The 72,089-nt window shown below is 36.9% G+C and overlaps 1 protein-coding gene and 2 non-coding genes across 4 annotated transcripts; all 3 read left to right on the plus strand.

Annotated features, from left to right (window-relative positions):
* The first annotated feature begins 26,450 nt into the window (after positions 1–26,450).
* On the plus strand, positions 26,451–26,557 carry LOC127089581 (small nucleolar RNA R71). Its single transcript, XR_007791159.1, has one exon. It is a non-coding gene; the product is annotated as a small nucleolar RNA R71 (small nucleolar RNA).
* A 9,496-nt stretch (positions 26,558–36,053) lies between these two features.
* LOC127089078 (small nucleolar RNA R71) lies at positions 36,054–36,160 on the plus strand. The gene has a single exon (XR_007790856.1). It is a non-coding gene; the product is annotated as a small nucleolar RNA R71 (small nucleolar RNA).
* A 14,286-nt stretch (positions 36,161–50,446) lies between these two features.
* LOC127083300 (GBF-interacting protein 1-like) lies at positions 50,447–58,578 on the plus strand. 2 transcript variants are annotated; one of them, XR_007788372.1, is made up of 12 exons: positions 50,447–50,816; positions 52,198–52,241; positions 52,807–52,912; positions 53,269–53,395; positions 53,497–53,885; positions 53,974–54,150; positions 54,849–55,233; positions 55,554–55,863; positions 55,964–56,122; positions 56,778–57,269; positions 57,447–57,909; positions 58,249–58,578. XR_007788372.1 is itself a non-coding variant. In XM_051023605.1 (11 exons), exons 1-11 carry the CDS (start codon positions 50,654–50,656, stop codon positions 57,747–57,749), a joined length of 2,655 nt encoding a protein of 884 aa, XP_050879562.1. In that variant the 5' UTR covers positions 50,447–50,653; the 3' UTR covers positions 57,750–58,220. The 2 variants fall into 2 exon arrangements, 1 of the variants encoding a protein (XP_050879562.1); XM_051023605.1 differs by lacking the exon at positions 58,249–58,578 and having other exon boundaries at positions 57,447–58,220.
* The last annotated feature ends 13,511 nt before the right edge of the window (positions 58,579–72,089 follow it).

A 72,089-nucleotide genomic window follows, 5' to 3' on the forward strand; every position in this document is an offset into this window, starting at 1 on the left:
GGTGTGGCCTAATCTCATCCATACTCATGTTAATCTTTCAATCAACTAGCATTAGGACTTTGAGATGTCATTGACCAAATGGAAATGAATGGATGAAGAAAGGGAATTATATGAAGAGGGAAGGGGATGAATGAGATCACAAATTGGTCAAAGGAGGACTTTTACCAAATTAATATCATTCATTCATTTTGGGAGATGGAATGTACATTCCATCATTCCCTTAAATCCAATGATATTAATTTGACAAAGTCAAATCAACCTTGACCAAGGCCCAACAACAAACAATTAAACTCAATTAAGTCAATACAAATGGTCAACACAATTAAAATGACATTTATTCAATTAAAAATAATAAAATAATGCATTAAAATCGAATATGCTTTGTCCAAATCCTAAAATCTCATCAAAACACCAAAGAAATGGCCATGAGATTTATCATAGGTCAAACAAGGTCAAATGACCTTGGAGAAAAAATTTCATAATTTTTGGACACTTAAAAATATTTTTAAACAATAAAAAACAAATGCAAAATCAATTAATTCATGAAAAATATTACTAATGATCCAAAAAATAATTTTATTCAGAATATGAAAGAGAAAAATATTTGGAAATTTTTGGTGAAAGTCCCATATTTTTTGGATCAATATTGAATTTAATAGAACTATTGAAGAAAATGCAATTAAAACAAAATATCAGAAATTCAAAAATACATGGACCATCAGATCCCCCTCATTAATTGAGGTGGCAGATCTGATGATCTAAAACGCGCGTTCCACATGTGTCCAAGTCAACCACGTGACATATATGGTAATTCAAAGCAACTTCGGGATTAGAACATGGATGATGGATCTTATGGTTCAGAGGTGAGACACCTCATCACCGGAGCCAGAGCTCCGGTCATCTTCCCCGGTGAGCTCCACCGGACTGGTCAAGATGAACCATCACCAAAATAACAAACAGGGACATGATCTTAAAGAAAAAACATCACTGAGCTCGAATATGACCTCCAATTCCTCCAATTCCAAATATATTAAGAGATATGTGGAATTGAAAAATGAGGTACAAGATCTGAGTTGCTTCGATTTAACCTTAAAGCAAGTCAATCTTCTTGCCTACATTGGTAGGACTTCAGACAACCAAAGAATCAATGGAATTGAGCAATAAATTGAGAGAATCGAAGAGTTTAAATTTTTTGTAAATTACCTTCAATGGAGGTCTGAACTTGATGGATCTTGAGCTTGCTTACACTTGGACTCACTCTAATCACTTGCAGGAGAGGAATGAAAAGGTTTAGAAGCAATGTATTCCTGGAGAATTGAATTCCAAAACAGTGGAGATTCAAGCTCAAATTCAAATGAATTTATCAGGTTTATCCTATGAGAGTGAAGGGTTTTCAATGGGAATCAAAGCTAGCGCAATGTGTGTCTTAATTCTGAGCAAATGGACCTCAATTTATAGGGAATTCAAATGATATTTGCACACTCTCTCCACTTTCCAAATTTGGTAAAATGATGATGCCATGCTGCATGGGCGCGCATAGGCCCATGGAATGATGGTTTGAAGGTCCAAATTGAAGATCAGATGCTTTGAAGATTGATTGGATTGCAAGGCAACTGAACATTGATACTTGAAGTTGGATCCATGCCAAATGATATCATCTTGTTTAAGCCATGCGCAGCCTATGTATTTCAAGTCCAAAATGAATAAATTTGGGCTCTTTGGAAAGGTGAGATCAAGAGGAAGAAGTTTGATGTTGAACACTTTTTCATTTGGAATTTGGAGCTTGGAGAAATTTGAGGTGGAAGTTTGGAACATTTTGACATATCAAAATTTTTCTAAGTGTCAAGCCATATGTCTCAATATTCTATCTTGCTTAACTTTTTATGGGAGCTTCAAATGAGAAAAGTGTCTTCATCAAAGTTGTATATCTCTCAAAGACCTTAAAATGGTCACCAATTTCATGTCATTTGGATTTTAAATGATAGAGTTATGCATTTTTGAAGTTCGGAAAAATCACTTGATCAATGGTATAGGTCAAAAGTGACCTATAATGTAGCCTCATATCACATGCTCAAAAAAGTTGAATTGGCTACCACTCCAAACATCAAATTTGAATTAGACACATTGAATTTGATTTTGCAACTTGAAAATATTTCACCTCATAAAAATTGAGCAAGTTATGGCCTTGGGAAGTTGACTTTCAAATTAGGGTTTAGACAAAATGACCTATAATGTTTCAACATAGAAAATGATTTTCCAAGCAAAACTAGCTCTAGGTCTCAACATGAAAGTTGCCTATGTATGATGCCATGGGACCCATGTATGATGCCTATAACCATTCTTGAGTCAATTCTTGGTTATGCTCTTTGTTCATGAGGGTCTCAAACCCTAGATGTGATCAATGTATCAATGAGATCATGCCCTACCTACAAAAGAGTTAGATAGATGCAAAGACATATTTTTGGTATTTTAGTTAGTAAAATGATAATATATAAGTATGATATAATCACAAAGATGCTTGGTGATCTCTCCCAGAACAAACCCAATGAAAAGGGGTAAGGAGGATGCCAAGGTGTGATCCCAATGCTTATGCTTATGATGGGAATGCATGAGGGATCTTAGGGTCAAAATTGGGGTCTTACAGCTGCCCCTATTTAAGGACATTCTATATGAGGAGGTGAAGGTTAAAATCTTCGGCTCAATTCAGTAAAATGGGCTTAAATAACAACATATATAAACAAATTTTGGTCCCTAAGAGACCTCATGATGCATATGATGTGAATGTAAAAGTAAATGCTCTGTGGGGAAACATTGCCACAAAGGAAACAAAAATCAGAGAGACCAAAAGTCCGCAGGAGTATAATGTATTCCGTAAGGAGAACTCACTGGGCAGACAGAGACTCTGGGGGGAAAAAGGAGTTATGCGTAGGCCAGGCTACGACTTAAAACTGTTGGGAGACTAGAGGGATTTCACACAAAATGGAAAGACTCAGTAGGGGAAATAACAACATCTGCAGGGATACGATTAAGTCAGGATAAAACTGAAGTACTCAAATCGTGCAGGGGGAAAGCAATTACACTAGGGAAATTCACACTCAACTTAACTGGGGAAGGAATAAAAATTCCAACACAGGAGGAGCAGAAATCTATTATCTACTACCTGTTACTGGGTAAGGAGATAATAAAGATCTGACAGAGAGAACATCCGTCATCGGTTAAGATGAACGTATCAAGGATGACTCGCTGAGGAAAAGCCAAGAAGGAGTATTCATTACCGGTTATTGAGTAAGAATAACCTTGCTGGGGAAAATTGCAAAAAATAGGATTTACAACTACCAGTTACTGGGCAGAAGACCAAGGGTAAGAGTATCCGTCATCGGTTAGGATGAACATATCAAGGATAAACTCGACAGGGAAGAAAGACCGTCACCGGCTAAAGTGAACACATCAAGGATAGACTTTCCTAGGGATGTTCAGGAGGATACCCGTCATCGATTAGGATGAACATATCAAGGATATGCCAACTGAAAAAAGGGTAGTAATTACATCTATCAAAATCTGGATAGAAAACAGCCAGGGAGGGAATTCATCACCGGTTAGGATGAACATATTAAGGATTAACTCTGCGAGGGGACAGAGAAGGATTTACAACTACCGGTTACTGGGTAAAAGACCAATCAAAGAGAAAATCTGTCACCGATTAAAGTGAACATATCAAGGTTAGACTGTGAAAAGGGGAGAAAATAGGAATTACATCTATCTGTTACTGGATAGAATACCAAACAAAGAGAAAATCCATCACTGGTTAAAGTGAACATATCAAGGATAGACTCTGCACAGGGGAAAAAAGTAGGATTTACAACTACCGATTATTGGGTAAAAAACCACAAGGAGAAGAAAACCTGTCATCGGTTCAGATGAACATATTAAGGATTAACTCTTTGCGGAACAAAATAGGGATTACAACTACCTTTTCACTGGGTAGAATACCAAAAGTGAGAATATCCGTCACTGGTTAAAGTGAACATATCAAGGATAGACTCCTGCGGGGGAAAAGAAGATATTTATCACCGGTTAGGATGAACATATCAAGGGTATACTTCCAGAGGACTCTACTGAGGATACCAAAGGGTACTTTTGTCGGGTATCGGGCAAAAAGTAACAATTGTAAACTAAGAAGAATATTACCGGTTATTGGGTAATATAATCTTAGGGGACCAAAACATCTATCTAGGTAAGAGCTAGAAAGAAACAATCAAACAAGGCTCAACCCATTGAGGACATGACTCAAGGGGAGCAATTCCATCCAGAAAATTTGCTGGAGAGGAAACTGAAATAACGACCGTCATCCACGAGGAAACAAACTCAGTGGGGAAACGGAGGAAGGTTAAAGTCTTTTCTGCCTAAGGGGCTAACACTCTACAATTGAAATAGGACAGACACCAGATTTGGTATGGGGATAAAGTACCGCCATAACAGAGAATGAGAATCTCAAACAAATCAAATATGGAGATGCAGGATATGCAAATTATGAAATTATATGAATGTATATGTATATGTATATATGATGATTATGCTAACAAAACGATCACGAAGGATACAGAGGTGTCGCAAAGAAATTGAACCACCGGTACAATCCTCGGTCAATCCACAAAATATGGAGACAAATTGCTGGAAAACAGAGAGATCAACATCCCAAGGGCTCAACCCTGGATGGGGAGAGAGGAGATCTGCTGAGGATAGAACAACATCGACTCTGTGGGGAATTTTAGGTCAACACCATGAAAATGGGAGACAACCCTACAGAGGAAATATCAATAACAAAAGCTGCTCAAAAGCCAGGTGAAAACTCTGATTGGGAGCAAAGATACAACGATTGGTGAGGACACCAAAGCGATCTACTGGGGAAACATCAAAATATCTCTGATGAAGGTCCATCTGATGAGGAAATACGAACTCCGTTGGGGAAGGCCAAAACTCTGTCGGGGACAAGGACATGCCATAGGGTATCTGAATCAACCAACTCAGCTGGGGATAAAGAAAGAAGCTCTATTGGGGATCAAACACTCCACCGGGGAACATAATCTATTGGCTGAGGATAACAACATTCCATTGAGGAAATGAATCACCACTGATGTCTAGGGATACCCGAAGAGTTATTGCTTGGGGAACCTCCGATGCTTCATACTTAAGGACTTATTATCCATTGAAATGTTGTTGATATTACTGTTACTTGCTTTGGAAAAGTTCTTGCTTTTATATTTTAAAGAAAACTTGATTTTGACTTAAAAAAATTAATTTCAAAATGATCCTAATAAAATTTAAAACTATTGGCTGAAGTGAATAAGAGTAGAAATAAATTGGATAAAAGCTCAACTTGATTTAATAGGATGGTATTCTGTAAATGACAAGACTCCATAGATTTTACAAAGTTGAAAATGGTAATTTATATGGAAAAGGTTACATCGAATACGAACGATCCTTAATCCTTCTACCAACTCTTGATATCCACTGTGCTCTTGGCCGCTGCTGGGATGAACTAATGTCAACCCTCGTGCTTAAACAAGTCTTCAAAAATTACTGAAGATCAGCAGAATGCAATTACTTGCCATAATCCCTAATTTTTGCATAAGTTGTCCCAAGGTGGGGTACTTAACTTATCGGGAAATTCTTTCTGTTTTTAGTCTCTAACTTTTGCTTGGATCGCCCTTTCAGGTTTTCAATCCACCGAGAGGCTCATTTTTGCCTAAGCCGCCCTTCCGGGTTGTCAACCTAGCAAGCTGTTCTTTTATTTTTTTAGGCAAAGTATTTCTTGACTGCATCTACGTTCACAGGACGAGTGAACTCTTCACCATCCATAGTTGTAAGAATCAGGGCACCGCCTGAAAAATCTCTCTTAACAACATATGGGCCTTCATAATTGGGAGTCCATTTTCCTCTGGAATCTGGCTTGAACGTCAAAATCTTCTTGAGCACAAGGTCACCTTCTCTGAACACTCGAGGTTTGACCTTCTTATCAAAAGCTTTCTTCATTCTCTGCTGATATAACTGACCATGACACATGGCAGTTAACCTATTTTCTTCTATCAAATTCAACTGATCAAACCTGGTCTGACACCATTCAGCTTCAATCAACTTGGCTTCCATAAGCACACGCAATGAAGGAATCTCAACCTCTACGGGGAGCACTGCTTCCATACCATACACAAGGGAGAAAGGGGTTGCCCCTGTTGAAGTGCAGACGGATGTATGATACCCATGCAAAGCAAATGGGAGCATCTCATGCCAATCCTTATATGTGACAACCATCTTCTGAATAATCTTCTTGATGTTCTTATTCGCAACTTCAACAACCCCATTCATCTTGGGTCTATAGGGAGAAGAATTATGATGTGCAATCTTGAAGTCTTTGAAAAGAGCTTCCACCATATTGTTATTCAAGTTCGATCCATTGTCAGTAATGATCTTACTTGGCACACCATAGCGGCATATGATCTAATTCTTTATAAACCTTACAACAACTTGCTTGGTTACATTCGCGTACGATGCCGCTTCAACCCATTTCGTGAAGTGGTCAATTGCCACTAAAATGAAACGATGTCCATTCGAAGCTTTGGGCTAAGTTATCCCAATCATATAAATTTCCCACATGGGAAAGAGATAACATTCAATAGTGTCGGAGGAACATGAATCTTATCAGCATATATTTGACACTTGTGGAATTTCTTCACAAACTTGCAACAATCAGATTCCATTGTCAGCCAATAGTAACCTGCTCGCAACATCTTCTTTGCCATTGCATGTCTATTGGAATGAGTACCAAAGGAACCTTCATGTACTTCGGTCATCAACAAGTCTGCTTCGTGTCTATCCATGCATCTGATCAAAACCATGTCGAAGTTTCTCTTGTACAATATATCACCATTCAAGTAGAAATTATCGGCTAGTCTTCTCAAAGTCTTCTTATCTTTTAAAGATGCCCCAGGCAAGTAAATCTAACTTTGGAGGAAACACTTGATGTTTTAATACCACGACTTCTCATCTTTGATCTCTTCAACAACAAACACATGAGTTGGCCTATCAAGACGCATCATAGATAATTTCGGAACTTCATTCCAATATTTCACTATAATCATTGACGCCATGTTACAAGAGCATCTGCCATCCGGTTTTCATCTTGAGGGATATGATGAAACTCAACCTTTGTAAAGAAAGTTGAAATCCTCATTGCATAATCTCTATATGGTATTAAACCAGGTTGATTCGTCTACCATTCTCCTCTGATCTGATTCACAGCCAGAGCCGAATCACCGAAGACATCCAAATACTTGCTTCTGAGATTCATGGTCTCTTCAAGCCCCATAATGCAGGCTTCATATTCTGCCATGTTGTTTGTACACTTGAAAGTCAATCTAGCTGTAAACAGTAGATGCGTGCCTTGAGGAGTAATAATCACTGCCCCAATGCCGTTTCCATATTGATTAACAGCTCCATCAAATACCATGCCCCAACGGGAACCAGGCTCTGGCTCTTCTTCAAGAAATGGTTCACCATAATCTTTCATTTTCAAGTACAAAATCTCTTCATCAGGGAAGTTATACTGCACTGACTGGTAATCTTCAATTGGTTGGTGAGCCAAATGGTCAGCCAAGATACTACCTTTGATTGCTTTCTGAGATCGGTATTCGATATCATACTTTGATAACAACATCTGCCAACGGGCAATCCTCCCAGTTAAAGCAGGCTTCTCAAATATATACTTGATTGGATCCATTTTAGATATCAACCAAGTGGTATGATTCAACATATACTGACGCAGACGCTTAGCAGCCCAAGCCAATGCGCAACAAGTCTTCTCAAGCATTGAATATCGAGTCTCTTAGTCGGTGAACTTCTTACTGAGGTAGTAAATTGCAAATTCTTTCTTTCCAATCTCATCTTGCTGACTAAGAACACAATCCATACTATCTTCGAGCACAGTTAGATACTTGATCAACGGTCTTCCTTCGACAGGTGGAGACAAGATAGGAGGTTCAAGCAAATATTTCTTGATACTATCAAATGCTTTATGGCAGTCTTCGGTCCAATCACAAGATTGATCTTTCCGAAGAAGCTTGAATATATGCGCACATGTGGTAGTCATGTGGGAAATGAATCTGGAAATATAATTCAAGCGGCCAAGAAAACCTCTGACTTACTTCTCAGTTTTGGGCGCAGGCATCTCTTGTATTGCTTTGACCTTGGCAGGATCAACTTCAATACCCTTCTCGCTGATAATAAAGCCCAACAACTTACCAGAACGAACACCAAAAGTGCACTTATTGGGATTCAAGCGGAGTTTATACTTCCTCAAACGCTGGAATAACTTCAACAAATGCTCAACATGTTCCTCTTCATCAATTGATTTAGCAATCATGTCATTGACATAAACTTTTATCTCTTTATGCATCATATCATGAAAAAGAGTAGTCATTGTTATCTGGTAAGTTGCACCAGTATTCTTTAGACCAAAAGGCATCACTCTATAACAGAATGTTCCCCAGGGTGTAATGAACGTGGTCTTCTCCATATCCTCGGGTGCCATCTTAATCTGATTATATCCGGAAAATCCATCCATAAATGAAAAGACTTTGAATTTAGCAGTATTGTCTACCAACATATCAATGTGTGGTTGAGGGAAATCATCTTTCGGACTAGCTTTATTCAAATCTCTATAGTCAACACACATGCGGACTTTTCCATCTTTCATCGGTACTGGCACAATATTGGCCACCCACTGCGGATACTCAGCAGTCACAAGGAAATCGACATCAATCTGCTTCTGAACTTCCTCTTTGATCTTCACAGCCATATCAGGATGCGTTCTTCTCAACTTCTGCTTGACTGACGGGCATTCTGGCTTCAATGGCAATCTATGCTCCACAATCTCAGAATCCAACCCAGGCATGTCTTGATATGACCAAGCAAACACATCTGAATACTCTCGAAGAAGATCAATCAACCCTTTCTTAGCATCTGGACAGAGTTGAGACCCAATCTTGACTTCCTTCAAATCATCTTCAGAACCCAAGTTGACTAGCTCAATCTATTCTTCAAACGACTGAATAATCTTTTCATCTTGCTCAAGAAGACGAGACAATTCCTCACTCACTTCTACATCACTTTCCTCCTCGACCTCAAACACATGGAATTCAAAATTTGGAGAAGGAGAAGGATCATTATATTCAATGGGGTTAGGAACCATCCTGCATAATGATTTGATATTTTGATTTTAGAGAAGTGAACTTGTGACCAAATATTATGCAGATGGACAATTATATTATTTATTTATGTTTTTTGTGATTACCATTTTCAGAATAAAGCAAAAAGTAAAAATAAACATCAAAGATGTGGATGAATAGAATTAATTTTATTGATGATCAATTTAAAATGCCCAAACAATGTCCACTTCTCCCTTAGGCATAGGAGAAGGATTTTAAAATATAAAAGCAATTACTTAGATCGATGCAAAATAACAGGAATATCAACAGCAGTCCAATTGTTGCATGTCCCTCCATGCGTCACAAAGTTGGTGCAGTCTTCCTCTTCACTATGCTCTAGCACAGCAGCTAAGTGTTGTTCATTTCCATGAATGAACCCTCCATTATGGAAGCTGAGTTGCATCTCTTCAGATCTAACAGTTGACGAGCCCTTCTGGAGCCCCATACCAGTTCTGCCTTTATTGTCGGAGACCTCTACCACGCGCCCCCACTGATCAATAGGACCTTCTTCAACAATCTTCTGAGCATCTTTCAGAGAGGACATAGGTTCCCTAACTCTTTTCACAACAGCAATAGATAAGGCTTGGAACGGAGTTCCAACCTCATCCTTAACTTCTACATAGGAGAAAGATGACAAATGGCTAACCAACAACGCCTTCTCTCCTCCCACAATCAGTAGCTTGCCATTCTTGATAAATTTGAGCTTCTGATGTAGAATGGAGGTAACAACCCCTGCCTCGTGAATCCATGGCCTTCCCAATAAGCAACTGTAGGCCGGGTGGATATCGATTACTTGAAAAGTAATCTGAAAATCACTCGGACCTATCTTGACTTGAAGGTCCACTTCACCAATAACTGTCTTACGAGAGCCATCAAAGGCTTTGACAATCACCCCACTATATCTTATGGGAGCTCCTTGGTAAGATAACTTTGACAATGTGGACTTCGGAAGCATATTGAGTGACGAACCGGTGTCAACGAGCATGTTTGACAAAGCATATTCCTTACAGTTCATCGAAATATGCAAAGCCAAGTTGTGATTTCTTCCCTCCTCAGGGAGTTCTTCATCACAGAAACTCAAATTATTGCATGAAGTGGTGTTAGCCACAATATGATCGAATTGATCCACAGTAACATCTTGCTCCATATATGCCTGTTCAAGAACTCTTTGGAGTGCTTCTTTGTGTGCTTCAGAATTCAAAAGTAGAGACAACACGGAAATCTTTGAGGGAGTCTGGAGAAACTGCTCAACCACATTAAATTCACTCCTCTTGAACAATCGGAGTACCTCATCATCATCATTGGTTTTCAAATTGTTGGATTCACCAGACTTATCCTTTGAACAACCAACCGGATCTACACTAGGCACCTCCGTCTTCCTACCAACAATCATTTCTTCTTTATTCTCCTGGAACACCGGTCCAAAAACTCGACCACTGCGGGTCACCTTTGTAACATCGCCAATGCTTACCACTGAACTGGTCATAGGCAACGGGACCTCTTGACCATTCTCTAACATCGTAGCATTATATTTGTATGGTACAGCCTTATCAGATACATACGAGACTGGGCCCGTTAACCGTATTACCAATGGCGAAACTGATCTACTGCTGACGTTCTTGTTACTGCTGCTATCATACTGAATTACCAATCGCTCTTGTTGCTTGAAAACGGGTACTATGACATTGACATCATCATCTACATGACGGGATTGAACAATCTGAATCATGCCTTCATCCATCAGACGCTGGATGTCCCTTTTCACCACAACATACCCCTTTGGGTTCACGCTACAAATATCACAACCATCGTGATTATGTTCACAGTCGCTCACCATATATATATCTTTGTGCATATGCACCAAAGATCTTCGGATAAACCGGACATCAAAAACTTTGAATTCACCAGGACAACCATCCACCATATTAACTAAAGAGTTCCCATGAGCAGGCAAAAGGTTAGCTTTCACATTAGGCGTGCGGTCTTCAAAAGACACCATGCCACTCTTCATAAGCTTTTTCACCTCATACTTCAACGAATAACAGTTTTCAATGTCATGCCCAGGTGCACCCTGATGAAAAGCACAGCGAAGCTCGGGTTTATACCACCAAGGAAGTGGTTATGGGATTTGCGGTGGATTTCTTGGTTAAATCAAGTTTTTGAGGACTAATGATGGGTACAGTTCTGCATACGACATAGGAATCGGGTCAAAAGAGACCTTCTTCCTCTCAAAGTTTTGTTGCTGGTGATGATTGTTGTTGGAATTGTTGTTGTTGTTGTAGGTGTTCGTTCTTTGTTGCGGTTGTTGTTGTTGACGTTGATTTTGATATTGATGTTGTTGTTGTTGAATTGGTGTTGTTTGCTGATTAGAAAATACTGGAATAACGGAAGACACTTGATGATGATGATGTTGACGGGGTGGTGGATTTCTTCTTGCTTGAGGCCTCTTCTGCCTCCCACTGGAAATTGCGTTGGTCTCATTATCTTTCCTCTTACTGAAGCTACTGCCATACTTCTTGCTAGTTGATGCCTCATCTTTTGACAATCGTCCTTCACGGGCCCTTCCTAAAGTCTCATCCCCATATTTACCATTTCAGTAAAATCACTGGGGGCACTAGCGAACATTCGTTCATAATAAAATGAACTCAGGGTTTTCAGAAAGATTTTTGTCATCTCTTTCTTCTCCAAAGAAGGAGTGATCTGGGAAGCCAACTCACTTCATCGCTGTGCATACTCCTTGAACGTCTCCTTGTCTTTCTGAGACATAGACCTTAACTGGTCTCTGTCTGGCGCCATATCCATATTGTACTTATACTGCTTCACAAAAGCCTCACCTAGGTCATTGAAAGTGCGGACGCTTGCACTATCCAACCCCATATACCAACGGAGTACAACACCTGTCAAGCTATCCTAGAAGTAGTGAATCAGCAACTGGTCATTACCTGTTTGAGTTGACATCTTACGGGCATACATCACAAGATGACTGAGTGGAAAAGAGTTTCCCTTGTATTTTTCAAAGTCAAGCACTTTGAATTTCACTAGGATTTTCACATTGGGTACCAAGCACAGTTCAACAGCACTCTTCCCAAACAGGTCTTTACCTCTCAGCGTTTTCAATTCCTTGCGCAGCTCAAGAAATTGGTCTTTCATTTCATCCATCTTTTCATAGACGTCTGGGCCCTCAGATGGCTCAGAATGATAGATGGTGTCCTCCACGCGAGGCAAAGTGTGCACAATGGGAGGTGGCACGGACATGACTGGGCTAGATGTCGGCATGGAAGCAAAGGTAGGCGCAAAGCCTTCTGGCACAAAGTTGGGCGGCATTCCCCACGGGAATCCGGCAGGCAAGTTTGGCGCGAAGTGGGCGGTGGCAGCAGGCACGGTAGAGGTAACCACTTCAGAAATAACTGTCCTCGCGGGAGGAGTTGCAGGCGTTGGAGAAGATTGGCTTTGGGCAGTAAGAACTGACTCCATCATGGCAGTCAACCAGGAAATCTCCTCTTTCAAATCTCGGTTCTCTTGCTCAAGGTGTTCCATGATTCTTAGCTATGGTATTGTACCGGTGAGTCAGCTTGGCTAAAGCACAGAAGAACACCAATCAGACACCTGGCAAAAACCTGCTTATGCAAATGATGCATGAAATGCAATGCTTGATTATTTTTATTTCCAAGGAACTTACTATATCATTTGCAAATACATAATATTTAAATGGCAATTGCAACAATTTGATATGACCAAAAAATCTGTTTTTATTTATATAAATTGGAAGGATTACACTGAGTATAATTTCAGAAACCAAAATAAAAAGATACAAGATAAAAGGAGACTAGTCATCCTAAGGATCCCTAACAACAATGTCATAAGATCTGGATGAAGGCGCGTACTTCCTTCGAATGGGACGAATCTCAGTCTCAAAAGAAGCCTTCATCTGAGTCTTCTCGATGACAAGCTGATCAACAATCTTCTTCCAAGCAACGGAAGGCTGAGGCATGCTTGAAGATGAAACCTCTGTCTCTCTCTGTCTCTTCGTCACTCGGTCTTCAAGTAGCTCAATCAGTGCATCTTTGTCCTTAGACTCCAATTGTAACTCTTCATGCTTTTTGCTCAAAACACGAAAACGCTCTTCCCACATTCCCTTCTCTTGCTTCATCTTGATGAGCGCGTCTTCCAACTCCTCTACATCTTGGTTATGGAGAGTTAATGGCTCAACCACAACCATAGACATAGGTATTTCACACAGATAAGGCATCTTCAACTCCATAGCTCTCTTCTTCACCCAAAGAGTGTAAGCTTCCAAAGCTACACAATTGCGCGAACCAAGCTCAGATCTTCCTTTCTTATGCACATTATGCCAAGCATGCACAATCTTGTTCTTCAAATGTTGGGGATCTTTACCCTCTTGATAGAAAAGACCTTCTAATAAAGTGTTATTAGGCTTATCTCTCAAGGGGAACCCAAGTTGACGACGTGCCAAAGCAGGGTTGTAGCTAATTCCTTCTTGTGTACCAATTAGAGGCACATTAGAGAATTCACCACAACTACCAATAATATCCAAACTGCTTAAAGACGGATCATACCAAACTATATCATCATTAGTGAGAGACATAAGTCTCTGAGACCACCTTAGACATTGTTTGTTCTCCACAAAAGCAGGTGTCTGAGGCAAGTGCAAAATAAACCACTTGTACATAAGAGGAATGCAACAGACAATCGTTCCACCACCCTTAGAATTCCTTAGATGCAAAGAGAAATACATATCACCCAACAAAGTAGGCACAGGATTCCCAATCAAGAAAAGCCTAATGGCGTTAACATCAACAAAGCCGTCAATGTTAGGGAACAAAGCTAATCCTTAGATGAGCAACACAAAGATAGCTTCAAAAGCGTCCACACTACCAGCTTGAGCAAAAGTGGTAGTTTCTTTGATAAGGAAAATAGATGGAAACCCAAATAACCCTCCTTTCTTCACCCAATGAGCCTCTATCTCAGACTTCTTCAAGTGAAGAGCTTCAGCAATAATACTAGACCGGGGAATCTCCTTCAATCCACTAAAAGGCACTCTACTAGAAACAGGTATCCCCAAAAGATGAGAATACTCCTCCAATGTAGGCACAAGCTGAAAATCTGGGAAAGTAAAACAATGGTAGAGAGGATCATAGAACTGCACTAGCACACTCAAGAGTCCTTCAACCACATCAGCAGACAAGATGGACAGAAGCTTCCCATGACGTTGTTTGAAGTCCAATGGATCTAATACAAAATATGCTAGCTTCCTTAACTTTTTCAAGTCGGGACATCTGAAATTGTACTTCTTAGTGTTCCTTCGTCCATAATCCATGGTCTGAAAATATTTGCAAATGATACCTTAGTTCCTTGAAATTTTGTGTGATGAATGTTATGGTGCGCATGAGTGCATGAATGCGACAATCACAAATAAGGGATCACACACAAGGCAAACAAAGGTCAAGGGATGAATCAGGTCATTGTCAAGATCAATCATCCATTTTGGTGGATTATGGTTTACACCTTATCAACACCCAAGTTCCATTGATATTGACAAGACTTGATTGGATCAACCAAGAATCAAGGGTTTGTTGCAAGTCACGAGTATGGAGTCTGGGTAAGAATCATCCCAAAGGAGTGAACTAAGGGTAAAAACCTGTAGATCATGTTCTAAAAAGTTCCCAGAGTCTTAATTCCATCTATCAGATATTACAGGTTAAGATGACTGACTCATCGACCCATAATATTCTCAAGAGAAACTCGTCTGAGTGTAGTATCGCGTAACAATTGTTATCAAGTCTACACTTGAATAGTTTCCGCACTACGTCTTGAATAGGCCAAGATGGGTTAGGTGTTCTAAGGTCCTCAGCTTCTCAGACCCAATTAGAAATAGTAATGCCTAACCACAAATACTTGTGTGACATTTCCAAATCCAAAGGAGTCTCCACTAAGCAGATGGATCTCAAGCCAACTTGTTAAGGACTACTCCACACAAGTCGAACATGACTATACCATCCTCCTATCATAATTGCACTCAAGTTCGGGTTAGAACTTATCTCACCACTCAGAGATCACCAAGCACAACAAGCTGATTATATCACACATACATATATACAAACATCACATATATACAAATATATTCACACAAAAAGTAGGCTAAACCCATTGGAGACTACTCCCCAGCAGAGTCGCCACTTAATTTCTGTAGCGAGAAATTCATGATCATCGAGCTATTGATCGTGTGAATTTGTAAATGCACGAATCGCGTCAAAGTAATATAAAAGAATATCGATCCCACAGAGACGAAATCGTCAATCTATCGATTACTATCGTTACGATGTTTATCTAAGGCGGTATAAAAGAGATATTGGGGTTGCAAAATAATGGTAAATAATAAATGCAGGTAAAGATAGGTTGAATGTATTTCACGTCAGTTAAGTGATGTTTCGATTGTCTAGATAGAACTACTTATGAGGCAATATTTTCTACTCTTGAAAAGAATCCATTTAACAGGAACTGTCGCTTTCGCGTATTCAGAACCGAGTTTACCCTTAAATTAAGGCCTTTTATTGTCACTTATAAAAGGTGCACAAAATGCTAAAGTAGTAAACTTATTTTTAAGAAATAAGACTCGTAAACTTAGTTGAAAAGTGATTTTGATTTGGAAAGTTTACCCAAGGAGTTTCCTGATTTTAAATCTATCAACGCTTCTGAAAACAGTTTCAAAAATAGTTTTTCCTTAAAGTGATAAAAATTCCTAGTTAACTAAGCCAGAGTGCTTTCGCACTCCTTGAATAATTAAAACTAACCAAGTTTGTTTTAGAAAACACAAGTTGAAAATCAAAACAGCCTTTAAAGTATTTCTACAGATTCAATATGTGAGACATCTCTGTAACCGCGATCCTTACACTCTAACTTTTAAAATATTTAGCCAGACATGGTAACACAAACAAACACAATGGTATTGATCATGATGAAAAGTTTGTTTTAGAATGTAAGGCTTAAAGAACGAGTAAAGTGCATAAAGTAAATAAAATAAAGTGAGACGGAAAATAAATAAAGTAAAGCGAGTGCGGAAAATAAATAAAATAAAGCGTAGACAGAAAAATAAATAAAGTAAAGCGAGTACGGAAAGTAAATAAAGTAAAGCGAGTGCGGAAAGTAAATAAAGTAAAGCGATGACAAGTAAATAAATGTAAAGCGTAAACAGAAAGTAAATAAAATAAAGTGAGTGCAGAAAATAAATAAAATAAAGTGAGACAAGTAAATAAATAAATAAAAGCGATAAAATAAGAACCTGCTCCAAACGGAGGGTCTTTAAATCTGGTACAAAAATAAACCTCCGACTCCTGAAGATAAAGACGACAGCAACTCGAAGTGACCCAACTCAATCTCACTAAGGTGCGATAACCCCCCGATGTGACGGATTACCGCTTTTACAAATGATAAATATAGGCTTAGTGTTGTAAACTAAGTTGGATGATTTGAAAATGAAATGGAACGAACTATTTATAGAGGATTTCAGCAGCTTACAAAGACCATGGTACCCTCAAACTTCTCCTTAGTGGGAACGTGATTTCCAAAGATGGCACCCGCCATCCCTTCATGGCGCCCGCCATGTGTGTAAATGAGGAAGATCATGGGAACGTGGCGGTTACCTCCTAGTTGAAGGCTGATGACTCATGGTTTATCCCATAGCGGCCGCCATGTGCAACGCCATGTGTATAATATTCGTCGAAAAACCCTAATTTTAGGTCTTTTTGCTTCGTTTCTTCCAAAAGAGTCCGAAAGAGCTAAATATATGAAAACAACATAAAAGAGAGCATAATACAAACAAAATGATAATAAAGTCCTAATAAACATGTGAAATCCGAGTCAAAAACACGGTGTAATTCAGTGTGATCCACCCTACCAAGTTCAGCACCAGATACCTCTGAACCAACCAATAAATAGGCTTATTATTTTTTATTTTTCTTCTGCATGTTCTGCATATGTCTTTATTTTACTGGGTATAATGACCGTGTGAGAGTCACCTAGCCCGAATTTTCATGCGATTTGAGAACAAAGCAGGAATTTTTGTGATCATTCACTTATTTTCATCGGTCCCCTACGTAGAGCATGCTTAAGTCGGAGCTGATTGCAAGGATAAACTACTTAAGGACTTATTCAGAACAAAAATTGGGGCTAGGGCATATGGGGTATCGGGGTCGACTCTTATAATCATGAAGGCTAAGGTGTTAAGACAAAACTGATTTTTAGAAAAAGTTTTCCCAAGTCTTTTACATCCCGTCATAAACCTGTCCTATAGCCTGAATATTCAAGATGCACTGTTTTCTTTGTTCAAAATTTTTGGGTAAGGTTAAAGAAATGGGAGAAATATGGATACACTACACAGATGACTCGTCAGACACATGTTATTTTATTGAAAGGAAAAGCAAACAACTAAAACACATAAAACATACTAAATATAAAGGAAAGCGATAAAAAAGCGATAAAAATAAAGGAAAGCTATAAAAAGCGATAGAAATCTCCTCACACACTTAAACCGAACATTGTTCTTAATATTTCGATATGAGATAGGGTAGGAGTAACCTGGAAGAGAGAGAGAGAGAGAACTAGGGGTGATGACCGGTACCATCACCGCCCTGGTCAGGATGCCTGGGTCGACAACGTCTGCTACGAGTACTAAGTCCTTCCTGCAGCTGCTGAGAGCAACCTAAGAGAGATCCTTGGATGGCCTCGATAAGAGCGAAGTGACGCTCATTAGCCTGTCGCTGGCGATGCTGCTCATTAGTGATCGCAAGTAATGACTCAATGATTGTCTGATGTGCTTGCTCACTACGCTGCTGGGAAGCTACCATAAAACTCATATTGTTTGTTAGTTGTTGGTTTATGGTATTCAGGAGGGTGTCACGCCTTTCCCCACGAGCCAGGTGCTCGCGTCACATCTCCTCGGTGATGTAAAAACCGGGAGTGGTACCTGCAAAATGGTTAGACGAAGAAGGTGCAGTGTGTGCAGGTGATGCAGTAGGAATATCATGAGCATGTGACTGGTCGCGCCAGTCATACTCATCGTCAGTCCCTTGCTCATCGTCCATAGGAACGTTAGGTGGTAAAGGACCGGTAAAGGGTGGAGCATCAAGATCATATATCCAGTTCCTCGCATGTCGCACATCTGTACCCTGAGAGCAAGGTAAAACAACATTGGGTACAGCTGCACCATGGATCATTAGATGAAAACCACCTGCTCGCCGCACCTTGCATAATTTCATATCTTTCAAAAACTCTAAGTTAATGGAGCGGTGAGGGAGTGGTTCCAAGGTGGCTAACTCAGTGTTGAGATTTAGCGCTCTAGCAATGGAGGTAATCAAACCACCGAAAGAGATGGTTCCTCCCTTTTTAAGAATGGCAGACATATGGGCCAACATAAAAGGAACATGATTGATCCTGCGATTAGTGAGGCAACCCTGTAAAAATAGCAATTCTCGGGCATTTACTTTGTTAGAATTCTCCCGGCCAAATATAGTACATGCCAATAGGTATCGAAAAATATGTATGGTCAGGTTATGGATATTAGAAGCCAAAATTCCTTCAAAGGAAGTGGCAGTCACATTAGATAATCTATTCCAAAAAGTAAATGCCTCGAGTGCCCATTTAGTATCTAAGGGCGTCTCACAGATAACACCCTCACCGTAAGGTATTCCTAGCAAACCCGCTAAGGCATCGGTAGTGTACTCGTATTCCACATTAAACATTCTAAAACAAACGGTACCTACCGTGCTAGTAGTGCCAGGATAAACAGTGTAAATTAGGGAACTTAAAAATTCCCTAGTGAGCCTATCATAGGTGGGTGCTTTACTAGCAAAAATATCATGTAATCCTAAAGTATCAAGCATGTGGAAAACACTATGGTAGGTGCCTAAAGTGTATAAACAATCTTCGTCGACATACCTGGTAGCGAGGATCTCCCGAGATTGCAATTTTTGCAAAATCTTGTTTTGTCGCTCTCCGGGTTTTCCTCCACGAAGAATGATGTTGTTGAACTCCATTTCGGCCAATAATGGTGATTACAGAGAAAAATGGGTATTTATACAAAGGAAATGAAAAGTGGAGTTTATGTGGGTTTTTGGTGGAGAAATGGAGAAGTGAAGTTTGGAAATGGTAATGGCTTGGAGTCAAAATGAGAAAGTTGGGATTTTTCGTGAACTTTGGTGGAGTTGGGAGAAGGAGAAAATGGGTTTGGAGAGGTTGAAGAAGGTGAAAAATGAGGGTTCTGTCTGTTAAAGTTCCAAACATCATGGCGCCCGCCATGAAGCTTATGGCGCCCGCCATGTCTTCGGATGTGGTTGGGCCGAATTTGGTCATTGCTACTTGAGCCTCAATTTTTTTTGTCTTCATTTTTGTAAGGGGGGTGCACATAGGTTTTTATGAATGCTACCTTTTTCTTTACTTAAGCTTGACAAAACAAAATAAAATAAAACAAAACAAAATAAAATAAAATAGTAAAGTGAAATAAAACAAAATAAGATAAAATGGACATAAATATATATATATATATATATATATATATATATATATATATATATATATATATATATATATATATATATATATATATATATATATATATATATATATATATATATATATATATATATATATATATATATATTGTGTGTGTGTGTGTGTGTGTGTGTTTGTGTGTGTGTGTGTGTGAAGAGTTAATAATAAGTCATGGGTCCAGAGATCTTAGGAAAGATAAAACAAGCATAATGTCAAAGGAAATAATAAAAATAAGCATAAATAATAAATAACGGGGAAATAGAAAAATCAAACGGTATTTCTCGGATGGTGATGGCATCAATGCTCAGGGTATAATAGAGTCTCCTCGACTTCGTATCCTCGAAGCTCTGCGATCTGGCGTCGGAGGTCGGCAATCTCATCATTCAGTATATCGGTTTCGGTGTCATGTGAGGTGACTGATACTTCGACCTGCAAAGCAACATCAGCAAGCTCCTGGCGAAGTTGGGCTATCTCCATGCGAAGCTTAACCAGTTCAAACTGTATGCTCGGATTCAGGAGATTCGGATTGTTGGTGCGGACTTTGATTCTGATAGGTGCGATTTTCGGCGCATTTACTGACTCTCCCTGCCCTTCTATGGCGTAAGCCCAGTTGGCCTGCTCAATAACACAAGTTACCTGAGGGTCCGGTAAAGTGAAGTAGTAAATAGTCTCACCCACGATTAATAGCATGTATTGATCCGGTTGGAAAGAAGATCTCCTCATGAGGCCATGGTCCAGACAGAAATCAATATCCATCAAGGTGTAGCTGCAGTAAGACGTCAGGTGAGATAGTCTTCTATCAAGTCCCAGGGCTGAGGCTATATGAGTCACCGGGCTTCCAACATATAGGGCTCACAGCGGAGCGAGCATTAAGATATAGACTCTCGATCAAGAAAGTTTCGTAATCTACTGGGCGTGACTAAGTAGTACAATACATGAAGAAGATCTCTTCAGCACTCACATGCGTATCAGGGTCACTCTTCCCCAGGAAGGTGTGGGCAATGATCATCTGAAAATATCTAAAAGCAGGGTTATAAATCTTGTTGGAGATTTGGGTGGAAGGGTTAGGACTACCTCCACATGTAATATCACTCCAAAACTTCTTGACGTCTCGGCTCAGGAAATAGATCATGGGAAGCTCAGATGAAACATCATAGGCAGTCTAAAATCCAAGCAAGTCACCGAAACGCTTGTGGTTGAAGGTGTATTCTGCCCCAAACAACCTGAAATTAATGTATCCACCATCACTAGCGTGATTAATATAGGGCTCGTAGGTCAGCGAGCTCAAGAACTCTAAAGTCAGGTTCCTGTAAGTCACATGCATAACATCAGTATATTCATCCCATTGCAACTAATTACACAAATGCCTGACACTAGGCCCAATGCCTAATGCCTCAATGCAGCTCGAGTCAGGATATCTGGCGGGTAGTATTGTTCACTGGGAAAGCATGGCGTAGCGCTGCTCTTGAACTGGGTCACGAAAGATTACTGGCATAATGTCGTAATTTTCCATCCTGAAAAGTTAGATTAGAAACAGAGGACACCTGAAATCGCAAATATTATAACTGTTAGTCTCCATATATATATATATATATAATATATATATATATATATATATATATATATATATATATATATATATAATATATATAATATATATATATAATATTATATTATATTATATATATATATATATATATATAATATATATAATATATATATATATATATATATATATACAAATAAAATATAAATTGAAATAGTAAAAGTAAAGCAAAGGAAAAGAAGTCATGGGTTGCCTCCCATGCAGCACTTGTTTAACGTCGTTAGCTTGACGATTCGAACTTTATATGTTAGAGGTAGGAACTAGAGGGTCGATTAGAATTTGATCAGAGTATTCTGTGGGGATGTCACCTCCTCGATATTGCTTCAGTCTTTGTCCATTTACCATAAACGGATTACAGGAATTGTTCCGGATTTCAGCTGCTCTTGATTTAAGGATTTTGGAAACCTCAAAGGGGCCTGTCCATCTCAATTGCAGCTTACCTAGAAAAAGTTGTAATCTCGAATTGAAAAGGAGAACAGAGTCGTCTATATTAAATTCCTTTTTCACAATCCTTTTGTCGTGCCAAGCTTTGGTTCTTTCTTTGTATATAACGACATTCTCATAAGCGTTCTGGCGGAGTTCCTCCAATTTATGGATATCAAGGATTCGCTTCTTGCCAGATGCTAGGTAATCCAAATTCAGGGTCTTGATGGCCCAATATGCCTTGTGCTTGAGTTCAAAAGGTAAGTGGCATGACTTCCCATAGACCAACTGGTATGGTGTAGTTCCAATAGGGGTCTTGTAAGCAGTTATGTAAGCCCACAATGCTTCTGTCAGCTTTTCAGACCAATCTTTTCTGGATATCGAAACAGTTTTCTCCAAGATCTGCTTAATCTCTTTGTTAGATACTTCCACTTGACCATTAGTTTGGGGGTGATATGGTGTTGCTACTATGTGTTTTAGTCCATATTTCCTTAAGAGTTTATCAAATATCCTGGATATAAAATATGATCCACCATCACTTATGACAAGTCGTGGTACTCCAAGTCTGGGAAAAATATTATTCTTGAACATCTTGATGACTACTCCTATGTCGTTGGTAGGTGCGGATATAGCTTCTATCCACTTGGACACATAGTCAACGACTACCAAAATGTACTTGTTTCCCATCTAATATGTAAAAGGTCCCATGAAATCAATACCCCAAACGTCAAATAGTTCTACTTCTTGGATGTTCTTCAAAGGCATTTCGTCACGTCTTGAGATGTTTCCAGCGTGCTGGCACCGGTCACATTAGACAATATAAGCATGGACATCACGCCATAATGTTGGCCAATAAAGACCAGCTTGAAGGATCTTAGTGTATGTCTTGTATGTGCTTGAATGTCCACCATAGGGTGAAGAGTGACAATGCTTTATGATGTTTCTGACTTCTTCTTCTAGGACGCAATGTCGAAATATGTTATTTGTTCCTCTTTTGAAAAGGAGTGGTTTGTCCCAATAGAAGTGTCTTATATCTTCAAAGAACTTCTTCTTCTGTTGATAGTTGAGGTCATGTGGTATGATATCAGCGGATAGATAGTTCACAAAATCAGCGTACCATGGTACTCTGCTAATTTCTGAAACTATCCCAAGGTTGTCTCTATCGGGTTAAAGGGGAACAATATCTAACTTAGCTATCAATGTGTCATAAGTGAAGTCATCATTTATAGGTAAATGGTCTGGCTTTAAATGCTCTAATCTGGAAAGATGATCAACAACTACGTTTTCTGTTCCTTTTTTGTCTCAAATATCTAAGTCGAATTCTTATAGCAAAAGGATCCACCTGAGTAATCTAGGTTTTGCATCCTTTTTGCTTAGAAGGTAACGGATAGTTGCATGGTCTGTGTAGACTATAATCTTAGATCCTACAAGATAAGACCTAAATTTATCGATAGCAAAAACTACAACTAGGAGTTCCTTCTCTATTGTTGTGTAATTTAATTGAGCGGCATCTAGGGTTCTACTGGCGTAATATATTGCATGTAGTTTCTTATCTTTTCTTTTCCCTAAAACAGTTCATATAGTGAAATCGCTAGCATCACACATTATTTCGAAGGGTTTACTCCAATCCGGAGTTTGTAGAATGGGTGCTGAAATTAGTGCTTGTTTTAACTGGTTGAAGACTTTAATGCAATTTTCATCGAAAATGAATTCAATGTCTTTCATCAGAAGGCCGGTCAGGGGTTTTGTTATTTTAGAGAAATCTTTGATGAAGCGTCGATAAAAACCGACGTGTCCAAGGAAACTACGGACTTCCCTAACTGTCTTAGGAGGGTTAAGGTTTTCTATAACTTATATCTTTGCTTTATCAACCTCAATGCCTCTTTCAGATATTATATGACCTAACACAATGCCTTATTTAACCATAAAGTGGCATTTCTCCCATTTTAACACAAGGTTAACTTCTACACATCTCTCTAGGATTTTCTCAAGGTTAATAAGACAGTCTTCAAAGTCTAATCCACACACCGAGAAGTCGTCCATGAATACTTCCATAATTCCGTTGAGAAAATCTGCGAAGATAGATATCATACAACATTAGAAAGTAGCTGGCGCATTACAGAGTCCAAACGACATTCGTCTGTAAGAAAACGTTCCGTAAGGACAGGTAAAGGTTATTTTCTCTTGATCCTTGGGGTGTATGGGTATTTGGGAAAATCCATAATATCCATCAAGATAACAAAAGTAAGAGTGTCTGGCAAGACACTCCAGCATTTGATATATGAATGGAAGGGGGAAATGGTCTTTCCTAGTTGCCTTATTGAGCTTCATATAATCTATGCACATACATCATCCGCCTTCTATGCGTTTAGCTACATGCTCGCCTTTTTTGTCCTGTACGACTGTGATGCCTCCCTTCTTGGGTACCACATGTACAGGACTAACCCATTTACTATCAGAGATCTGATTGATTATACCAACCTCTAGCAATTTAAGGACTTCCTTCTTCACCACCTCGCTCATTACAGGGTTGATTCTTCTTTGATGTTCTCTAGAAGGTTTTGAATCCTCCTTTAGTGAGATCATGTGCATACACACGGATGGGCTTATACCTTTTATATCAGAGATGTTGTACCCTAACGCAGAGGGGTATCTTCTTAAAACATTCAAGAGTCGATTCGTCTCGTCTTGGTTTAAGGTGGCACAAACTATTACTGGGCGGTTCATTTCTTCATCCAAAAACTCATATCTTAGGTTATTGGGTAGTTCCTTAAGTTCTTGAGCTGGTTTTTGAGGATTTGGTGAAGGGTCTGAAGTAAGATCCAGACATTCGTTAGTGTGAGGTTCCGTTTCCTCTAGCTCGTCATCCTTTTCATTCGGGTTTGAAAATGGTTCAATCTCGGGTTATTCTCGATCAAATTCCCTTATGCACTCATTTATGATATCGATCGCATAACATGTGTCTCCTAGAATTGGCGCCATCGGGAATTTTGAAAGAATGAACTCGATCTTTTCATCCCCTACTTCGAAGGTTAATTTCCCTCTTTTGACATCTATTATAGCTCCGACTGTTGATAAGAATGGTCTACCTAAAAGGATAGGGATATCTTTGTCTTCTTTGATATCCATGACCACCAAGTCTGTTGGGATATAAAGTTGACCGATCCTAACTGGGATGTCTTCTAAAATGCCTACAGGATACTTAACAGACCTATCGGCTAATTGGAGGGACATCCTAGTTGGTTGTAATTCTCCTAAGTTTAACCTTTTATACACAGCTAGGGGCATTAAACTCACACTAGCGCCTAAGTCTAGGAAAGCTTTGTCGATCACATGACTCCCTAAAATGCAAGGTATAGAAAAACTACCAGGGTCTTTCTCCTTCTTAGCGAGTTTATCCTCGGAAATAAAGTTGCATTCCAAAGGTTTTAGATCGTCAAACCTACGCTTGTTGGTTAAGATGTCTTTGAGAAATTTAGCGTAAGACGGAATTTGAGTGATAGCTTCGGTGAAAGGAATCTCTACATAAAGCTTCTCTATTACTTTTATAAATTTTTGGTATTGGTTGTTAATTTTGGTTTGTTTAAGTCTTTGCGGATATGGGATTGGTGGTTTGTACGGGGGTGGTGGTTTGTGTTTTATCCTTGGCTTCACCTTCTTGGTCGGCTTGTTTCTCGGGTTCCTCTGGTTCCTCTTCTTGGTTGGTAGGTACATTTCCTTTAGAAGTTTTGGACTCGTTCATCACTGGGTTATGAGGCCCTTTGTAAGTGGTCCCACTTCGTAACGAGATAGCGTTAGCTTGCCCTCGAGGGTTTGGTTGAGGTTGTCCAGGGAATTGTCCTTCAGGTGTAGTCTGTGGGGCTTGGTTTTGTGCTACCTGTGAGATCTGGGTTTCAAGCATCTTGTTATGAGTGATTATCTGATCAACCTTGGTTCCTAATTGCATTATAAGTTCGTTTACGTGAATGTTCTGGTGTAGGAATTCTTTATTTTGCTGAGTTTGGCCTGATATAAAGCTCTTCATGATCTTCTCAAGGTTAGACTTCTGGGGCACAACTTGCATATGTTGGTTTGGTTTTTGGGCTTGATAACCTTGCGGTCTCTGAGGTGCATAATTTTGGATAGGGTTCTGGTTTTTATAGGAAAAATTCGGATGATTCTTCCATCCAAGGTTGTAAGTGTTTGAAAATGGGTTACCTTAGGCGTAATTCACTTGGTTGGTGTTCAGGTCATTTAAAAGGTTACACTCCGCCGATTCGTGTCCTTTAGATCCACAAAGTTCGCACTCTGTATGGACTACTACTGCGGTGTGTGTGTTTGTAGATATATGTTCTATCTTAAGGGTTAAAGCGTCCATTTTCGCCTGCATCATGTCTAGAGAGCTTACCTCATGTATTCCACCTTGGGTCTCCTTTTTCTCTATTGATGCTCGTTCAGTTCCCCATTGGTAATGGTTTTGGGCCATATCCTCAATTAGGTCACAAGCTTCAGGGTAAGATTTGTTCATCAGCGCGTCACCTGCGGCAGCGTCGATGCTCATCTTGGTGTTATAATGGAGTCCATTGTAGAAGGTATGAACGATCAGCCATTGTTCTAGACCATGGTGTGGACAGTCTCTTGATAGCTATTTATATCTCTCCCAAGCTTCAAAAAGTGATTCTCCTTGGTTTTGAGTAAATCTACTTATTTGGTTTCGAAGAACAACAATCTTACTAGGGGAAAATATCTAGCAAGGAATACTCTCCTAAGGTCTTCCCAGGTAGTTATTGAATTAGCTGGAAGTGAATCTAACCATGAACGTGCTTTATCCCTAAGGGAGAAAGGAAATAATCTCAAACAGATCGCATCAGGTGAAGCACCGTTGGATTTAAAGGTGTCAGCTAGTTGGATAAAAACTTTTAAATATTGATTTGGGTTCTCAGTAGCGAGACCCGCGAATTGGTTCTGTTGCACTAATTGCAACAAAGACGGTGTTAGTTTGAAATTATTCGCAGGAATAAGGGGGTTTACTATACTCGAACTAGGTTCCTCGTCAGAGGGTTGGGCAAATTCCTTAAGAGGTCTCCGGTCGCGATTCTTGGCCATAGCTTTCTTAATTCAGATGAGTAAGAGGCGTGTACGAGTGTAACGTTCGGGTTCCGCTAAAGGATCTACTAAATTTCCGCTACTACGGGTTCTTCATATTTACCGGCTAATAATGCCTTAGTCTAGACGGTGTAATAACAGGGTACAAAATTTGACGAAGTTGGTCCCCGGCAACGGCGCCAAAAACTTGATTGTGTGAATTCGCAAGTGCATGAATCGCGTCAAAGTAGTATAAAAGAATATCGATCCCACAGAGATCAAATCGTCAATCTATCGATTACTATCGTTACGATGTTTATCTAAGGTGGTATAAAAGAGATATTGGGGTTGCAAAATAACGGTAAATAATAAATGCAGGTAAAGACAGGTTGAATGTATTTCACGTCAGTTAAGTGATGTTTGAATTGTCTAGATAGAACTACTTATGAGGCAATATTTTCTACTCTTGAAAAGAATCCATTTAACAGGAACTGTCGCTTTCGCAAATTTAGAACCGAGTTTACCCTTAAATTAAGGCCTTTTATTGTCACTTATAAAAGGTGTGCAGAACGCTAAAGTAGTAAACTTATTTTTAAGAAATAAGACTCGTAAACTTAGTCGAAAAGTGATTTTGATTTGGAAAGTTTACCCAAGGAGTTTCCTGATTTTAAATCTATCAACGCGTTCGAAAACAATTTCAAAAATAGTTTTTCCTTAAAGTGATAAAAATTCCTAGTTAACTAAGCCAGGGTGCTTTCGCACTCCTTGAATAATTAAAACTAACCAAATTTGTTTTAGAAAACTCAAGTTGAAAATCAAAACAGCCTTTAAAGTATTTCTACAGATTCAATATGTGAGACATCTCTGTAACCGCGATTCTTACATTCTAACCTTTAAAAGATTTAGCCAGACATGGTAACACAAACAAACACAACGGTATTGATCATGATGAAAAATTTGTTTTAGAATGTAAGGGTTAAAGAACGAGTAAAGTGCGTAAAGTAAATAAAGTAAAGCGAGATGGCAAATAAATAAATTAAAGCGAGTGCGGAAAATAAATAAAATAAAGCATAGACAGAAAATAAATAAAGTAAAGCGAGTGCGGAAAGTAAATAAAGTAAAGCGATGACAAGTAAATAAATGTAAAGCGTAGACAAAAAGTAAATAAAATAAAGCGAGTGCGGAAAATAAATAAATAAAGCGAGACAAGTAAATAAATAAATAAATAAAAGCGATAAAATAAGAACCTGCTCCAAACGGAGGGTCTTTAAATCTGGTACAAAAATAAACCTCCGACTCCTGAAGATAAAGACGACAGCAACTCGAAGTGACCCAACTCAATCTCACTAAGGTGCGATAACCCCCCGATGTGACGGATTACCGCTTTTACGAATGATAAATATAGGCTTAGTGTTGTAAACTAAGTTGGATGATTTGAAAATGAAATGGAACAAACTATTTATAGAGGGTTTCAGCAGCTTGCAAAGACCATGGTACCCTCCAACTTCTCCATAGTGGGAACGTGATTTCCAAAGGTGGCGCCCGCCATGTGTGTAAATGGGGAAGATCATGGGAACGTGGCGGTTACCTCCTAGTTGAGGGCTGATGACTCATGGTTTCTCCTATAGCGGTCGCCATGTGCAACGCCATGTGTACAATATTCGTCGAAAAACCCTAATTTTAGGTCTTTTTGCTTCGTTTCTTCCAAAAGAGTCCGAAAGAGCTAAATATCTGAAAACAACATAAAAGAGAGCATAATACAAACAAAATGATAATAAAGTCCTAATAAACATGTGAAATCCGAGTCAAAAACACAGTATAATTCAGTGCGATCAGCTATTGATAAGCTAGAGATCAATTAACAAGAGTCGCCACCGCGCTTTTATTATTTCCAAGGGAAAAGGGAAAAAGGTACGAACAAAACCCAAATAGTAAGAAGTTTTCAAATAAAAATTAATAAAAATCAGAGATCACAGATAAGGGAGTTGGTTACACAGAGGGAAGATGTTAGCACCCAAAGTGTCCTGCCCTTTTTGTATGCATATGTATTTTGTACAAAGTGATGTTTACAAACAAATAAAATGGGGGGATGAGAAAAGAATTCATTAATTATATTTTTGTGTTTGACAAGACCTTCAGACTTGTGCCTAAGTACCAACATAACAATGAGGGATCAAAACCTCGTAGTTCGTGATACAAATTTCAAAGTGGATGTATTGATTTTAACAAAAATTAAGTTTGAAAGGCATAAAGGCCTAAAATGATTTGAATGAGTTAGTTCTTTTTGGCTTTTTGAAAGTTTAAGTCAAGTATGGTTTAGTTTATTCACAAGTTTGATTTAAGAGAATAAGTTTGAAAATGCAATGGCATAAGGCCAAAGTTTCTATCTTTTTTGAAAGTGGTCAAAGTTTGGGGCAAAAATAGTTCACACAAAGAAGATTTTGAAAATGGGGGGGAGATATTTTGAAATTAAAGAAATGGGGAGAAGATGAAGAGACTACCCTATGCACAAAATTTAAAAGTTTAAAGTTGAAAAGATCTGACCAAATGGGTAGCAATCCAATAGACAAGTATGTCAATAGAAACCCAGAATTCCCTTGGACTTTTTAGAATCAAGCAACACACAAATGCACAATTATATTATCTTGAAGAGCAAAGGCATCAAATAAAGATGGCCTCATCCAAGCTTATCCACTTCATGATCTTCTTCAAAATAGCCCATGCAACAGATGAATTCCATAAGTCACAGGTTCAAAATAACAGCTTCACAAATGATCAATGTTGCAGATGAATCTTAGAGAGATCTTTAAAGATGTATCAGATGAAGTTCAAATTGCAAGCACTTGGTTCTTCACAGGTTGGCATTGGCCAAGTTCATTAGCAAAGGAAAGTTGCCTAAGTTCTAAGTACAATTGGTCCACAGATCAAGCCAACAGTCCACTCAAAAGTTTTTTAGGGTTTTTGTTGTTATTATGTACATTAATGGTCAAAGACCACACAAACAAACAAAGCAACACAAACAAAATATATCACACAATATGGTTCAAATGGATAAAGTGAAAATTACATTAACATAAACAATTAGAATGATATGTACAATGGCAAATGAAATAAAGTGCTAAAAATAAATTGCATTAAAGTAAAAGCTTGAAATTAAAAGTTAATGGTTAGTAAGTTAGAAGTTAGTTTTGTTTGTCTTTTGATTTCAAGACATTCTTTGGAGACACACTCAACCCACTTGCCACAAGCATAGATCCTTGAACCAAAATATCTTCCAAAGGAAGGAAAGAAGGCCAGGTTTCCACACAATACCATGGAAGAGGGGAGACTTACAATCTCACTAACTAGAATGCTTATGCCTTTTATGTCACAAATTTAGCGCTATGTTAAGCAATCGTAATTAGACATATGTAAAAGTTACAACTATTTGAGGTCAGGCAATGGACTTTTGGTGTTAATGCATGTTGGAGACATAATATTATGAACTATGCTCATTAAACATACCACACACAAAAATATGCAAAAGGGGTGGCCTAATCTCATCCATACTCATGTTAATCTTTCAATCAACTACCATTAGGACTTTGAGATGTCATTGACCAAATGGAAATGAATGGATGAAGAAAGGGAATTAAATGAAGAGGGAAGGGGATGAATGAGATCACAAATTGGTCAAAGGAGGACTTTTACCAAATTAATATCATTCATTCATTTTGGGAGATGGAATGTACATTCCATCAATCCCCTAAATCCAATGATATTAATTTGACAAAGTCAAATCAACCTTGACCAATGCCCAACAACAAACAATTAAACTCAATTAAGTCAATACAAATGGTCAACACAATTAAAATGACATTTATTCAATTAAAAATAATAAATAATGCATTAAAATCGAATATATTTTGTCCAAATCCTAAAATCTCATCAAAACATCAAAGAAATGGCCATGAGATTTATCATAGGTCAAACAAGGTCAAAGGACCTTGGAGAAAAAAATTCATAATTTTTTACACTTAAAAATATTTTTAAACTATTAAAAACAAATTCAAAATCAATTAATTCATGAAAAATATTAATAATGATCCAAAAATTTATTTTAATTCAGAATATGAAAGAGAAAAATATTTGGAATTTTTTGGTGAAAGTCCCATATTTTTTGGATCAATATTGAATTTAATATGAATTATTAAAGAAAATGCAATTAAAACAAAATATCAGAAATTCAAAAATACGTGGACCATCGGATCTCCCTCATTAATTGAGGAGGCAGATCTGATGATCCAAAACGCGCGTTCCACATGTGTCCAAGTCAACCGCGTGGCATAGATGGTAATTCAAAGCAACACTCAGGATTAGAACATGGATGATGGATCATATGGTTTAGAGGTGAGACACCTCATCGCTGGAGCCAGAGCTCCGGTCATCTTCCCCGGTGAGCTCCACTGGACTGGTCAAGATGAACCGTCACCAAAATAACAAACAGGGATATGATCTTAAAGAAAAAACATCAATGAGCTCGAATATGACCTCCAATTCCTCAAATTCCAAATATATTAAGAGATATGTGGAATTGAAAAATGAGGTATATAATCTGAGTTGCTTCGATTTGACCTCAAAGCAACTCAATCTTCTTGCCTACATTGGTAGGACTTCAAACAACCAAATAATCAATGGAGTTGAACAAAAAATTGAGAGAATCAAAGAGTTTAAAATGTCTGCAAATTACCTTCAATGGAGGTCTGAACTTAATGGAACTTGAGCTTGTTTGCACTTGGACTCACTCTAATCACTTGCAGGAGAGGAATGGAAAGGTTTAGAAGCAATGGATTCCTGGAGAATTGAATTCCAAAACAGTGGAGATTCAAGCTTAAATTCAAATGAATTTATCAGGTTTACCCTATGAGAGTGAAGGGTTTTCAACGGGGACTCAAAGCTGGCGCAATGTGTGTCTTAATTTCGAGCAAATGGACCTCAATTTATAGGGAAATCAAATGATATTTGCACACTCTCTTCACTTTCCAAATTTGGTAAAATGATGATGCCATGTTGAATGGACGCGCATAGGCCCATGGAATGATGGTTAGAAGGTCCAAAGTGAAGATCAGATGCTTTGAAGATTGATTGGATTGCAAGGAAACTGAACATTGATACTTGAAGTTGGATCCATGCCAAATGATATCAGCTTGTTTAAGCCATGTGCAGCCTATGCATTTCATGTCCAAAATGAATGAATTTGGGCTCTTTGGAAAGGTGGGACCAAGAGGAACACGTTTTATGTTGAACACTTTTTAATTTGGAGCTTGGAGCTTGGAGAAATTTGAGGTGGAAGTTTGGAAAATTTTGACATATCAAAAATTTTCTAAGTGTCAAGCCATATGTCTTAATATTCCATCTTGCTTAACTTTTTATGGGAGTTTCAAATGAGAAAAGTGTCTTCATCAAAGTTGTATCTCTCTCAAATACTTTCAAAATGGTTACCAATTTCATGTCATTTGGATTTGAAATGATAGAGTTATGCATTTTTGAAGTTTGGAAAAATCACTTGATCAATGGTATAGGTCAAAAGTGACCTATAATGTAGCCTCATATCACATGCTCACAAAAGTTAAATTGGCTCCCACTCAAAACATCAAATTTGAAGTAGACATATTGAATTTGATTGTGAAACTTGTAAATATTTCATCTCATAAAACTTGAGAAAGTTATGGTCTTGGGAAGTTGACTTTCAAATTAGGGTTTAGACAAAATGACCTATAATGTTTCAACATAGAAAATGATTTTCCAAGCAAAACTAGATCTAGGTCTCAACATGAAAGTTGTTTGTAATGTCATTCAAAGTAAGTTTTCTCTTGGAAAAATTTTCATATAGTGAAAATTGTAGGAGATAAGGTCTAGGGAGACCCAGTTTTGATCAGATGAATTCATCTGGCCAACCACCATCAACCAACTTGCTAATTTCCAATTCTCTTGACTTTATAGGCTCATGGTAGATCATATATGCATAAGATGATGAATTTTTAAGTGTCCCTTGAGGAATTTGATCAATTGGTGAGATAGCTTGTTGGAGAAGTTACTCAAGATACCGAGTCAAACTAGGGTTTCCAAGGCAAATTACCCTCAAATTCTTGAAGCAAACTTGATCAATATAACATATAGAGAAAATTGGGACCCATATATTATGCCTATAACCATTCTTGAGTCAATTATTGGTTGTGCTCTTTGTTCATGAGGGTCTCAAACCCTATATGTGATCAATGAATCAATGAGATCATGCCCTACCTACAAAAGAGTTAGATAAATGCAAAGACATACTTTTGGTATTTTAGTTAGTAAAATGATAATATACAAGTATGATATAATCACAAAGATGCTTGGTGATCTCTCCCAAAACAAACCCAATAAAAAGGGGTAAGGAGGATGCCAAGGTGTGATCCCAATGCTTATGCTTATGATGGGATTGCATGAGGGATCTTAGGGTCAAAATTGGGGTCTTACAGATTAGACCATACTCTTTATCACAATTCTTTTCACCTTATACCACTAGTTCTTTGAACTACGAAGCTCTGAATTCCTCATTGCACTATGAGAATACGTAGGCATGAGGGCCCCAATCCTCACCGAGCACTTTATCTATTCTTTTCCTTATTCTTTTGTGAGTAATATTTAGATATAACACCCATTCGAGTGAGAATAATCAAAACGGTTTCCATGGAGTACCATGGATGTTTGGGGTGCTAATACCTTCCCCTTGCATAATCGACTTCCTTACCTAACACATCTCTTTCCCCGGGTTTTATCAATGTTTTCCCTTTCCTTCAGGAATAAATAAAGTTTGATGGCGATTCTGTTGTATGTCCAAGCGTGCGATACATTTGGGTATATTTCCGCTAGCTTCAGACTGTGACACCTCATTTCTTTGGTACTACATGTACATGACAAACCCATGTACTATGAGAGATTTGGTAGATAGTTTATGCATCTAAAAGTTTTAATACTTCTCTCTTGACTACGTCACTCATTATAGGATTTATCCTTCTTTGATGTTCTCTAAAAGGTTTATAATCTTCCTCTAGTATAATTATGTGCATGCACACATAATGACTTATTCCTTTTAAGTCGAAGATGGTATAGCCTAGAGCTGCAGGGTATATTCTTAAGACCTCTAAGAGTTGATCAATTTGCCTCTGTTAAGGTTGGCATTTACTATAACGGGACGATTGAGTTCTTCATCAAGATACTCGTATCTCAAGTTATTAGGCAGCTCCTTAAGCTCTATAGTGGGTTTCTTAATGCTTGGCATATGATCAGGGCTAAGTGATAAGCATTCGTTAAGGCTATCGTCTATGTAAGGTGTAACTGACTTAAATCCACCATCTTCCATTATGGGCGGCAAACATAGTTTTATTATTTCGATATGCTTTTCCTTATCCAATTCTCTTATGCATTCATCAATGATATCAATTGCACAATAAGAGCCGTCCATGGCGGGTGATTTCAGAAATTTTGATAGGATAAACTCTACCTTCTCGTCACCTACTTCGAAAGTCATTTTTCCTCTTTTTACATCTATCATGGCTCTGACAATTGATAAGAATGGTTTGCCTATAAGGATATGGATTTCCTCGTCCTCCTTAATATCCATTACGACAAAGTCAGTATGGAATTGAGTTGTCCCATTCTAACTCAGATATCTTCTAATATACCCATCGGGTATTTAATCGATCGATCAGCCAGTTGAAGAGACATCCTAGTTGGTTACATGTCTCCTAGGTCAAGTCTTTCACAAACTACTAAAGGCATCAAACTTACGCTCGCTCCTAAATCCAATAATGTATATAACATGTCTTCCTATAACACATGGTATCGAAAATCTTCCAGGATCTTTCTATTTCTTAGCTAATTTGTTTCTAGATATCGCATTACATTATAAAGGTTTGGGATCATCGAGCTTGCACTTGTTTGTTAATATGTCTTTTAGAAATTTGGCATAAGATGATATTTGGGTAATGACTTCAATGAAGGGTATCTCGATGTGAAGTTTCTCAATTACTTTCACAAACTTCTTGTATTTGGTGTCTTGTTTAGTCTGTTTAAGCCTTTGTGGATATGGAATTAGTGGTATGCAGGGCGGCGGTGGTAAATATGTTTAATTTTCTTGGTTATCATTCACTTCCTCCTTATCATTAATATCCTTCTTTCTTTGTTTTCCAGGTTCGGCGTTTTCCTCTTTTCGTTCTTCCGAGGTAGTCACAATATTTTATTTTGGTGGTTCTGAAATTTTAGGCCCATCGTATTGAGTTCCGCTTTGCAGTGAAATGGTGTTAGCATGGCCTTTAGGGTTAGGTCGAGGTTGTCTAGGGAATAATCCTTTTGGTGTAGCCTGAGCAACTTATTGTTGTGCTACTTTAGAGATTTGGGTTTCCAGCATCTTGTTGTGGGTTACCACAAAATCAACCTTGTTTCCTAATTGTGAAATCAGTTCATTAATATGGTCAATTTGGTTCATGAATTCTTTATTCTGTCGAGTTTGAGTCGTGATAAAATATTTCATGATCTTCTCAAGGTTTGACTTTTGAGGTGTAGTTTGTATCGGTTGTGAAGTTCTTTGGGTTTGGAAACCTGCTGGTCTTTGAGGAGTAGAGTTTTGGGAAAAAGCAGAGTTATTGTTCTTGTAAGTGAAGTTTGGGTGATTCCTCTATTCATGGTTATAAGTGTTCGAATATGGGTTTCCTTGGGCATAGTTGGCATGGTCTGTGTTTATTTTAGCTAGTAGACTGCACTCGACAATCACATGTCCTGGTGTTCCACATATTTCGCATCCGGGTTGCACTGTAGCTACGCTAGTTGTAGGGTTTATGACTAAGCTTCTGAATTTCTGGGTTAGGGCGTCCATTTTGGCGTTCATATGGTCAAGGCTGTTAACCTCGTATATACCTCTTTTAGTCTCTTTCTTTTATACTTGTGCACACTCTATACCCCATTGATAATGGTTTTGAGCCATGTCCTCAATGGGTGCATATTCCTTGGGGTATGGTTTATTAATTAGCGCTCCATCGGTGGCAGTGTCAATAGTCATCTTAGTGTTATAGAGAAGTCCATTATAAAAGGTGTGGATGATTAACCATTGTTATAATCCATGATGTGGACAAGCTCTTAGTAGTTCCTTGTACCTTTCTCAGGCGTCAAAGAGGGACTCATCATCCTGTTGAGTAAATCTGGTAATTTGGTTACGTAGGACGATGATCTTACTAGGTGGAAAGTGTCTAGCAAGGAATACTTTCTTCAGGTCATTCCAAGTAGTGATAAAATTCGTTGGAAGGGAATCTAGCCATGATCACACTCTGTCTCTGAGGGAGAAAGGGAATAAAAGTATATGTATTGCCTCAGGAGGAGTGTTATTGCATTTTAGTGTGTCTGCTAGTTAAATGAAGACTTTTAGGTGTTGGGTTGGGTTCTGTGTTGGGAGACCAATGAACTGGTTATGTTACATGATTTGCAACAAAACAGGCTTCACTCCAAAGTTATTAGTTATAATAGCTGGGTTGACAATACTTGAACGAGGCTCTTTGTTAGAGGGTATGGCAAACTCTTTGAGTGGCCTACGGTTTTGGTCTTCTGCCATTTCTCTTTTGATTCGTTGGAGCAAAAGTCGAGCTATTACGTACTTTTCTTGTTCAACTATTGGATCTTCTAAAGTTTCGGTACTGCGAGTTCTTCGCATTGGCTAACGAAGGTTGCCTTAATCTAGACAGTGTAACAACAAGTTATAAAATTTGACGATATTAGTCCCCAACAACGGCGCCAAAAACTTGTTCGCGAGATTTTATGAGTCTATTGGATTAACTAACTACAAGTGTACAATCTATCACGTAGTTTAAAAAGATATCGATCCTACATAGATCTAACTGTCAATCTATCGTTTCAGGTTGCTACTATGTTTATCTAAGGCGAATTAATTAAACATAGGAGAGGTGAAATAAATAACTTTAATAAATTCAAACAAATAATATCAGGACGTGACTCTCATCAAACAACAATACTCTGGATTGCATCTAAATAGGATTGTTGTATGGGGCAATATTTTCTACTTTGAAAAGAATGTAACTGAATAAAAACTGTCGCTTTCGCATATTCAGAACCGAACTTGACTCTCTAATTTATACCATTAACTGTCACGGGTGACCCACACTTTTTGCGTTAAAGTAGTAAATCCTATTTTAAGAAATCAAACTCTTTACTCAGTTGAAAAGTAATTTTGATTGGAAAATTGAACTTAAAAGGGTTCCAAGCTTTCGCTTTAGTAACCGGATCCTAAACCTATAAACGCGTCCGCAAATAGTTTTAAAATCTCCTTCTAGAAATACTAGACTTTCCTAGTTAATTAACAAAGTGCTTTCGCGGTATTCATTAATTAAAAACAAACCAATCTTATTCTTTAATGTCAGACGAATTTCGATATTTTCCGACATTTTCACGACTCTACTTTCATAGTGACCGATTAAATTGAGTTCATAATTTTTTTATTAAAACCAAAACAGCCCACGGTTGAAATGCTAAAGAAACAACACTTAGAGTACCGCCAACTGACGATCCTCACATCCCAACATCAATAAATTAGTTGGACATGATAATGAAAAACATGAAAACATAAGTTGGAAACTTAGAAGTAGACATTGCAGAAAGGTGATTTAAAACAATATGGTGCGATAAATAAGACTTGGAAATAAAAGAAGTAGTGCGAGGAAAGGAAAATAAAGTGTCAGTAAATAAATAAAGTGGTAATAAAATGCGAAATATAATAATAACTTGCTCCAAACGGAGGCTTGAATCTAATACAGAATAAATTACTGAAGACTTGTAAAGAAATATAAATGGCGACAAGATTAAAATGCGGGAAAATAAAATGCTCCAAACTTCGTACAAACTCAATGTTCTCTAGTGTTATAACCCCTCAATGTGACGATTTATAACTTTGATCAGTAATTCCAGTGCTTAAGATTGTGCTAAGTTTGGATGCCTTGGAAAATAAAGCTTATCGCCTATTCATAATGTTCCAAAGTCCAAAATATCAAGTGGGAAACTTTTTCATTTATGGGAGAAAATGTAGGAGTGCATGGGGTGAGTGGGAGGCCAAGCAAGTCCATTTTTATAACCGTCTGGCCTTCACAAAGGATGGTGAACGCCATGTCAAGGTGGCGAACGCCACCTTCCTAACGTGTGAAAGAGTGGGTCAATCCGCCCGTTGGTGAGTGGGACACATCATTTCTTATATGTAACTTTTTATGGCAAATGCTGTGTAGGTCTCCTTATGTGTAATTTCCCATTTTTCTTTGTTTTGTATCCAAATTTTGTTTCTTCGCACATGACTCATATATGGTCAAATACCTAAAATGCAGACAAAATACCCACATAACACTGAAAATAGAAGTAAATCGATAATAAAACAAGTACAAAACGAGTCAAAATAACGATGTAATTTGGTGTTATCAGAAGCATAGAAGAAGAAAGATTTAGAAAGAAGCAAGCACATAGCTGATTCAAAGCTTCATTATCTTCAACTCATCCTCATTGGAGCCACCATGCCAGAGGTCTTGACCTCTTCCATTTTTTCACCAAACAAGTGTTAATAGTGTGTAGAGTATGCAAGGAGAAACCAAAGCCCTCTTCAAATTGCTGGAGTCAGTGCATCATGGTCATTTAATTTTCCTTCAAAGCTTTAGGGTTCTTCGTTTGTAAGCCTCGATCCGAACTTTTCATTGAAACTTTGGACATTCCATTTCCAGATCTGGACTCAGGGTGAGAAGAGGAGCAAGATGATGAGAAGTTTCGTTGGTTATGGGTTCTTCGCCACCGCCGGAGGCGACTCCAGCACGACGAAGACAGTGAGGAAGCATGACGCACATTTTATTTCATTTTGAACTCTAAACCCTTTCTATTACTGGCTGGGGTTTCACGTGTTACACAATTTGGATTTATGCCTATTCTTCACTTTATTCACCTTCATAGGCATTCACACCCCTTATCTGATTTGGATCAAGGCAACCATGGGCCTTGCAATTGGACCTTGGCGCCATCCTTTCTCTTCATACCCCCCAGTCTAGTAGCACCCCATTGGCTTTTGATTTTAATCTTTTGTTTTTACTATTTTTATTTCCTATTTTTTGTTTTTTTGTATTTTAATGGTTCTATTATTTCCAATACTTTTTTAATATTGTCACATACTATTGACTTCTATTTTCTTTTTTTCCAAATATTTTCTATTGTTTGATTATTTATTTTTTATCCTTTCGATTCTTTTTTTTTCATTTTTCTATTGTGTTTCATATTTTAAGAGATTAATTTATATTAATTCTCTAATATGTTTGACCCATAAATTTCATTGATCAACCTCAAATAATTATGACTTCTACACAAGCATACCTACGATTGCTTAACATAGCCTAGATTGTCCCGATTCAATTAATTGTTCCTTTGATCATTAGCTACTAACTATTGACTTCTAATCCGTCTAACATCTAACTTCTAATTCAGTTTAGTTCAATTTTTTTTGTTTGAGCTTGAGAAATTGATTGGTTGGTGAAATCTTCAACATTTCAAATCATTGATATATAGTCTCTTGGTTGATTCAATCTTCCCTAATTTAATATGTTGATAGATATTCATTTGACCATATTTTGGAGACTTTGAGTTAGTGATAGATCATTCATTGGTGTAACATATGTTTGAGTCCTTTGACTTGTTGATAGACGATCCCAATGTGATGACTTGAATTTTCCTTCTAACATTTAACACCTAACATTTAACTTCTAAGCCTCTAACACTTTACATTCTTGCAACTTATATTCTTGCAATTTACTTTCTTGCACTTTAAATTCTCGTAATTCACTTCTATGCTCATTATCATCCGTTTACTTCATCCATTCTTTAATTTATACCTTTTATCTTTTGTCATTTCTTATTTGATTTGTATAATTAAAAAGAACAAAAACATGATAAAATGAAAAGACCAAAAAGAGTAATCTTGGGACCTAATGTGGAGACCTAGAGGACTTGTTTGGACCCTTGCATTTTACCTTGGACTATCGTGATTGACCTATGCTTGACTTGGAGTTTCATCATGGACTTGTATTCTTTTATTGCAAGAATATAATTAATAGCACTACCCTAGGGATACATGTATTGATTCCATTATCCATTTGTTTAACTTAGGCCACTCTGCACACACAAGGCTTTCTCTTGTGCTACCTTACAATGAGACCTTTTATTTCTCGCATTTCCTTGTAGTTTTCTTGTATCCCTCTCCCCATTTTGATGTATTTTTGTTTCTTGTTTCCCTTTGTCTGTTGTTACTTGTTAGCCAACCTTAGGAGTTATGATCGTCGCCATTTCAAATCAAAGACATAAAACTCTTGATTCAACATCAAATGGCCTTTGTCAAATCAAATTCAAAACACAATAAAACATGATTAGGATTGCGCCCCACGAGCCTTAAATGGTGGAGAAGGAGTGAGAGTGGAGCTTTTAGGGGTGTCCGCGGTGCGGTTTTTGCGATAAAAATCACCCGAACCGCAAGAGAAAAAACATGTGGTTCGGTTTGGTTCGGTTGACTTTTAGAAATAAAACCAAACCAAACAAAACCAAATCAATGCGGTTTGGGTTGGTTCGATTCATTCGGTTTTTTATAATATTTTTATTGAGCCATATATACTCCTATAAATAACGACATAACTTTGTGTTTAGTCATTCATACATTACTAAATAACATCAAAATTCATCATATTTAGACAAAAACGTTTCATTCAATATACAAAAAACCATATTAGACAAAAGTGGAATAAAAGACAAATATAAATAGTAGCATAAAATAATATCAAAGATATTATAATAAAACATAAAAAAAACATATGAGATGAGAGATTAGAGAAGATGAAAAAAAAGAACATAAGAGATGCGAGATTGAGAAGAAAAGTGCAATAAAAACGTAATTGGAAGAGAAAATAGTAACATAAAAGATAAAAAAGAAAGAACATAATAGATGACTTATTAGAGTAGAATAGGCGAGACCTACATGGAAAAGAATATGAGAAGAATGTGTGATACTACTATGAGAGATTTAAGAAGGTTGAAATTGAAACCCTAAGTGTGATTAAGAGAAAATCATTTGTAATTGTAAGGTTAAGGCATACTAGGTTTGAGGTTTGGGTTGGATGTGGGATAAGTGAACTTTGGGTTGTAACATAATGCGGTTTGGTTTGGTTTAGTTCGGTTTGCAAAATACAAACCGCAAACCAAACCAAACCCTGCGGTTTTATTAAAAAATGACCCAAACGAATCCAAACCAAATGCGGTTTTTTGCGGTTTTGGTTTGGTTTGGTTTGGTTTGGTTTGCGGTTTTCTATTGGGTTGATTTGGTTTTGAACACCCCTAGGAGCTTTCATGCCCTCATTCTGATTATTTCGAACAGAAGAGGCATGGCTTGGTTGTTTGAGATAGTCGTCTCCACTCAAAGTATTTAGTGCAATTAAAATAAAAAAAATCTCTTTCTCAAAACTTAAAAACAATACCAACTCATCAAATGCAATTTTGTGCCTTAAGGCATTACTTCGAAAACCCCTTTTCAAGGTAAAATCAACAAACACATAATCATTTTCTACTCCGAACTACAAAGCTCTAATTCCTCAATTCACAATGAGGATACGTAGGCACGAGGGCCCCAATCCTTGGCGAGCACACTAATAAAAAACCACCATCTTTTCCCAATAGCAAGTAACCTTTAGATAACGATACGCATTCAAGCGTAAGCAACCTAGATGGTTCACGTCGAGTACGACGAATGTGAGGGGTGTTAATACCTTCCTCTTGCATTACTGACTTCCGAACCCGAATTTGGTTGTGAGACCATTTTCTTCACCTTTTAGAGGTTTTATCGATATTTTCCCTTTCCTCTTGAATAAATAAATTTCGGTGGCGACTCTGTGTCCCTTTTTTGCTTAGAGACAATATTTATGTGAGTCCATACTTCTTAGGGTTTTTACCTCCTGGAAGTGATTTAAACCTCCACCTCTTACTAGGGAGGTTGTTGACCGCCTATTTTCTCAGAGTTAGCGAGGACTTTCTCTCTCTTGACTCCCACATTGGTGGAACCTCTTGGGCGACTCCCTTGGATTCCTTCTGGGCATCCCAATTGTTAGGCGAGGGCGCCCTAGTCTAAGACTTTACTAAATTTAACACTACACAATCTCTCAAGCACGAGGACTTTCCTTTAAAGTGTGAAGTGTTTAAAACCACTTTCCTTTTTAGAATGCACCCTCGCCCATCAACGATTCCATTAACTAACAACGGTTTTGCTAGGTGGTGTCGCCCGCATGGGTGAGTCCCTCATCCAAAAAGGAGAGTAAATGATAGGTGAGTCCCTCGGCCGATGGGCATACATGTTCATGGGGAAACATAAGGTCCTAGTGAATATGCAGACAACCCATTAGAGATGGGTGTTGTCTTTTGCTCGCGGTATTACTGACGCACGAGGATGATGCAGGGTGAAACATCTCAGGCAACCGAAATTCTTCCTTCCAAGATTCCCATAAGGGAATATGGCTCTTCTGCGATATTGGCCAACCAAGAGGTGGGACCTAGGGCAGAGAGAATATAGGATGTTCATACTCCCTCTGAACCTTCTTTGTGGAGAAACCCCGCCTTCGATACCGTAGATTTTTCTGATAATTTCTTTTCCTTCTCTAGGAACTTTCCAGGTGATTATTAAAGTCTTTCCGCCTTGTCTCCTTCCCAACTATCAACTTTGTTGGAGACCTAACTTATGGGATGTTTCTTGGTGGTGAAAGTATTAAGGGATAAACGCTCTGATGTCTTGGGAGAATGTAGTTCAGGATACTTAGCCTAAACAAACGTACCTGAGAAAATGAGGCATGTTAAACCACGTGAAAGTAAGGGGGATGATCTGGAAGTATTTGCCGAGGGAGTGGTCGCTCATGCCCGTGTTCAACAAGCAGAGGTGGACGGTTTAAGGAAGTTGATGGAGGAAGCTATGGGCGCTCTCGAAAGCACAAAGGAGTGGGTTTTCCAGCTTAAGGATGACGCCATAACGACCTCTATTCATCATTTTGAGGAGGCAAAAAGGAGGGTGTCCCTCCTCTATCCTCACATGGATTTAAGCTTTTTACCATTAAACCCCTTATGGGGATTTTATATTTATCTTTTAACAGCGACACCCCTTTATGGGGGTCTTTGTATTAATTACTTTTAGTGCCAATTGTTATGTTGTCTTACATTAATCTTAAAATGTTTGTAGCTACAACTGATTTTAAGGTAACGAGAATCCATTCTCCGGAAGGATTATTCTTTTTTACTTGTACTTATAGTCGGCAAAGATACCACATTGGGGAGTCCATCATGTATAATTGCCTCTATGGGTGGCAAGGATTCCACCTTGAGGAATCCAACATACGTAATTGCCTTTATGGGCAACAATGGACCCACTTTAGGGAATCCAACATACGTAAAGTGGAATCATTGTCGTCCATATAGGCAATTACGTATGATGGATTTCCTAAAGTGTTCAAAATCAAACACGCCTAATAGAAAACCGCAAGTCGAACCCAATCAAACCGAAAACCGCAAAAAACTGCATTTGATTTAAATGTGTTTGAGTCATTTTCTAACAAAACCGTACAATTCAGTTCGGTTTGTAGTTTGTATTTTGTAAACCGAACAAAAGTGTATTATGTTGCAAAACCTTACAAACTATTATTATTATATTATTTTTAATTTTTTAGAGTACTCAACAAGTACTATATGTATATTTTATCATATTCTCTGTATGACGTTTATTTTAATTTATATATTAATAAAAAATAAAATATTATTATTTATAAATATTATTATTTTTATTTAAAATGAAAGTTCTATATATTTATTTTTGTTTTCATTTTTAATTTGTTGAAATTGATAAAGATAAGATTAAAAGAAGAAGTTTAATTAACCTTGCTTTTATATTCCTTTATATATAAACTATTAATAGTATTTTAAATTTATTAAAGAATGCAGTTTCATATATTTATTTTTGTCATAAGATAAAATTGTAACATGCAAATTGTATTTATGCATCCAATTATAAACTTAATTTGACGAATATAAATTTATTTTATGCAAACATATGAATGACTAAAAGCAAAATTATTGTCTTTTATATGTGTATATATGACTCAGTAAAAATATTGTAAAAAATTGAATCAACCGAACCAATTCAAACTATATTAGTTTGTTTTAATTTGATTTGGTTTTATTTCTAAAAGTCAACCTAACCAAATAGAACCACACATTTTTTTCTCTTGCAGTTCCAATATTTTGTAGCGTCAAACCCGTCCGAACTGCATCGTGAACACCTCTAAACTAGGTACACAAATAACAAAAGATACGACAACTACATAAATGAATTAAAAAAAAGGAATGACCACGTAAATGCTTCCAGAGAAGAAGGGATCATTTTCCCTAACTTTTAGCCTTCATCAACCCATGAGGTCAGATGGGAGGGCTATTTGCTCTCGCTCGCATCACCGACCGGTGTTATCCCATGGTTGGCCTTTTTTACTCGCTCGGGAAGTGTTCCCTCTTTAACTTGAGGCTTTTTGCATAACATTTCATGGCAATCTCCCGGTCTCCTCCGACAATTCCCACTCGCCCATGAGGGGGCATGTATTTCATGCATAAATACATGGTAGATAAAATAAATCTTAGTCGGTTAAAAGGTGGTCGCTCAATAATCATATTATACGAAGTTGGGACTTTATTAACTAAATACTTAACCTTTATTGCTTTGGCATGGTCCCACTCTCTGAACGTGATCCTCAAGGTGAGGTATTCTTTCACTTGCACTTGTTCCCCTTCAAACCAACGATCCTTTGAAGGGCTTTAAGTTTTCAGGAACGGGACGTAGTCTCTCGAAGGTGTCCCAATACAGTATGTTGATGGAGCTTCCTTGGTCTACTAGAACCCTTTTGATTTCTAATTCCTCACATTTGACGGTGATGACCATGGGGTCATCATTGTGTGGGTGGACACCAAACACATCTCCTTTTGAGAAGACGATCACGACTTCCTACGCTTCCATACTATTGACCTCATAGAAGTTTTATATACTCAGAACTTGGCGGACGTACCTTCTGCGGGCGAAAATGGTCTTACCGCCCCCGAAGAATCCTATTGCCATGGTGTTAAGGTTATGACACACCCCTTTACTGCCATCATATTGGGATGCTTCACTGGCTTTGTTTGACCTACTTTCGTCACTTTCTCGCCCGTACGGGTTATATATCTTCACCTGGTTGGAAGAATCACCCTTTACACATTTCTTGATGTGTCCCTTTATGTATCATCTTTTATATTTCCTTCTTTAGATGGTAGTAATCATTAGTATGATGTCCTTTGACCTTATGGAACTTACACCACCTTCCAGGATCATATCCCATCACCCCGGCCTTAGGTGTAGGAGATGTCAGGATGTTGTGCATGTGGAATACCTCGCGCCAAATCTGTTCAACCCTCTAATTCAAAGGCGTGAAACTCTCTATCACCCTCCCCACTCTTTTGAACATGGATTTATCCTTTATGAGCGAGGTGTAACTGTTCGTCCTAGAGCTCTCGACACCAGGGACTTGCTCCTTGATGTCACAAACCTTCTTTCCGTGTTACTTTCTCCGCCTTTGATGTAGCATTTCACCCTGGCAACTACTTCATCCAGTGTGAGTGCTGGATTTGGGTGAGGGATTCATTAAAGTGTCCCGCCTTAAGTCCATTTTGAACACCCCCATAAACATTTTTTGGTTAAAAGCGACAACCTTGATGGTGGTTTCATTGAAGCGGGTGAGGTAGTCCCTCAACGATTCTGTCGGACCCTGGCGAGTGTTAAATAGGTTGGTGGTGGACATATTCCTGTGGCAACTGGCGGCAAACTGGTGTACTAACTTCCTCAGTATCTCTTTGTTGTTATTAATGAAAGCATACAAAAGTCCCATGTACCATATGAGGTCGACATCTTTGAAAGTTCTTGATAATAACTTGCATTTTAGAGAGTATGCCGCTCATATGATGACCATTTACATGTTGATTAAGGCTACATGCTCGTAGGGATCTCCCCGTTCGTCAAACTTGGCAAAGGAATGAGGTTTGAAACCCTTAGGAACAGGCGCCCTCCATATTTTATCGGAGAATGGTTAGAGGTATAACAGTTCCACCTTTTCAGGTGGGTTGGCCTCTTGTTGGTGCTGTCTGATGTTGTGGACGTTGTCCTCCAACGTCCAATTATGGCATTGTAGTTTGTCCATAGCGGCACATCTCTGCCATGGGATCGACATCATCGCTACCGCTTGTTTCTTCTGACTTAAGGGATGAAACCCTCACAACAACCATGGTTAAAAGTGAGTAGGTGTAAGAGTGAAGAACAACAACAGGAATAATGATATGAGAGAAGGTGTGACCCAAGTTAGTATTATCGGGCCCCATGATGGACGCCATTGTACTTGTCAAAAAGTACAGGGTGTGCGTGCTTCCTCTGCAAGGACAAAGAGACTCTGAGGCCTTTGCAGGTGTATTGCGATTTGGGTAGTGAGAGCTTGCTCACGGCAGCGAGAAACCCTATATGTTAGTTTTTTAGGCTGTTTAATGGATATACTCACTTGACTTGAAATGCCCTGTTGGTGATCGGTGCTGTTGGGTTGCAGGGGGCAGTTAGGTTGCAGGGGGCAGTTAGGTTGATGGTGTGTTAAGGCTACTATGAGCGTAATACTCTATGAGTAGTGGTAAATGTGTGTGACTTAAGAATTTTCTTTGTCCATTTGAGGGATATAATATTTATATGAGTCCCTACCACTTAGAGTTTTTACCTCCTGGATGTGGTCTTAACCTCTCCCTCTTACTAATGGAGGTTATTAACCGCCTATCTTCTTGGAGTAGGCGAGGACTTTCTCTCGCTTGACTCTCACGTTGGTGGGACCTCTTGGGCGACTCCCTTGGATTTCGTCTAAGCGATGCAATTGTTAGGTGAGGGTACCCTAATATATGGCTTTACCAAATACAACATTACAAAATACATTACCAACGTAATTATGAAGAAAACAATGAACCAAATAGAACTACAACAACCTCTGGTTTGCATGATTAAAATCAGAAAACACATGAGTTTTTGTTGCATTTGTAATTTTTAAAATAATTGAGATGAGAAATGTTACCAAAGTAGTCATGAAGAAAACTATGAACTAAAGAAAACCACTTCCATCCCCGGTTGGTACGATAAAATTATCCATTAAAATCAAAAGATACATGATTTTTTTGTGCGTTTATAACTTTTAAAATGATTGATTTAAGAAATGTTACCAAAGTAGTCATGAAAAAAAACAATGAATCTACTAATACCGCCACACTTCTCGTTTGTATGATTAAGTTGTCCATAATGTATTTAATTACAAATTTAGCACCACACTTTTATGTAGTTTAGAAGTAAAATAGAAAAACGCGTAAAATTTGTTCACCTTTGTAATTTTTAAAACAATTGATTTGAGAAATGTTACCAAAGTAGTGATGAAGAAAACAATGAACAAATGAATACCACATCCGCCCCCGGTTTGCATGATTATATATTCAATTACAGCTGTACACAACACTTTTGTGTAGTTTAAAAGTAAAATAAAAAAACACATGAAATTTATTTGCGTTTTAATTTTTAAAATAATTGATTTGAGAATTATTACCTAAATAGTAACGGAGAAACCAATGAGCAAATGAATACCACCCCGCCAGTGACGAAGCCGGAACTTTATCATAAAGGGGGCAATTTATATAAATATTTTTTCTATTTAATTTTAAATATTACATTTAAGTTTTGTGTAACTTTTTATAAAATAGTTATATTTAATGATAAAATTAATATTATTGATCAAAATATATATTTTAATTATAATTAACATATATAAATTAAAATTTAATAAATAAAAATATAATAATAAATATATATATTATATTAATACTCAAAAGTTATAATTATTTTGAGATTAAAAAAAAGTGAAAATATAATATTTTGAGACAAAATTTCACATTAAATTTTGAAGATATTTATATTCCTAAAAATTCTCAACAATTTAAATTTTAGCAATTTTAAATATAACTCTCATGACAATATGCAAATTTTAAACTTTATATAAAAAATTGATACTACTATAATTTAAACTTTTAAATTTTAATATAATACAATATAATATAATATTACTATTATTATTATATAATTAAAGAGAACTACAAAAACAATATTAAATAGATGTTAACATTTGTGTCATTTTTACTGAATGAGTCATGTAATAGTCTTTATTTTAGATTAATTAAACTTACATTTAATATAAAATAACATGTACATATTTTAATTAAAATGTATGTATTAATATAAAAAATAATATTAATCATATGGCTAAATTATCAATTTGATAGATTCAATTACAACTGGACATGCCACTTTTGTGTAATTTAGATGTAAAATAAGAAAACACAATCGTACATGCTACTTTTGTGTAGTTTAGATGTAAAATAAGAAAACACAATCAGAAAACACGTGAAATGTTACCAAAGTAGTGATAAAGAAAGCAACAAACCACTGAATACCAATAAAATTATCAATTAATATCAATTACAACTGTACATGACACTTTGTGTAGTTTAGAAGTAAAATCAGAAAACACATGAAATATTACCAAAGTAGCAGTGATGAAGAAAGCAACAAACTACTGAATACCAATTAAATTATCAATTACTATCAATTACAGCCGTAGACGACACTTTTGTGTAGTTTAGAAGTAAAATCAGAAAACACTTGAAATTTGTTTGCGTTTGTAATTTTTAAAAAAATAATTTGAGAAATGTTACCAAAGTAGTGATGAAGAAAGCAAGAAACCACTGAATACCAATTAAATTATCAATTACAGCTGTACAGGATACTTTTGTGTAGTTTAGAAGTAAAATCAAAAAACACTTAAATTGTTTTCGAATTTGTCATTTTTAAAAAATTGGTTTGAGAAATGTTACCAAAGTAGTGATGAAGAAAGCAACAAACCGCTGAATACCAATTAAATTATCAATTAATATCAATTACAGCTGTGCAGGACACTTTTGTGTAGTTTAGAAGTAAAAAAACACTTAAAATTTGTTTGAGTTTGTAATTTTTAAAATAATTAATTTGAGAAATGTTATGAAAATAATGATGATTGATGAAGAAAACAACAAGCCACTGAATACCATCACTATCCATGGTTTGTATGATTAAATTATTAATTAATATATTCAATTGACAGTTTTAAATAATTTTTAAATAAAATTCAGAAAACGCGTGAAATTTGTTTGCATTTGTAATTTTTAAAATAATTGATTTGAGAAATATTATCAAATAGTTATGAAGAAAAATAACAAACCGCTTAATACCAGTACTGCCCGTAGTTTGTATGATTAAATTATCAATTACTGCCCGTAGTTTGTAAGATTAAATTATCAATTAATATATATTCAATTAAAGTCCTACGTGACACTTTTGAGTAGTTTTAAAATAAAATTCAGAAAACGCGTTAAAGTTGTCTCCATTTTAATTTCTAGAATGGTCGATTTAATAGCGGTTATCAAATTAATTAGAAAATAAAATAATCAAACACCTAATTTTCTCTCCATAAATTAATAAATTAATAAAAAGAAAATGATTTTTTAATATTTTTTAAATTCAAGATATCTAACATTTTCAGAAAAGAAAATATATTTATAGATAGATTAACCAACACATATTATTTTGTTGATAAAGATACTAGATGAGATTCAGCTATATTTATACTTTTGCAATTTTTTGATAAGTTAGATTTTAATTCAATAAATTGCCTTTATTAGAAAAAAATACATATATATTTTTTGTTTTTTCACACAAACAATTCACTATCTTATTTGTTGAGTAATTTACAAACACATCCTTTTATTATTTATTTAAATGATACACATGCCCTTTATTTTTTATACACCATGCGAAGGTATCCTAGAAAATAGAGAAAAGGCATAAAATAAAATAGAGGAATTATATTTTGTTTTTAGAGGTGAATTGGATTTAAAAATGCAAGGAAAAAGAAAAGACAACCAATATGAAAGTCAATAAATTAAAAAAGGTATGGAAAAGCAAAAGAAATTGCAAGGAGAGGAGAAGGCAAGTGTGAGGAAATAAATAAATAAATAATAATAATAATAATTTAAAAACACACCGAAGACGAGAAACTTAAAAGCCCTACATTATTGTTTGGTTTTATTTTGTTTCTCTCTCTTGTTCCTTACTCACCAATATATGGATTTTCTCTAAATATCTAACCATATTTTTCCCTCACATTCCTCACGTTATTTCCACTTTGAGTTAAATCAATCAATTTATTTAAAATATATTATAGAAGGAAAAAGAAAAAAACATTATTATTATTATTGAGAAATAATTATATAACGGATCACACAAAAACACGCACCTTGTGCCAAGTTATACGAACTTCAAATGTTTCTTCGTTAGTCTCTCTTTGCATCATCACCTATAACAAAATCACTGAACCCTTCTTTCTCTTTCTCTATAAAAATACCATCTTTCTTTCTCTCTCTTCCTCTTTCTCTCTCTCTATTGTTGTTTCAAACTTTAAACTTTCTGGCTTTTCAATTTTCGGCAAACATGAGCGGTACTGGGTCGAGGGTTTCGATTCCGAGCGGTGTCAGGAAGACGATCCAGAATATTAAGGAGATCACGGGTAATCATAGTGATGATGAGATTTATGCAATGCTTAAGGAGTGTGAAATGGATCCCAACGAGACTACTCAGAAGCTTTTGTTTCAGGGTATATAATCATCTTCTTATGTTGCTTTCTTCGGTTATTTCGATCTTGATCTTATTGATTTTTTTTTGTGTTTTAAAAATCTGGGGTTTGTTTGGTTTTTGAAAGTGTGTCGGTGGAATTGGGTTTTTGGAGTGTGAAGTGGGGACCCTTTGGGGTGAAGTTTTGTTTGGCTAGGTTTGGACTTTTTTTTTTAATTTTTAAAATTGCCCCTTTTGATTTTTTTGAGGTTTTGTGTAGCTTGGTCTATAGAAAGTTAGCTTCTTTTTACTGTTGATGAAGTTCTGTTGTGTTAAGTTTAGGTTTTTTTATGCCCCTTTTGATTTTTCTTAGGTGCTGTGTAGTTGTTGGTCTAAGGAAAGGTGAGTCGTGTTTAGACTTTAGACAAGAGTCATTTTCTGGAGTTTGTTTTTGGATGTCTGGTTCCACATCAGATGTGTTTGGTTGACTTGTATTATAGCTGTGAACTTGACTCAGTTTTTTTTTGGGGTCTACAATTGTTGTGCTTCTAAATGTTCAGCTCAGTTGATACTCATTGCCTCGTAGTTTATTATTTTTGTGAGGTTGTTCTATGTTCTGGTTCTTCAATTTGCAGTAGTTGGTTATTGCCCTGATGTTTCCTCCAATATAAATAGAAGGAGAATTTAGATTTCATTCTTTGTTGTGGCTATTTTGTTTATTGTGCGCCATAATGGCCATTGTCAGCTATTCGAAGTCTGTATTGGAACGGTTTTTTGAACAGTTTGCTGTGGCCGCTGCAATAGCGACCAATATTGCCGGTGTTCATGGCCGGATGCTAAATCCCTCTAATGTAGATGCTTAAATTTGTTTGTTTTCTTTATTTTTTTTCTTCAGTTCTATGTTTTGCTATCCATGACGTATTGTTATTTACGGTTATTGCTATCCGTGTCGATGGTGGAGAGCCAAAATCCCACCATACTGGCCGTTCTGCGGCGCAGTTATAGCGGATTATGGCGGTAAAACCTGCAATATCGGCCAACATTTACCATTGCGGTGAGCCTATAGCGCCGCCATGGCCGTTATTTGATATCATTGCCCTTAACTGGAGTAAATTTCAATCATAGTTTTTGGCACAAACAACAAAATTTCTGGTTTATGCCTGTTAAATTTGACATATATCAAGTTGGTTCTTTTTGTAAATACTTTCTCGATCTTTTAATATATCCCTTCCATTCTTCCCATATGATTCAAGCTCACATAATTTTGCATCTTAATTATAAATACCAATTCATGTATTGCTATTAACCATGACATTTTGAAGTTGTTCAAGCATGTTATGGCCTTCTTATACTGTTGCTGTTACATATTCATGGTTCTGACTATCCATGTCCAGACAAATAACTGCAAGGAACTGTTTTTGCAGATACATTTCACGAGGTCAAAAGAAAGAAGGACCGAAGAAAAGAGGTATATTTCGTTCTTATTGCTTGCTAGACTGTAGCAATCATGTTGATCATTGTTCCAAATTTCTGTTATGCTCAGTCTATCCGAGCTGTCTTTAGCCTTCTTCTGTTTTGTTTCAAATACACCTAGACCTAGCCATATATCTATTTTTAAATACATGTAAAGTATCTATTGTCAGTTGCATTAAACGGATATATGATTAGTTTTTTGAGCATGTTATGTGTGACTATAGCTGTTTTTGCATTGCCTTTGTGATGTTTCATTCCGGTTGCTTAGGGGCCTTTCCCCACCTCTTACCCTCCCCTGACTTTGTTAATTGTTGTCATTTCTTGTGTTGTGGCCTCTGAAGCATGACTACACCATTTTGTTAGGTGTTCATGTATCAATAGTTGGTAGGAGAAGGACTTCAATTGCTCACTGGAGGCAGAGGGGGGGACTTTTAGGACTTTTAGAAATTGTGTTTTGTTTGTCTATATGATACGATTTTTGTAATTTACTAATGCTCTTCCCCATATTAGCTGGCTAATTCTGTTCATGTTTTTCCTTTCATTTTTCTATGATTCTGCAGAATGTTAACAACAGAGAGACTTTGGAGTCACATTCGAGACCTGGCACCCAAGGGCGAGGGGTTAGAGGTGGCCGGGGAAATTTTACACCTCATCGCATAGTGCACGGTGAAATAGCTATTCTGAATCACATCCTGTTTAAGTTTTTTCCGCACCTTTGTGCTCATTGATTATTTCCTATTTCTCTCTTTCCTGCTTACAACCCTCTAATTTTAATGATAAAACAGTTTTTGCTTTGTTAACTTTAAATTCTCTTTATTTATAACATGTTTGGAACACAATGTAGTAGCATTTGACTACTTTTCATCTCGAAAGTTATTAGTTGTTGCTTTGCCCTCATTAACATGTATAACTGGTCACTTGAATGAAAAGTTGTAGATGGAGCTGTATTTCTAATGTGCAACTATTAGGATATTGTATTTGGCTGTAGAAACTAAAATAATATTTTATGGGCTTTCTCTCAGATGCCCGTGGTGGCAAGAATTCTGCTACCGGCAAAGATAACGGGTCCAACCAAGAAACTTCAAAGGGTGTGCCTCCTTTGCCAGGTTCGCAAGAGACAAAGGCTAGAGAAAAAAGTTCTGGAACAAGGTAAGTAGTGTGTATATTAGCTGTCATTTCTATCTTACAGTGACACAAATTTAAGTTCTGATATGTTTCGATCAAACTACATAACTATCTGTCATTTGCAGCACTGTTCCAGCTATTGCCAATGGGCCTACAACTGTATCATCTGGAACTACTAATGTGAATTCATCCCCTTCATCTACTGTAAATGTAGATAGAATTAGTCCATCGGATGGTGGTAATATTACTGTCGGTAAGGATTTTCCTTCTGATAGTTCAGACAAAGGGGCAAAAGTTGTTATTGAAAGTGAGTCAGTGCCTTCCATCAGTGACGGGTTAGGGACTAGACCGTCGTCGTCATCAGCTGTCTGTTTCTCTTCTTCAGACCCAGTACTGGTTCCATCGAATGATTCACGTTTTCCTGGTGCTGTTGGTGCAATTAAGCGGGAAGTGGGAGGCCAACGTCCTCCCACGGAATTAAATGTGGCCAACACTTCTGAGAACAAATCTTCTGGTTAGGACATTTATAATTATAATTTTTTGTGTTTTAACATTTTTTGATGTAATTAATGAAGAATTTTCATCCATTAACTGTATGACAGCTTCTGAGACTGGTAGCTCTTTTCAAGGAAAGAGTCAAAGAAAATCACCGGCAGTGGCAAAGAACCACGTTCCTGAGGTGCCATCTTCATCAACAGTAATACATGGGACCACCTCAGTTAGCCGCCCTTCATCCAACTACAACAACCGATCACAACAAATAAGCGGCCTTCAGAAAGGTAATTCATATATCTTGTATTCAAGGAGGAGGCTTTTTGTGCACTCCATAGTCCATATTCTTCAGTATTTGATATTTTTTATTCAATCACTACCCGTTTCTTACAGAGGAAAAACAATGATGTATATACATCATGCATAATTGTTTGTGTCTAGGTCCTTACTCTTCTTATGCTGTTGTGTATTTTATTTGCTTGTCAAGTTTATTCAATACACACAATAGAAAGAACTTCTCAGTGATCAGAATTGAATGAAGAATGAGTTTTATGGATATACTGTGAGTTCATGAAAAAATTGTTTTGCAAACTTTTTTCTATCTTCCCAGCTTTCTTGTTTTCTGTAATTTGGCCTGATAACATGAATGAATGATGCTTAACCGGTACAGAAAATATGGAAGGTTGAGAGTATTGTAGATAATTTTGTAAAGGAAGGATCTTGGTAATGGTAGCACTTGGCATCACTTGGTAATGGTATCTATTGTGTTAGTTATTAATTGATCATTAAGGTTTTGTCATAAACCAGTTCTATTGAATGTATTTATGTGCCTTTCACTTATTACATTGTTGTTTTGAATTTTAAGATTTTGTATAGATTTGTCCTGATATGTTGTTAAGTGTGACTGCATTAAATTTTCCCCTGCTGACCATTTATGATCACGAGTTGGTTCGATCTAGATTTATAATGTTTTTCTTTACCACAGCTGGTTCTATTAAGGAGTGGAAACCAAAGCCAACACATTCAATTAACCAGGTTTCCGGACCAGCTAGCGTATCCGAGTCTTCCGTCGTTTCAGCTGAAGCTACCATACAGTTGCCGTCTGTGTCTAAGGTCCTTGATTCGGAGGAAGCTGCTTCTGAACTGCAGAAGAGGCTTGAGAATTTACGCGTTCCACCGCGTCAACATGTCATTCTTCCAAACCATATTTTGGTTCCTGAATCTGAAAAGAGCAAGTTTAGCTTTGGGAGCTTGGGAATCAATTTTGGGGTTACTACAAATAATGTTACAAGCCCAGAGAGCGAAAAGAGTTCAACTCTTTCCAAAGTTTCTCAGGCTATTGAAGAAACTGCAGCGGAGCAGAACTCAAGGTTGTAAAATTTTGAAATTCTAGTTTTTGAATTTGGTTTCTGAGAAATTTCCTATATGTGTAGTACACATTTTTGAAATCTAATTATCTTATAAGTAGTCATTGGTTATATATGTTTATGATATAAGTGGTATATATAAAATTAGCTTATAAGTCGTCATTGTTAAGGCTTAAACTTTAAACTTTGACATGTACTTGTTACTAGTAGAACTGTGGCATGCTTCTTTTGTTTTCTGCTTTGCATTTGCTCCTATGTATATCTGTTTAATTCTTTGCCAATGATATCCATACTGTATTGACTAATGAAATATTTTTCTCCAGCAATCAAAATGCTTCAGTTCCGCCTGCGGTCGGAGATTATTCTGACAACCCACAACCACTCCCGGCTACTACTATACCTGAAAATTTGTCATCATCCGTGGAGGTGGATGTCTCATCCAGTAATATTCAAGAAGATAACGAGTCCAAACATGTCACAACTATGCCATCTGAAGGTAATGAATACCCAGTGGTGCATACTTCTCCGAACTACAATTTAGGTTTCATGCCCCCAATGTTGGAAACACAGTCTGCACAAATTGATAATTCTGAGTCTCAGGCACGCGATATTTCTCGGCTTCCAAGCTTTGTTGTGAGCCCCTCTGACCTATTTTTCTCATTTTTTTTGTTTACTGTTTAATTTACTAAGCATTTTTTTCTTACAAAGTAAAATTTGATTGGATCTTATGTAGGTTCATCAACCATTTGATCCTAATTATTACCCCCAGTATTACCGCTCTGGTGCTGATAGTGATGGCCGTCTTTCTCCTTTACCTTCTGCCGGGGTTACAACCAAGTACAATGGCGGTGTTCCAGTGCTTCCTACACCAAGTTCTCAGTCTCTTCAAGAGGTTTGAATTGTTAAAGTATCAGTTGTAGTTATTTATCTTTGAAGATAGTGTTGTCGATGGCGGAGAGCCAAAATCCTGCCATACTGGCTGCTTTGCGGTGCTCTTATAACGGATTATGGCGGAAAATCTGCAATATCGGCCAATATTTACCGTTGTGGCGAGCCCAAAAACGGCCATGTATATCCGCCATAGCGGCCATTGCGTTGCGTACTAATATAAAAGGAAAAAAGAAACAGTTGTATACTGTCATGAGGTTATTGGTATTTAAACTTAGAGGGGATTGTTGTCACCTCTTGTGTTTTTTTTAAAACTTTACCAGACATATCATCTTTATCTTGAAAATCAACTGAAACCTCCAGCTATTAAAGCGATGCTTGTAAAAATTAGTAAAAAATGAGGTTTGTGTTGCTCTTCAAAATATTGTGGAAGTCTGTTTTCAAGTTTTTTTCGTCACAGTTTTAGTTGTGTCTGTATTACAAAAATATTAGGAAGCTTAGTTTGATTTCTTAAATTTTACAAGGCAATATTCCGGTGAATATATGATATCATAGGTCTACTTGATATGTATCTACTTGGAATTTTCAATCTGAGTGATGGATGTACAAAGACATGACTTTTTTGCCCAAAATTTACGTATTTTATGTTTTGAATGCAGGGAGCTGTCTTGTCCACAGCTGGTCAGACACAACATGCAACTCAAGCTGCTGGGCTGATGCAAAACTCAATAGCTACTCAGCAGCCTCTCCCCGTATTTCGAGGACCTAGTGGGGTTCATATTCCTCATTACTCTCCTAATTACATCCCTTATGGTCATTATATTTCACCATTCTATCTCCAACCTCCCGCAATCCATCAATATTTGGGTAATGGTGCATTTCCTCAACAGCCTCAGGCCAGCACTGTATATGCACCTCCTTCTGCTGTGGCTGCAAACGGGATGAAATATCCCCTTCCACAGTACAAACCTGGAACAAATGCAGCTAACTCGGCTCATTATGTAATGCCGGCTGCCTATGGTGCATACGGCTCCTCCCCATCTGGGGGTTATAATCCTAATTCTGCAGAAACCGCAGGAAATTCGACCTCTAGCGAGGATCTTGGTTCATCACAGTTCAAGGAAAACAATGTATACCTCAATGGACAGCAGGTCTGTACCTTTTGAATTCCACCACTTTTTAAAAATTTAGCGAGATAACGTGACAATCATAAAAACAATACGTTGGTGAATTTTCCTGCTATACTAAATATGTGTTCATGTTTTTATCAATTTGTGGTTCCAGAATGTTTAGATTTGATGATAATCATATGCTATTTTCCATTGCAGAGCGAAGGTTCAGCAATGTGGGTTGCTGCACCAGGTCGAGACATTTCCAGTATGCCCGCCAGTTCATTCTACAACCTTCCACCTCAGGGTCAGCATGTGACTTTTGCCCCGACACAGGCTGGCCATGGAAACTTTGCTGGCGTCTATCATCATCCTGCACAAGCCGGGACAGCCGGAACAGTTCATCCACTTCTGCAACAATCACAGACAATGGCTGGAGCAGTTGATATGGTAGGGCCGGGCGGAAATGTTTATCAGCAACAACCTCAGCATGCACATATAAATTGGCCAAGTAACTACTGAAACAGGTGGGTGACTAGAGATAAACAGGATAAATTGAAGTCCTAGTTAGGGCAACATTTTTGGAAACTCTAAAAATAATGCTGGAGTTCCGTGAAGGCGATTGGCTGCATGAAGCTGGAAAATTTGCCAATAGGATGATCTGATTGCTGGGCATGTGAAGGTACTGTCCTTCTGTAACTGATATTGACCATTATTAAACTAGAAACAATTGCAGGCTCTATGTTGTTTTGGTCCTGCTATTTTGTGCCTCACTTTTCCTATTGGACTCTAATTTAGAGTTTTGTAGTTGGGTTGTGAGAAATGTTGATTCTTGTTTTAGTTTTAGAGTTTGGTAAGTATCAGTTGGTGGGGGAGAGTTTTTTCTGTTGCCTTTTTCTTCTCTTACCTGTAAAGTAAATTTTGATAACATGAAAATTGTTTACTAAAGCTGTTCTAGTGTTATATGGTTAAAGCATATTGTCAGTTGTTGCAGTTAACTTGTCATAAAAAAATGTTGCAGTTAAAGATGGAATACAGGAAAGTGTGGGAGAGGCACTTATGGAGGGTTTTATTATTATTATTAAAATAGTGTATAAATGCAGTTAAGCTATTATATACTTAAAACTATGACAATAAAGTTTTCTCTAAAAATGTTGTAACTGTAGCAAGTTTTGTTCATACACTTGGTGTTATGAAATTGCAATCCAAAAGAATCATGGTCTTGGTAATTATAGATGTCTGGTGAGTGTTGTGATGTTGAATGCAATGAATATCTATTAGTAATGTATTGTTGGACGGTGTAAATGGTCTGTAATATATTATGGATTATGGGTGTTTTTTTTGGTAACCATGTTATTGGTGCAAATTTTCTCTATTCATCATCACTTTTGTGGATCTCTCTTTTTTTTTTTTTGCCAGAAATCTGGCTGGCCACCTTTGGTAGATCATGGGTTCATTTGGTCACATGACATACTTGAAAGGGGGTGTTTTTAATAAGAAAGAGAGTGTTGAAGTAGCATTTAAATATGGTCCTGTCCAATATTATTCACAATGGGTAGTGTTGGATTTACCCTTTGGAACGGCAAAAATTAGTATTAATGAGTGTTGATAACATTTATTAAGGATACAAAAATATGTGACAATTTTTTTTTAAGATTGAACATATTCAACTCTAATTTATTGTTTTTAATCTAATAGTAATATTTGAATTTGAATGTAATGGGAAGAATATTTGACTTATATTAAAAAAATATTCATTTTTTAAGAACTTGTTGAATGTTTTTACTGACGAGTATCCTTAAAACATTGGTTAAGAGTGACAAATTATACATTTGTTAGAGGAAGTGATGGGTTTATTAACTATAAATATTTAACTTGTAAGAGTGACAAATGACCATATGTCGTCCTCCAATTGGAATCGCCTTGCCCTAAGGATTATATTCACTCGTCTAATGATGAGAAACATGAGAAAAAGATGTTTCTTGTTAATAGATAAGTCAGAGTCATTAGTTGAATCACGTCCTCCTAGGAATGCCCTAAGTGCTATGATGACTTCTCTTATCATCGTAAAAATCATAAACATCACCAAACAGTGACTCTCGTTGCAACGAATACGTCATAACCATCCATTTACTAAAGCCTCTGAGTATCCCTTACAATGAATACGTCATAATCAACATAACCATCCATTTACTAAAGCCTCTGAGTATCCCTTGCAATGAATACGTCATAATCATCCATTTACTAAAACCTCTAAGTATCCCTTACACGTGTAGGAATGTCGCACACACATGTACTTTTTTGACGAGTGCAGGGGGCTTTGGTAAAACGAACCTAAATCACATCTCTTTTATCACCATTCTTTCCATCTTTATCTCAAGATGGCTTATCAGTGGAAATTAAGTTTCAACACAACTTCAAATCGTATCATGAATAGAAAATTACTTCATTTAATCATAAAATAATTAATTTAACAATTCGTAGACAAAATAAGGCATTCTCAATCCAGTGTTACACTATTAGAGTGATACATAAAAAATTAAACAACATAGAATGATAAACAACGAAGAAGGTCAACTAAGACATCTTTCAACACAAGCAACGATTAAAGCTCCTTAGTCTCTATCTGAATATCTGCACAACATGCGTATAGAACAACACATAACACAGAAAGGGGTATTAATACATTTATATATGTTAGTAATGCATAAAACAACAAGGATAGTACAGGTAGCATAATTAATTCCAACAATAATATAAATGAATCAACATATGCAATTATGTATGCAATGTATTCATCTCCTATACTCCTATGCATGTGGTACCTATAATTCAGATATTCAGAGGCGTGTTAATGAAACATCCAACTCGTCACTTGGACCGAAGTCCTACTCATCACTAGGCCAAAGTCCTACACGTCACTAGACCGAAATCCTACTCGTCATTGGACTAAAGTCCTACTTGTCACTGGACCGAAGTCCTATACGTCACTAGACCGAAGTCCTACCTATCTCAGATATACATGATGCATGAATGCTACACAAATGCAATACTCGTCTCCACCTCCAATTTCAATACTCGTCACTGGTTCCTCTCAAACCTAAAATAGAGCATCAATACTCATCTCCATTGTAAGGCCACATCAATGGTTCCACCGAATCACACATCTCAACATCAACAATTTCCTTCTCGTGAGACATTCATCATAAACTCAATCATAAAAAAATTATATTTTTCTCATCAACACTCATCAAACAACACATGAACTCTAACAATTAGAGTTAAAACAATGGTTCATCTCGAACCTAAACCATCAATTTTCAAAAATGCATACTCATGAGCTAGTTAACAAATAAACAACAATAACATAACGCATATACACATTATCAAGACATTGGGCTAAAGTCCTAAACATTGACAACTCGAGTCACATAACCTTTATCAAGATATAACTTATATATTTCAACAGTCAAAATGAGGTTACACATGTATTCATCGAATCAACAAATTTACATTCCCAATATTAAATCACTTACTCTATAATCTTTTCCTAAATCATTTATCTTATTGACATCACTAGTAAATAATTATATTTAAAAACTCATTTACATATTTAAAACATCTTAAAACATTACCATAAGGTAGTGCTATGCGTTAGCTTTTCAAGGTTCAAACCGCATCTCAATCAGACTCACGAAACTCAAGTTATGATGAAAACAATATCTAAATAAAATCAACCTCTTCTGATTCGAATCATGTTGTTTTTTTGCGAATCAAATCAGTCAGAAGCATTTTCTGCTAAAATTTGACTTCTAATTCGAATCATGTTGAAACCCTGATTCGAGTCAAACGTGACTGCAAATTTTTTCACCATTGCAACACTTCTAGGTCTCTATTTTTGAGTCCAATACAACCCCACACGCATAATAATCATCATACATGATTCATATAATATTTAACACATTAAAACACACATATTCAACACATATATCATCAATTAATCATGAAATCATCATCATATTAATCAAAATCATCACATATACTCATGAACATAAAAAATCAGAATTATGCACATAAACTCACACGGAATTCAACAATTAACATATCACGGAAACACCATCACAACAATATAGAGAGGTTTTGCACAAACCATCTCAAGATTCATATTTCTCAACAATGTAAAAGGAAAGGAAAAAGGAAAGGGGTTAAGGATTCCCCTTTATCATACATGCTTAAACACTCATATTATGAACAATTATCCCTTACCTCGAATTCGTGGAAAAATATTGAAGCTTTGGCTATGGAGACTCTTCTCCCAGTTTTACTCTGCTAGGATTTTTCTCTCAACTCTACTGACACCTTATTTCACCAAAAAACTCCCCTTTATATTTTCTCTCTACTTAAATAAAACCCTATTTTTTTTATTAATTCCCTCAACTTCTAATAATTCTATTCACTCCCCTTAATTCTAATTAATTTTTATTTTTCTCCCCAAATCATTATTTTTCCACTTTCTACACTATTTTAAATAAATAAAAATAGAGACACTATCTATTAAAACCTAACAACCTCAATAATACTAATTAAATTAAATTAAAGCATTCTAAAACTCAAATAAAATATTAAAATCAAAATCGGGGTGTTACACAATATGTCAACTGGAACATCAAATGAGACCTGATGGGTCTTAAGAGTTTTACTGACGTCTTATTTTGGGATGCTTTCCAGAGGCTTCAACTTTATTTTAATAACATCAAAAACTTCCAGGGTTTGTTAGTAGGACTGTCAGGTGGACATGTACAAGTGAAGAGCCATATAACCCTAGAAACAACCTGTGGCGAGGGAACAAATGCCAAAGTGATCAAAGTCAACTATCTCATAGTAGACACCCTATCGGCCTACAACATCATACTAGGCCGACCCGCCATAAATGCACAGGAGGCGATTATTTCCATACAATATCTGGCTTTGAAGTACTTGTTGCACTAAGGGCGAGTCAAGACAATTCGAGGAGACCAACAAAGCGCTTAAGAGCGTTACCTGAGCAACTTGATGACATAAAGGGAAAAGCTCTCCATTATGGATGTCCCCTCCCCAAAGCCCTAGATGTAGACATTGATTGTTGGGATCCCAGGTTAGGTGCTGACAACGAGAGACTCAAGTCCATAGAGGACTTAAACGAATTCAAGATAGACCCCTCTGAAGGTAATGGAAACACAAGAAATGGGGGTTTTAATTGAGTTTCTATAATGAAAATCTTTTGCTATCCAAAACAACAAGGAAATAACTTAGAACAAAAATAATGAACACAAATATTTTTATCCTGGTTCGCTGTTAAGAAAACTACCTTCAGTCCATCCGCCAAGGTGATTTAACCTTATCACAAAGACTTAATCCACTATAACTAAACTTGATTACAACCACAAAGACTAACTCTCAGTGTCTTCTTGAGTAATTCTGAATATACCCTAGTCACTCAAGGAAATACAATCACAATGATTGAGATATAAAGTGTGTTACAAGATGCTTCTAAGAAAGTAGATTACACAAATGAATTACAAAGAGTTTCACACAAAAATATTTTCTATGAAAGTGTATGAACCAAAGTTACTTGTGTGTTTGTTTTTCTTTCTCTAAAAAATATTCACAATATACAATGTTCGCATAGATGATATTCTCTTAGGGTTAGCACTGTTCCATTCCTCCAATACTCCTTTATATAGGAAATGAAAAGATCCGTTGGAGGGAAGAAATAGAATACACAAATGTAGTTGTATCCTTGCATAACGGTCTGTGAAAAAGGGAGACACAATGGTACAATAGTACATTCATTTTCTCACAAAATCAGTGTAGTGGAAAGAATATTGATCTTGTACTGTGTACTATTTTCTCAGGTAAAACATTTTGATCTTATCTTCGATTATTCAGGGGCTTTAGATAGAGAGTTGATGGAGCATGCATAGAAAAAGAATCAGAATCTGTATGAGAGTTTTCAGAACCTTGGTCTTCAGAGTCTTGATCCAGTTCATCAAAACCTAGTCTTCAGATTCTGGTGACAGAGTTCATCAAAGTTGTTTGACCGTAATACTTTAGAGCTTGACAACGTCTGAGGCTTCTCTGGTTAGAGTCATAAATATTTGTATGAGAAATATTCAGAAGCATAGAGTAGAGTAATCTAGAGCTTGATTATCATTGTAGAACACATATCTTAGAGTTAGAGCGCACTAGGTTCAGAGTTTGATGATGTCACACATCATTTCTTCAGAGTCATAACTTGTATCTAGTATTTGCACACTTAATAAAACCATTAGGATACAAAATTATTCTTTATGAAATGCACAATCATTAAGTAATGCAGAATCATTACTTTAGTGGTATTTAGTGAAAAATTGAGGCACATGAGTAATGACTTCCAATACAATAACAAGACAAAAGATCATTTGTTCATAACATGATATATTTTAGTCACTACGCCAAAAACTGGAATAGACAGCGCACCTTAGAGGGCGCTTTATTACAAAAGCGCTCTCTAAAGTGAAGCGAAAAATAAGGAGCAATAGACAACGCACTTTAGAGGGCGCTTTTGTAATAAAGCGCCCTCTAAGGTGAAGCGAAAAAATAAGGAGGAGATAAAGGGACAACAATACATGACGCTTTTTATAAAGCGCCCTCTAAGGTTACCCTTAGAGGGCGCTTTTTGTAAAGCGCCCTCTAAGGTTACCCTTAGAGGGCGCTTTGTATAAAGCGCTGTTATAAGTCCATGTGCATTTCCAGCTTATAAAGCGCTTCTGGAAAGCCTTAGAGAGCGCTTCCATAAGCGCCCTCTTAGGCCCCCTTTAGAGGGCGCTTTTTTTCCACAAGCGCCCTCTAATGTCCCCTTTAGTAAACATTAAAATTATAAAATACTGCGCGTTTTGTTATTTCACTATCTGTTATATATTTTCGTTCTTTTTCACGTTAGGGTTCTAAGGCGTTTTCCTTCCACCTCTGTTAGATCTACATTATTACTGCGCGTTTCCTCCTTCTACCAATCAAAGGTACACGCTTTGCCCAATTTCTGTTTTATGTTATTGCTTTGTTTTAGCTTTGCCCAATTTCTGTTTTATGTTATTGTTGTCTATGCTACGTTTGTTTCGACCTGTAAAGTTTCAATATTCATAGTCATTTAAATAGTTTGGGTTTATTAGGGTTATACGACCTATGAACATGATAGCGCATGCAATGGGACTACATTTGTTTTCGACCTGTTTTATGTTATTGACGGTTGGTTTTTAGTGACCATGATAGCGCATGCAATGGGACTACATTACCCAGTAGTTAGGGTTATACGACATATGAACATATGATTTTGTGTCAACATCAGTATCATTAGAAACCTATGTCCGAATGTGTTTGAACTCTTCTGAAATTGTTTTTTGTTTATTTTAATTGTTTTCTTTATTACAGGTAAAATGACTTTTATGATTTTAATTGTTTTTACATTTGTCATCTGATTTTAATTGTTTTCTTTTTTACAGGTAAAATGGCTATTATGAAGTCAATCATTCGTGCAAGGGGCAAGGGATGCTCGTAAGTATCAATTGATATTTGTTTAGATGGAGATGCTCTATTGTCGTCAAGCCTCATTCGCGTAGATGATGATGCTGGATATTTGAAAGTATCCCTCTACGACAATGGAACATGTCCATCTAAACATATATCAATTCTATCTTCAAAAGATAAGGGACCAAAAATATAAGGGGATTACGCAGCAAATCGAGTCAGTTGCATAAAAAGAAAAAGGTATAAACACAATTATATGATATTTATGATTTTAATTGTTTTTACATTTGTCATCTGATTTTAATTGTTTTCTTTTTTACAGGTAAAATGGCTATTATGAAGTCAATCATTCGTGCAAGGGGCAAGGGATGCTCGGAAGTATCAATTGATATTTGTTTAGATGGAGATGCTCTATTGTCGTCAAGCCTCATTCGCGTAGATGATGATGCTGGATATTTGAAAGTATCCCTCTACGACAATGGAACATGTCCATCTAAACATATATCAATTTTATCTTCAAAAGATAAGGGACCAAAAATATAAGGGGATTACGCAGCAAATCGAGTCAGTTGCATAAAAAGAAAAAGGTATAAACACAATTATATGATATTTATGATTTTAATTGTTTTTACATTTGTCATCTGATTTTAATTGTTTTCTTTTTTACAGGTAAAATGGCTATTATGAAGTCAATCATTCGTGCAAGGGGCAAGGGATGCTCGGAAGTATCAATTGATATTTGTTTAGATGGAGATGCTCTATTGTCGTCAAGCCTCATTCGCGTAGATGATGATGCTGGATATTTGAAAGTATCCCTCTACGACAATGGAACATGTCCATCTAAACATATATCAATTCTATCTTCAAAAGATAAGGGACCAAAAATATAAGGGGATTACGCAGCAAATCGAGTCAGTTGCATAAAAAGAAAAAGGTATAAACACAATTATATGATATTTATGCATAGAAAATGTTAATTCTTGATCTTATACATCACCTAACTAATTTTATGATATTTTAGGTTCATGCTATTGATATTGAACAAAAAGAGGTTGTTGCTAAGAAGACTGCTGCTACCAAAAAAACATACATCTCAGAGATGCTTTTGCTACTTAGTTTTATTTCTTTTTAAGTTATGAATTGGTTGTATATAGAATCTTTAGAAGTTAAACGATTATATATCAGTGGATTGTTGTATATGTATGGATTGTTGTATATAAGGCTTGTTGAATGCAATGTGTGAAAAAGGGCTTCAAATTATATAGTTTTGGGTGTACTGCTTCAATATACAGGTTGTCTAAAATAAATAAAAATATAGCGCTTTTTAAAAAAAAAATTTAAATAACCACCCACTTTAGAGGGCGCTTTTACTGGAAAGCGCCCTCTAAAGTGGAAACATTTAAGGGTTTAGAGGGCGCTTCTACTGGAAAGCGCCCTCTAAACCCTTAAAAGTTTCCACTTTAGAGGGCGCTTTCCAGTAAAAGCGCCCTCTAAACCCCTTAAATGTTTCCACTTTAGAGGGCGCTTTTTTGAAAAAGCGCCCTCTAAAGTGGCCCTTAAAGGTCTTAAAGAGCCACTTTAGACAGCGCTTTCACTAGGAAAAAAAGCGCTGTCTTTACCTATGCCAGCGCCAGATTAGAGGGCGCTTTAAAGCGCTGTTATAGGCCAAAAAAAGCGCCCTCTTTTCCCTTATTTGGCGTAGTGAGTATCATGTGCATTTAGAAATCATAAATTCATACAGTTCAACTATCTTTGTTAAAGCCACATTTATTTTCTATGTTTACTTCATTGTCAAGAAAATAAGAGCCCAATTATAAATTCTATTTTCATATTTATATTTATGCTTTGTTAAATAAACAAACAAATAATTAAATTAAGCTTTACTTAGAAGTTGCAGTCTAATGCATTGTAGTATTTTTCATTCACAAAAGGTATAAACATCTGAGTTGATTCATATATATGACCCAATTTTAATAGTATTTCCCTTAACTATTATAATTTTGTGATTTTGTTTAGCAATGCAATGTGACAGTAATAATAAAAGCACACATATGGTAGCAAATATAGTCTAATTAGATATTGGTTTGTTAAATTTTTTTGACCAAACAAAGCAGAACATAAAATGACCAAGTCATACCCAAAACATGTCTTATTATTATTCGATAGTATTACATAATCCATCAAGTAATAAGGAAAACGCAGAGACATATTGGTTAATGACACAATAAAGGTGAGAAAACACATGAGTTGAATTATATTAGCCTTTTCTTTCTTTTCTAAAAATCTTTTATTAGATTCTAAACTCAAAGTCTAGAATTTAATACAGGGTCAAGTGTTTGCAGTGGATAAAAACAAGTTCAAAGGTAGAGAGTGAAAGAAAGAGAGTCATAAGCAAGTTTATCCTGGTTCCTCCCATAAAATGAGAGTAATCCAGTCCCCTTACACCACCAAGGGATTTCACTATAATCACTACTGATTACAATTACTCAAGCATACAAGCAAGAGACTTTCAATACTCAAACACACAAGTAAGATACTTCTCACGCTCAAGCACACAAGCAAGAGACTTCAGATGATCAAGCATACAACTTAGAGACTTTTAATGATCAAACACACAAGCAAGAGACTTAATATGGTCAAACACACAAGCAAAAGACTTCCAATGCTCAAACACACAAGTAGAGACTTCTAATGCTTTAGCACACAAGCAAGAGACTTCAGATGCTCAAACATTCAAGCAAGAGACTTCTAACAATCTAACTTAATTATACAAACTATTGTTTGAATATATACAACTCAAAAATACTCTTAAGACTTATGAATTTCTAAGATATACAAATGATAATAAATTCTAAGTTAAACTATTGTGCTTTTTGGTTTGACAGAGTAACAACTCCTTTGATTGTCAAGGATTGGTAATCTTTGTTCAAGTCTTCAGCTTCTTATATAAAGAGACATAAAAGAGTCGTTGAGGAGAAGAACTAGCACGAGTGAGTCTTAGAGAAACTTGATCAAAAAAATTGGAATACTACTTGATATGGTTAATTCCGTTGAAAAGACATTTGAATTTTCTTTGCTTCAAGATGAATTATTTGTTACATCCCATCTATCTGTGCAAATTTTCTTTGGATCTACACGTCATTAGAAGAAGACAAATTGCTCTCTGAGTATCATATGACATATCAGAGTCTTATTGATTCTTGCGTTGACTGACTTTAGAGCTTGAGAACTTTAGAGGAAGTTGGCCTCCTTTAGAATCTGAGTCTCTAGGATCTGGATCCCAGGTTCCGATCCTTTAGAGTCTGAGTCTCTAGAGGTTGACTTTCTTTAGAATTTGGTCTTCAGAAGTTGACCTCCTTTAGAGTCTGAGTCTTCAGAGTCTGGTTCTCAGGTTCTGATCCTTCAGATTCATAGCTTCTCTTTAAATATTATTTTCATTACCAACACTAATTTTATATCAAAAATTTTAGTCTATGGTCATGCACACTTGAACATTTATTAATATACCCAATTGTTCTTTAAATACTTTGTTATCATCAAAATTAGAGATATGATACAAACCAATTTTGTTCCAACAATCTCCCCCCTTTTGATGATGACAAACATAAGTATTTAAGAATAATGATTGTTGATTTAAGTAATAAGTTGACTTCAGGGTCTATGGTTTGTAAGCTCTCCCCGAGTCTGATAGTCCAAAGGGTGAGGTTTGTAAGCTCCCTTTAAGTTTTATCCAGGTTAATTAAATCTGATCTTTAAAGCACATTGAATTAATTTTCAAAATTTAATCAAGAATTAGTTATTAACTATCAGATTCAGGTGCTTAAATACTTATTTATCTTACTCCCCCTTTTGTCATCAACAAAAAAATAAAGAAAATAAGAAAAGACACTGAATAAAAATACCATTTAAACAAAAGGAAATAGTTGTCAAATTGCAAAATATTTCAAAATGAGTCAACAATAAAGTAAAAAATAACAGAAGGTGCTATATCCTAAAGCATTGGATTTCTTCAGAATCTCCAGGATGACTTTACTATTTAACCCCATATCATTTTGTCTTACAACCACAAACTCCAACTGAGCATCTATTTCTTCTTGTTTATTGACTAGGGAGTCTTGATTTGTAACCATAGTCAGAACCTAAGCTCCCATTACCTCTTGATTAGCAGCTACAATAGCCAGTATCACCTCTAATTTCTCTGGCTTTTGGCTACAAGAAGCTACTGACTCATAAGTGAAAGTCTTCAGAATCTGCAGAGCTGCATCTACATAGGTTCTGAAAGTGCCCCAATTAGAAAGATAAGCAATGAAGTCGGATGTTGTAAGTCTCTTAGCAACCAGATCCTGAATCTTATCATAGATAAAATTTCTAAATTCTTCCATTTGGGATTGGATCTGAGGTGGAAGGTCCAGATTATGAATTTGTTGAGTTGGTGAAGGGACAAGTTGGGATATTTCTTCAGAGAAGGATACTACTACTGTGCCAAATTCTGACACAACATATTATTCTTTTGAAGGGGAAAAATGATGTTCAGATTATTGAGTGTGAGAGATTTGTAGGTCAGAGGATTGTTGTTTAGGTTGGGCTTCTGGTATGGTTTGGTCTGGTATGGCTTGTTCAGGTTGAACACTGTTGGTTTGGTATTCTTGCTGGTGAGTTTTAGATGTTCTGGTTTCTAAAGGTATGAATTGAAGTGGCATGGCTTCTATAGGTTGATCTTATGGTATGATTTCCATGATCTAGTTAGTATCAATCATGGTGTTTGTGGGAGTGGGTTGTTCATATTATGGGATACACACTAGTTGGTTTTATTCAGATTGATTCTCTGAAGTGAACTCGCCAACTATGTGTTTTGATAATTAATCTATGACAGACGGTCTTTGGAATGTTTTTAGAATCAGACAGATGGTTCGGGAGTCTTATTCATCAGAATCAGAGTTAGAGGTTAGTTTAGGGGAAGACATGACAATTTCTAAGAGTATACACGTGTCAAATTTGGGCGAGGGTGTGTGCTTAGAGGAATGTGTAGGTGATTAATGTAGGGATGATATTTTGGTTATAAATTGATGACAAGAAGAATCTAAAGCTGAATTAAAGACATGATTAAGAAATATACCCGAGTTTACAGCTTCTGCAACTTTCTCTACTCCCACAAAAGCGTCTAAAGCCTGAGACTCTGTAGCACTTTCAATTACCTCTAAAATAACTTATATAGTAGATTGTACTTGAAAAGCTTATTCCTTCATAACCTCAGAATCTTATGGCTCTTCCATAACCTTATTCTTCATTGTAGATGTTAGCATTTTGGCTCCTTCTTGAATAGATCAGATGAATAAGTCTTGAGCCTGTTTCAATACCTTGGTCTTTTAGGCCAGAGGTTGATTATCTTCCTCTTATAGTTCCTCCTCCACTTCCTCTTTAATAACTTTTCCATCTGATATATCAAATTCGTGAGTTTCTTCACAGGAGATAACTTGTCCAATAAGGAAGCTGTCTTAGAGGAGCTTTTCTAGAGGCTCCACTCCTAGTCTTGGTAGTCATCAAGATAGTGGATAAGACTACCTCATTCACCTTCTCATAAACAAGTTATACATCATTCTTCTTGGGTGGCTTATGTGTCTCCTTCTGAGATTTATAAGAAACCTCTTTTCTCTTCCTAGAAGGCTTATACACGCCTTCTGGTGCATCTGGAATATCATCCATTGTCAGAATAACACCAACTTCTTCTCTGACCATATTGATATACTCCCGAGTCACCTATGGGTTGTCTAACTTAGAGATGATAGGAAAATCCTCAATATATACTTGGCACTTTTAATTCTTAGTCCAGCTTATGGATTCATAACATCCTTCTTTTTTATGGTTTTCATATTTGAAATTCTGGCGTAGTCAGTATTCAGATGTTCTACTCCAAGTCATGACATCTGATCTAACATTGTACTTATTACAGCAAGACAGTTATTACACTCTGTACTAATGAGCACCTTATCACAGTGTCACGACCTCTCCTTCTATGTCATCCTAGAAAGGAGGAACACTTAGTTATGTGCACCATAACATTCACTACTGTTGTTTTCCTACACAGTTATCAGCACGATGTCTCAATCCTGTTTTGGACATCATCTGTTACTTTGTTCCAGTTTGTTGGTCTTGTACTTGTATTTCCTAGATTAAGGTTGTAACAAGTTAAACTAATCTCCACTTATTAAGGAGCTAACAAATAGATTATTTGTTAGGTTCATTAATTGTAGCTTAGTTGTTAGTTTCCTAGATTTTAGATCAGCTGGTGGATTCCTGAAGAATAGCCTGAGAAAAATCCTGAAACAGAAAAACTAACCATCCAACAATATAGCATATGCTGTCAGGAATGAATGTCACAACATTCCGTCTGACATCCAAGCCCAGAACCATATGCTCAGTCTGTTTAGTTCCTGAACACAGACTGCTAAATTTGCTGTACTGTAAAAGACCAACCAGTCTCTACTTCAGTATCAGCTTACTGGAAGAACTGTCAAGACATCCAGTTTGACAATTTCACACTGCTCTGTTGGCCAGGTCTGATATGCTTTTTAAAACCAGACTTCACTACATACTGAACTGAATTCATCAGCTTAATAAACAGTATGTGCTGTTGTTGATGAATGTCAAAACATTCTGATTGACATTCCAACAGAAGGCTATGTATCAGGTTTGTTATTAACTTGATTGGCAGACTGTAACACAACCTGAATTATGGCAGACATGATTATAACATGCAGTAGGTAAACAAACACAGGAAATTGTTAACCCAGTTCAGTCCAACATGACCTACATCTGGGGGCTACCAAGCCAGGAAGAAGATCCACTATTAGTAGTATCAATTCAGAGTTAAACTCCCCCGTTTACAACTCATCACTTAATCCCTACCCAATGCAATCTATACCTAGGAACTCCTAGATAGAAACCTCCAGTTTCCATTCCTATCACTACAAATACAATGTAATGTGCAAACACCTTGAACTTGCTTCACAGCTTCATTCAAGAACATAATCACTCTTGCCTACAGGCTTTGAGTGACAAACACTCTCAGGTTTACCACTGAGAGACACATGGTAACCTTCCCACAGATTGGGAGGTTTACCTTACACACCCCTAAAATTCATTCTAAGAGGCTTACAAAAACTAGATTACAATCAGCTATTTATAACCTAATCACCCAACTGGATTTGGGCCTTCAGAAAATTGCAGCAGACTTGTTCTTTGCTGTTACAACTTTAGCAGAAAAATTCTGCTAAAAACAAGGTCTTCAAGTTCCTAATCTCTCTCCATATATATCTCCAT

Source organism: Lathyrus oleraceus, chromosome 5 (assembly GCF_024323335.1).
Source record: "Lathyrus oleraceus cultivar Zhongwan6 chromosome 5, CAAS_Psat_ZW6_1.0, whole genome shotgun sequence".
NCBI lineage: Eukaryota > Viridiplantae > Streptophyta > Magnoliopsida > Fabales > Fabaceae > Lathyrus > Lathyrus oleraceus.

What these genes read in the sequence shown, in the direction of transcription:
- LOC127083300 (XM_051023605.1), top strand. Translation starts at nt 50,654, where the DNA reads ATGAGCGGTACTGGGTCGAGGGTTTCGATTCCGAGCGGTGTCAGGAAG. An exon ending in AGAAGGACCGAAGAAAAGAG is followed by an intron (nt 52,242 to 52,806) that starts GTATATTTCGTT and finishes ATGATTCTGCAG; the next exon opens with AATGTTAACAACAGAGAGAC. An exon ending in CTCGGCTTCCAAGCTTTGTT is followed by an intron (nt 55,864 to 55,963) that starts GTGAGCCCCTCT and finishes GATCTTATGTAG; the next exon opens with GTTCATCAACCATTTGATCC.